This window comes from Rutidosis leptorrhynchoides, chromosome 2 (assembly GCF_046630445.1).
Source record: "Rutidosis leptorrhynchoides isolate AG116_Rl617_1_P2 chromosome 2, CSIRO_AGI_Rlap_v1, whole genome shotgun sequence".
Classification (NCBI taxonomy): Eukaryota; Viridiplantae; Streptophyta; class Magnoliopsida; order Asterales; family Asteraceae; genus Rutidosis; species Rutidosis leptorrhynchoides.
This window is the reverse complement of record NC_092334.1, coordinates 483,754,159-483,826,247: the sequence shown is the minus strand read 5'-3', so window position 1 is coordinate 483,826,247 and position 72,089 is coordinate 483,754,159. Positions and strand designations below refer to the sequence as shown.

Genomic DNA, 72,089 nt, shown 5'->3' with positions numbered 1-72,089 from the left:
TTGAATTGTTATAGACTTATAGTTATATATTTAAAATATTAAAATTAAATAAGTTTTTAATTTCACATGTACGTTGAAGTGATTTTTCAATTTAACTTTTAAACATATATGCATGATTAAAAATTGTGATTTGCGAATCACTTACCATTTTACTAGACTCGCCCCTACATGTCACATCAAAGTGTCACCATAGATTTAAGGTAATTAGAGACGCTGCGAGCATGGACAAGATGAACGACTATTTAGAGCTCACAAATTTAGAAGGCCCACAAATTTAAATATATACGTATGTATATACATACATACACTGATAGTTTGTTATTGTGTATGTATTGTGATATTTACTACTGAAAGATTTTCTCATCACGTTTTAATTTTAGGTTTCTATTTGTTGTTTTTGTTATAATTTAATAAAAGAACTACAAAATACAATTATACTTATTTATGAAATATTAGTAAAAGAGAGGATAAGTGTGTATTTCATATAATTCTATGAAATGGTACATTTTACAATGCTAATACATGAGGTATTTATACTACAAAATTGACATCCATTTTATGACTTCTTGTACATGTATATATTATTATAAAGCCATCCATTTATGACTTCTTGTACATATACATATATATACATATATGTATATATTATTATAACACTCCCCCTTGGATGTCAATTTTTGTTTTGTTGGAGATAAACTACAATTTACTGCCTCGTTAAAAACCTTGGCCAAAGAAAAACCCAGTGGGATAAAAACTTTAGCTAAGGGAAAAAGAGTGCAGCATATAGTTGACTCCCCCTCAAGTAGACATTGCTGAGCTGTTACATCTTTTGAACATGCCTCATGCCAATATTATGAACATGCGTTCTGAAAATAGCAGTTGAAGATGCTTTGGTGAAAAGATGGGCAGAGTTCTTGCTGGATTGAACATATCTCATTTCAATCTGGTTGTCCTTGATGATATTTTGAGTGTATGAGAAGAATCTAGGGGGTATGTGTTTTGTTCAGTCACTTTTGATATATCCTTCTTTCATCTGTGCTATGCGAGCTGGATTATCTTCATAGATAGTTGTTGAACTTTTATCGCGTTCTAGTCCACAAGAATCAATAATGAGTTGTGTCATTGATCTTAACCAAAAACATTCCCGAGTGGCTTCATGTAATGCAATCACTTCGGCATAATTTGATGATGTTGCAACAAGTGTTTGTTTTTTAGAACGCCATGATTTTGTGGTACCTCCATTTAGGAATACATATCGAGTTTGAGATTTATCTTTATGAGGATTTGATGAATGACCTGCATATACATAATCAACCAAATCTTGTTTTGAAGTGTTAGAATAAAATAATTTTAAATCGGCAGTTCCTCAAGGGTATCAAAATATGTGTTTGATCCTGTTCCATTGTCATTTGGTAGAAGTTGAGCTGAATCTTGCCAACAAATTAACTGCAAGAGAAATGTCAGGTCTTGTACAATTTATAAGATACATAAGAACCTCAATTGCACTAAAATATGGAACTTCCGATCTGTTAAGATTTTCATGATCTTCGCAGGGATGAAATAGATCAGTGTCAATATTGAGTGATCTAACAACAATGAGTTTGTCTTTAAAAGATGTTTTAAAATCTTTTCGGTATAAGTTGTTTGATGTACAAGTTAACCATTAGGCATATGCTCAATTTGCAATCTAAGGTAATACTTGGTATTTTCAAGATCTTTCATTTCAAAATAATTCTTTAGAAGTTGAATGATTTCATAGATCTCTTTATTTGTTCATATGATGTTAAGATCATTGTTTTTCATAATAAAATAACATGGCAAATAAGTTTATGTGTATACACTTTTCTTATCAAGTAATCACTTAATCAGTTATACCACATACGTCCTAATTGTATAGACCCATATAAAAATCTTTGTGATTTAATAGAATACATTCTCTTGGGTTTTGCATTAGATGCTTATGATACCTTAAACCCTTCAGGTATATTCATGTATATCACTATCAAGTGATCCATACAGATAAGTAGTTACAACATTCATGAGATGCATTTAAGTAACTACCAGGTTGATTAAGTATCTAATAAGTAATTGTATCCATTACAGGAGGATAAGTTTTCCTCATAATTCATTTCCGGTCTTTGTGGGAAATCTTGAGTTACAAGTCTAGTTTTGCCTTGTAACTTCATTTGCATATTTCTTTTTCGGATAAAAATTCATTTGTATCCCATACGTTTCACATTTTTCAAAGTGATAACGATTAATCCGAAAACTTTTCTTTTATTGAGCGATTCTAATTCAGCTCGTATTTCTCCTTTTCATTGAGCTCAATCATGTCTATTTTGATATTCAATGACAGATTTTGGTTCTAGATCATCATCTTTATTCATGATGTCATTGTAATATTATATGAAAATATCTCATCAAGATTTTTTTTTTTTTTTTTTTTTTTTTTTTTCATTTCATTTCGGTTCCATAATATTGCATAATTTATCGCAATTTATGTATTTACATTTATCAATATCCTCTGCAGAAGGAATATTGATTTATGGTTCTTCTTGAACACTTTCTTTTATCTCATTATCAGCTGATTTTCCTTTTCTAGAATTTTTATCTTTGGAACCAATTTGTCTTCCACGTTTCAGATGTGGCAAAGACTCATGAGTGACATTATTGCCAGCTTTTGGAATTTCAATTCGAGCTGGAGCATTTCCTGCTATTATATATGATTTAGTCACTCTTTTGTATCTTTAAATACATAAAGTAATTAATTTGCAAATTCTTGCATATGCATTATTTTTTAATTTTCTTTTCGCATTCTTTTGTGCGAGAATCAACATACCTTAATTGATGTTCATACTATGAAACATCATTTTCTTTATTTTTCATTTCTCCCCCTAATCTAGGGAACAATGTTTCATTAAAATGACAATCATCAAAACGTGCTGTAAAAACATCACCCGTCATGGGCTCAATATATCTTATGATTGAAGATGTTTCATATCCAACATATATTCTCATCCTTCTTTGAGGAATCATTTTAGTGCGTTGTGGTGGTGCAATTTGAAAATACACTGCACAACCAAATGTTCTATTTTGGCTCTCGACCAAAATTAAGTTGGTAGGGGAGAATATTTATGATTTGCACTTGGTTTAATGTGAATCAATGTCGCATCATGTAAATTTACATGTCCCCATATAAATATTGAGAGTTTTGTACTCATTACCAATTGTCTAGATATTAGCTGCAAGCAATAAATATTCAGCTAAATCAATTTTGTATGTACATGAGCAATAGGATGTTCAACAACAATCCCTATAGAAATATAATAATCATTAAATGCTTGAGATGTTAACTCATCAGCATTATCAATTTGCACCTTTTAATGGTGTAATCAGAATAATGTGTTCTCAATTTAATAATTTGTGCAAGAAACTTTGCAAATGCCATATCACGGCTTAATAACATACAAACATGAGACCATCCGCTAGATGCGTCTATTAGAACCATGAAATATCAAAATGGTCCACTTGATGGATGAATTGGTCCATATATATAACCTATTCTTTTCATTAATCACCATATGTGCTTTTCATTAATCACCATATGTGTTTTTCATTAATCACCATATGTGCTTTTCATTAATCACCATATGTGTTTTTCATTAATCACCATATGTGCTTTTTCATTAATCATCATATGTGTTTTTTCATTAATCACCATATGTGCTTTTTCATTAATCATCATATGTGTTTTTTCATTAATATGCGCTTTTCAGTGCTACATAGATATTTCTCATTTCCGATTATCATTGACTGATAATCATATCCATTATGATATATATCAGAGAAACTTAACAAATTTCTCTTTGATTTGAGAGAAAACAAGACATTGTTTATAAGAAAATTCGTACCATTTGGTAATATGAATTTTATCTTTCCATTTCCTTTTGCAGGACCTAATATAGTATTTATAATTCTTTCAGATGATTTCAAATCAATGAAATATTTCTTAGATTTGATCATAATGTGTATGTTACTACTATCTGCAATACATAGCTCTTTACCATTTAATTGATGTTGTATTCTCAGCCCCAAAAAAATGTAAAGAGTAAAAAGGAATCAAATGAACTCACCATACGATATTTTGTAGTAAAAATATGCATACGACGGAACTGAACAATGCAAGATTGGCCTCGGATTCACGAACCTCCAAAAAGAATAGGCTAAGAAAATAATGCGCCAGCCCGGACTCGAAGGAAATAATGCGCCAGCCCGGGCTCGAAGGTAGTGCAACATGTTCATTTGCACAGGGCCCAATAATTTAAGTGGCTCAATATATTTTATTTTATTAATACACAAAAGTTAACTTAGCCCAAGACACATCAAACCTAAGAGGATAAATGCAGGCTTTAATTCTTACTGATTGTAGATCATGAATTTACAATTTATAGAATACATATTTTATAATCGATGTGGGATTACAAAAAGAAATTAGTTAAAACTAACGATGTATTCTCTTTTAATATAAGTTAAAACTATCTATGTGTGATTATAAATCATCACTTTTATATTTCTTATCGAACCCATCAACGATTTTTGATAATTTTTTATTTATTTTTTTTTTTTTTTATACAATTCAACCATTAGCTTATATATGGATACGTGAAAACAAATTATGATAGAGGCCTTTTTTTTTTTTTTATGCCTCGCTCGGGGCACCGAAAAACTCGGGACTGGCCCTCGTGGTATGCATGTAACTCGAAGAATAAACACAAAGATTTAGGCGATGGTGGACTGTGTGTTAGAAGATCTTGGAGGCCTAAGGCCAGTTTTTTGTAGCAGCCCAATTGACCCAACAATAATATAAGTCACTGCCCTTTAGCATATGGTAGGCAAAAGTGATTAGTTCGATGGAATAAAAAAAAAAATTAGCTTTAGGCGATTCAATCATTAATAGCAACAATATTATACCATACTTAAATCAAGTAAAGGCAAAAAGTGATTAGTTCGATGGAATAAAAAAAAATAGCTTTAGGCGATTCAATCATTAATAGCAACAATATTATACCATACTTAAACCAAGTGGGGTTCTTTTGATTATTTTGTGTCGGCCCGTGATATTTTAGAATCCAAGAAACTTATAAGCAACTTAATTATAATAAATAAAATAATAATATATATGTATGCATATTTACAAAAGTTTATTTAGAGAGAGAAAATATAAATCGGGTATATGTATAACATATATTTCATAGGGTACAAATGGTAATGCATTCACATGTACAACTTTGAGCATGCAATCCGTTATAAGATGGTATGAGCGCAGGCACACACCCACAAAACAGATTTAATTCTCACTCATCAGGCCATTATTGTCTGAAATGAAATTCTGAATATTCTCGAGATCTCAGGCAGGTAAAAAAAAAACTTTTTCCTACTTATAACTTGATTTCATCTTAATTAATTTATAGTTACATTAAAATTCACAAAACTACCTTCATCCTTATTGATAGTTTTGCAGATTATTACAGAGTTTGTTTTGTACAACACTAAAAGTCATTTATTATTAGCTTTATATCATACAAACTGTCCTATGATATAAATAATGAAGGAGTACGTTTGTGCCAGGAAGAAGAACAAATGGGTTGTGAGATGGTTGTTTTATATGTGTAAGTAATATATGTATATGTATCTTCATATTTCTTTTTTTTTTTTAACTGTCCCTCTCAAAACGGGTTCATTTTATGATTGTTGTAAAGTCTTGGTTTTCTTGTTAATTAATTAATTCAAAGTATTTTAAATTAAATAACGTCAACAATTTTGGAATACCTGATGAGTATAACTCAGTGGTGGAAGAATCCAAGCTGATAAAATTTTGATCAGAAGACACTTCGGAGGTTTCTAGATCTTCCGGTGGTTTTAGCGGCGGAGGACGATGGCCGGTGGGAATCTTGAGAGGTGGAAGTGGTGGTTGAGTAACTATAAGAATCACCATGATTATATGGAGCTCTTCGTGCTGATAACGTGTTATAATTTAATAAAAGAACTACAAAATACAATTATACTTATTTATGAAATATTAGTAAAAGAGAGGATAAGTGTGTATTTCATATAATTCTATGAAATGGTACATTTTACAATGCTAATACATGAGGTATTTATACTACAAAATTGGCATCCATTTTATGACTTCTTGTACATGTATATATTATTATAAAGCCATCCATTTATGACTTCTTGTACATATACATATATATACATATATGTATATATTATTATAACAGTTTTTAGGTTTTGATTCTTATTGTTTTCTTGATTTGTTTCTGACTTATGCTTTTTTAATTACACGTGTGCTTGTAAACTTTAACTTTTTGTTCTTTTGTCTTTATAGATTGTTGGTTACGTAATTTTAGGTTTTGTCTCTGCTTTCGTTCGTCGTTGTGGGATATATTACCAAAAGGTTATTTTTATATTCTTTGTTTCATTTTTTTAATTGATTGGGGTATCCTCTTTGTTTTGTTGTTTTAATATGCTTAATATCTGATTCTTTTATTTGTAAATGTATATGTGTAGATGTAAACTTTAGTTCGTTATATTTATTAGTGGATGACTTAGTTTTTGATTAAGATATTGACGTGTGTGGTCGGCAATAGCCAATATATATATATATATATATATATATATATATATATATATATATATATATATATATATATATATATATATATATATATATAGGCATAATCAATGGGGAAGTGACCAATCGGAGGGAGGCGGGGGGAAGCAAAATTTTTTTTTTTTCGTTTTTTTTTTGGAATTTTTTTTTCAGGCATCACGATCACACGAAAATATGAACATTTAAAAAAGAGAATTCATGATGAATGTTATTATTTATGCGGGAAAACGATCGAAAAAATAACATTCAAGATAATATTGATCGTGAAGAATGTTAACGTTTTTTTTTTTTCATATTTTGTGAAGTAAAATTTAGCCCGATTTAGAGTTTATGGTTTAAAGTTTAGGGTTTAGGGTTTGGTGTTTTGGGTTTAGACTAAACCCAAAACTCTAAATCCTAAATCCTAAACCGTCCGTGTTAAAAACTCAATCAAAATCCTAAATCTAAACCATAAATCTAAATCCTAAATCCTAAATTTCTAAACCCTAATATCTAAACTCTAAAATCTAAATCCTAATATCTAAACCTTAATATCTGAAACCTCAACATACGCTCGAAAAACACGATAATTGTTATATATTACTTCTTCGAGCGTTTTCCCGCCAAATAAAAACATTTATCACAAAGTGTATTTATTAAATGTTCATATTTTCATCCAAACTATAATGTTCGTGAACAAAGTTTTTTCAGAAAATGAATTTTTTTTTTTTGCTTCCCCCCGATTGGTTACTTCCCCCTTGATCCTACCAATATATATATATATATATATATATATATATATATATATATATATATATATATATATATATATATATATATGATCAATGAGGAAGTAACCAATTGGGGGCAAGCGGGGGAAGCAAATTTTTTTCCGTTTTAAAAATAAAACTTTGTTCACGAACATTATAGATTGGATGAAAATATGAACATTTAAAACAGACACTTTGTGATAAATGTTTTTATTTTGACGGGAAAACGCTCGAAGAAATAATATATAACAATTATTGTTTTTCGAGCGTACTTTGAGGGTTTAGGAATTAGGGTATAGATATTAGGGTTTAGATATTAGTGTTTAGAAATTTAGGGTTTAGGGTTTAGATTTAGGATTTAGATTGAGTTTTAACACGAACAATTTAGAGTTTAAGGTTTAGAGTTTATGGTTTAGGGTTTAGGGTTTAGGGACTAAACCCAAAACACTAAACCTTAAAACCTAAACTCTAAATCGGGCTAAATTTTGACAAAAAGTACTTCACAAAACATGAAAAAAAATGTTCGAAAGTTAACATTCTTCACGATCAATATTATCTTGAATGTTATTTTTGTCGATCGTTTTTCCGCCTAAATAATAACATTCATCACGAAGTGTCTTTTTAAATGTTTATATTTCGTGTCATCTTGATGCTTGAAAAAAAATTCGAAAAAAACGAAAAAAAAAAATTTGTTTCTCCCAATTGGTTACTTATCCATTAATGCTACTTATATATATATTATAGTCGGTATAGTTTAAAGGAATCAAAAGTTAAATGTGGACGAATGATGTTAATTAACTGAAACCACCAAGAAATGCGGTACGACTTAATTAGTGATTTTTTATTTTCTCGTGTAAAATATCGTGAAAACGATAACTATGATGATAAAGATAACGTACGTATGTCTTTGGTTGGAAAATTCATCTTTAATCATGAAAGCATGTGGGGTCGTTGATTTTGATTTTTCTTTTTTTCCTTCTTCTTACTTAACTAACGGTTCAAGAGTTGAACCTACTCTTATCCGAATCAAAAATCTCGATGTACTTATTTAATTTTCATTTTGTAGATAACAAGATGCGAACTTTTTTTTTTTTTTTTGGCGAAAAAGGAAATATATTAAAAAAAACTTCATCGAAACGATGAAGATTAAACAAACGAATTACATTGCAAGAGGCTTTTGAGGGGAAAAAAAAATACAAATGACATAGATTGAAAGAAAACATCGAAACAAAAAAAGCTCCTGCTTGACAAATGAAGCCCACTGTTGATCATGGCTTAAGACTATTGCACGGCCCGTTAAAAAATTGATTGGGCTCAAGGATCCATCAACACATCCAAATATCCAATAATGAACCGTCTTCCCAATTGAAATTGAAGAGCCCTAAGAAATCACAGAAACGAGAACCTTAAACACGATTAGCCCTTTGAAACACCAACGCACACCAGCCGAAATCCATGGCAATTGAGTAATGGTGAAGACGAGAAGCAAATTGAAAGCAACTATTGAACATCTGAGACGAGTATCAATTGAACTAAATGATTGAAGCAAAAGAAACTGGGCACACATGAAGCACTCCTAAACCAAGCTAAATGAATACCAATTTGAGCCTTGAGGGTTTAAAGATATCGACGAATTGAAAAGACGATGAATTGGGAGTGACTAATTAAAGATGAGACAGAGACTTGCAAGAAGGATCTTAAAACTTTGAACCATTAGAAGCATCCTTCTCCTACTGGACAGCAGAAACAAGGTATTTGGTTTATGATTTTTGACACCTTTTTGCTTTAGAGAATTGATGATAAGCTCATCATCAGCCATGTTACTCATTAAAATATCAAAGTTAATCAATTCTTCTCTGTAAGAAAGTTTTTTTGCTCCAAAAAGGTTACCATTAATCCTACTTTTTTTGTAGTTTGTATCTTGCCCAACAACGTGGTTGATTTCACTCTATGTGTCGAAACAATCCGAACTTACAGGAGCCTGCTCGACCCAATTGAATTGTGAGGAAGTAGAAGCCTTGTTCTTACATTCATTATGTTGATGTTTCACAGGAACATTAAAAGACTCTTTAATATTGCAACGGGCTTTGATTTTTTCATACGAGTCTTTGCAATTAGCACCCATACAATGTTCAGAATCAAAAGTAGCAGTGAGTTTTGAAGCAAAAGTATCTTTGTTGATGGGATTAAAGAAGACAGTGTCTGCATCACCTTTGTTCGAAAAAGGAGGAGAGATAGAAGGCTTATTGTGACGACCCGAAAATTTCTGACCAAATTTAAATTTTATCTTTAAATGATTTAATGTTTTCGACACGATAAGCAAAGTCTGTAATGTTGAGTCTCAAGTTTTGGAACTATATTCATGTAATCAATTATTCTTTGACTGTTCTCGAAGATTCACGAACAATATATATATATATATATATATATATATATATATATATATATATATATATATATATATATATATATATATATATATATAACTTAATGTGTGTTTGTGTGTGTGTGTATATATATATATATATATATATATATATATATATATATATATATATATATATATATATATATATATATATATGATTTCAAGTTATTTAGTAAACGATAGTAACATTCGATTATTGATTCGATTGATATTTAGATAAGTTAACTAAAACGTTTAAGATGAACCAGTAAAACACTAATTTGCTACAGTATTTTCGAATTGCTACAGTACCCGAAAAGCTACAGTGTTTTCGAAAATCACTATTTGCTACAGTAAAAAACGTACAAGACATCGGAACCAAAATTACAAATCAACTATGCACGGGAATATAATATAATATATAATTAATTAATATAAATTATATATATTATATATTATTTTATTATGTCGACGAACTAGTATACAAAAACAGATGTGAGCTGTAAAATCATCCCATGCGATCGCATGGGATATGGCCTAGGAAGCCATGCGATCGCATGGCAACCCTGGACAGGCCAACCACTATAAATTCGATCGAATTCTGTTTATTGATTCACAAATCTCTCCATCTCTATGTTACTCTGTATTATATATTATTATTATTATTATTATTATTATTATTATTATTATTATTAATTTTATTATTATTATTATTATTATTAAAAGTATTAATATTATTAATAGTAGTATTATTACACATAAAATACTACGACGAAGTGCTGTTCGGGTTATTTCAAAATGAGTTTTCAAACGGGTTTAAGCTAAGGAAACTATGGGTTATAGCTATGGAGATTATGGGTAATGTTCATGGGTATTATTCGCAAGTCTAACCTAGTGTTTATCATCTCCGTTGCGTCTACGTACTTTCCTGCAATATTGAATCACAATATTAATACGTGAGCATTCATATCTTATCTTTTATATATTAGTAGTGTATACATGTCTAGTACTCGAGTATATATGTTTATGCATGCTAGTATGCTAAATTTTGTCGTTAAACAGTTTATGATGAATCACGAATTAAATACATATATTACTAATAAAAGGTATATGATATGCATGTTTTTGAAAAGCTGGCGAAAAATCAATAACTTTTCATTTAGATATCGTATGATTTCGATTAACGGATTAAAAGATATGGTCAATTGAATTATGATTGACGTTAATTGGAATTGTTTTTGAATCTGCAATTAATATTTAAACAACTTGTTTGTAAGATTGATAAATTGGATTTTTAAATATTACCAGCCGAGTAAATGAATCCATATATAAGGCACGTCTCGTTTTGTTGAACTATTGTCAAAATTGACTTTTTGAAATGACTTTGGATAACTTTTGTATGTCGATCTCGAGCATTAGGATTGTGATACACTATGACCAGACCTAGCTTGATAGACATTTATTGACCAACATATGTTCTCTAGGTTGAGATCTACGGTTATTTGGTATTCCGAGTTTCGGTCACATTTCGGTGAACGACTTTATGTGCTGCTAAGGTGAGTTTCATATGCTCCCTTTTTAATTGCTTTTGCAATCTATATTTTTGGGCTGAGAATACATGCACTTTATTTTAAACGCAATGGATACAAGTACATACTAAATACTACACCGAATTTGAACCGAAAATCCCTTAGCTTTGGTAACTAATAGCTGCCAGTTATAAGAACTGGTGGGCGCGAATAGTTGTATATGGATCCATAGGGCTTGACATCCCCGTCTGTTCCAGGTATAGAAACCCTAGCCTGAACTATAAAACAGACGTATGCTATTTGAGTTTAGTACACGTTGGTTTGCGTGTATTGTACATGTTGGTTGCATGTATGTTAAAACAGGGGTACTTATTATAACGTTAAAGCTTAGTTACCAGGGTGCTCAATTTCGTAGAATATTTTGATAAACGTTTCTGGATGAAACAACTGAAATCTTGTGATCCACCTTTATATACAGATTATACGATACATTAAAACTGTAAACTCACCAAACTTTATGTTGACACTTGTTAGCATGTTTATTCTCAGGTTCCCTAGAAGTCTTCCGCTGTTTGCTTATATGTTAGACAAGCTTTGTGCATGGAGTCATACATGCTTTATTCAAGAAAACGTTGCATTCACAAAACCATCATCATGTATCTATTTTGACTGCATTGTCAACGGAAGTATTATTGTAAACTATTATTTACGGTGATTGTCTATATGTAGAAATCATCAGATGTCGAAAACCTTGGATTTAAATATTCATTATGGTATACCTTTTCCAAAGAATGCAATGTTTATAAAACGTATCATATAGAGGTCAAATACCTCGTAATAAAATCGATGAATAACGTATTCGTTCATATGAATTTGGAGCGATCGTCACACTTATTTGGAGATGAATGACTAAGGATAGGATAGTCATTTTCATTGAGGTTAAAAGGTGTGACACCGCTATTTTTTTTATACATACGTGGCGGAAGCATTTATTTATTAATTACATAATAAACATTAACTATTGTTAATACAACCAGTGTCACGTGTCATTACAAAATACTTGTTTATATGGAGAAGACGTATTTACAATACATTTACAAAGTATCACTGTTTAAACAAAACAAGACAACATCAGAGTTGACTCCTGTCAAACATAACATCACCATGCCCGTCTTCTCCCAAAAAGCACAATCTACAAAAGCTATCAACCTGCAGGGAGGAGATGGAGGGGAGTTAGCACGAAGCTAAGTGAGTACAACTAACTACAGGCCATAGCATACATAAGTGTTATACTAATCATGTCACATAGTCTAACACACAAACATCACCCAAGTGCCGTCTACAGAGACTCTGGCGGCTCGGCCAAACCATTAACCACCAGCTGATCGGACTGGGGCTTACCAGAAGTTCCTCCACCACCGTATGTATATACATAATCCACACGCGACGGACGCGTCATTCACATATATATACACCACGGTTGTCTAGGCTACCATAGAGGAACCCAACCCGCAGGTTGATCTCTCCTACCAAGGCTACCACACAATAGGGACGCACTGGGCTCCAGCAGACAAGCATCAACTAACATGCAGTCATCACAAGTACTAACTAACCACAACAATAAGTATATCTAACAAGCATGGCAATCATAATATAACATGCTTCTATATACTATATTCTCCAGTTAGTCCCACTCACCAATTACCAGCAACCAGCTCAGATAATCTATGTAACATCCTCAATCGGGCCTAGCTGTAAGATTACAAGATTGCCCTTAAGTTTGTATTGCGTTATTATATGCTTTTATTTTTATTTAATATTTATTATTAAATAATGATGTGGTTAGGACCAGTTTGTGACAAGGGTCACAGAACAGGTTTGTTTATTTAATTTGGACTTCGTTTGGGCCTCCAAATGATGTACGAAAGATATCAGATAACTGATAAATACCCGTGTGTCACACAGTGTGGGAATTATCCACAATTAAGTGACTAGTCTGTGTCTTCTTCTTACCATTTCTAGAAAATTCACCAAACACTCCCGTACCTTTCCTTTCACCTACAATCAAACCCTAATCCTTAATCTTTAGCTAGAGCTCAAATTGTTCATATCTTTGTGTTCCTTGTGATTCACTGATTCTTTTAAGGTAAGAATCACAAGCTTCCATGCTCTAATCTTTGAGAAATTTAAGATTTTGTGTTAGTTTTGTAAAAAGCTTGAATTTGTGTCAAAACAAGTGATTTAAGTGTTGTTATGGTCAAATTGTTGTGGGTTTTGAGTCTATAACATGTAGTGAACAAGTTGTGGTCGATTTTGGTGTTTAAAACGAGCTCTAGATTGAGATTTGAGGATTTCATCTCCGTAGCCTTTGTTCAGTTTCTGATGAAGATGAACACACTCGGCCGACTGTCGGTCGACAGTCGACCGACTGAGGGTTGAACCGGCTGATTGACAAAGACAACCGACCGACTGTTGAGTGAACCGACCAACTGAGATTTATCTTCGGCCGATTGATGTAATACCAAATGAATCGACCGACTGGGAAGGTCAGTCGACTGGTTGTGTCGACAGTCGACCGACTGTAAGAGTCAGTCGACCGACTGAGTGTCCAGGGCAGAATATTTTACCTAAGTGTTGATTTTTAGCCTTATGCTGCCCGTTTGTATTTTGGTGTTTAGGATGTAAATTTTGAAAGTGCACAAGTGTTAAGCAGAAAATTTTTAGCGGACAGTTTTCTGACAAAATTTTCTGTATTGTGTTATTTGGTGTTTATGGACATAAACTAACTCGTGTATATGTATTTCTCAGGAGAAAAGGAGAAAGAGAAGGTTCAGTGATTAGATAGCTGAACACCTTCTCGTTTGCTGGTATTTGGTGAGTGGGACTAGCTGGAGAATATAGCATATAGAAGCATGTTATATTATGATTGCCATGCTTGTTAGATATACTTATTGATGTGGTTAGTTAGTACGTTGTGATGACTGCATGTTGGTTAATGCTTGTCTGCTGGAGCCCAGTGCGTCCCTATTGTGTGGTAGCCTCGGTAGGAGAGATCAACCTGCGGGTTGGGTTCCTCTGTGGTAGCCTAGACAGCAGTGGTGTATATATATGTGAATGACGTGTTCGTCGCGTGTGGATTATGTATGTACATACGGTGGTGGAGGAACTTATGGTAAGCCCCAGTCCGATCAGCTGGTGGTTAATGGTTTGGCCGAGCCGCCAGAGTCTCTGTAGACAGCACTTGGGTGATGTTTGTGTGTTAGACTATTGTGACTTGATTAGTATAACGCTTATGTATGCTATTGCCTGTAGTTAGTCGTACTCACTTAGCTTCGTGCTAATTCCCCTCCATCTCCTCCCTGCAGGTTGTTAGCTTTTGTAGATAATGCTTTTGGGAGAAGACGGGCATGGTGATGTTATGTTTGACTATGAAGAAACTCTGATGTGTCTTTTTCGTCAAAACTGAATTTTGTTATAATGTCACGTGACACCAGATGTATTAGTTTAATGCTAGCTATCAGATAATTTGGATATGTAAATACGGTTATGTTATTATGATGGTTTAATTAATGTTAATGCTTCCGCCACGTATATATATATATATATATATATATATATATATATATATATATATATATATATATATATATATATATATATATATATATAAATTAATTAGCGGTGTCACAATCTGCTACTGAGCGGCTTCCTTATCTTTATCACCTGACATAAGGCAAATCAAGTTAGTTACTGTCCATTAACACCAAATAACACAATATATAAATTTTTGTATCAAAAAACTGTCCGCTAATTTTTTTATGCACTTTCAAAATTTACATCCTGAACATCAAAATACAAACGGGCAGCATAACGGCTAAAAATCAACACTTAGTAAAAATTTCTACTGCATAAACCATCGGTCGATCATCAGAGACTATCGGCCGATCGTCACTACACCATCGGTCGAGGGACTACACTATCGGTCGATCGTTAAAATTTCAACCGTTGGTCGAGGGACTACACTATCGGTCGATCGTTAAAATTTCAACCGTTGGTCGAAGGACTCACACCATCGGTCGAGGGTCTAGTCCATCGGCCGATCGTCAGACACCATCGGTCGAGGGTCAACGACCATCGGCCGAGGGTAGTTCATCTGATGCAGCAGCTGCCAAAGTGACGGGTTTCTCACCAAACTCACCAATTCTTGACCTAGAGCTCGTTTTTAACCTTAAAACTTGCCAAATCAAGTACACTGATCATTTAGAAACACAAACCCACAAGGTTTTGACACTAACAACACCAAATCAACCAATTTTGACCCAATTTACACTTTTATGAAAACTAACACAAAATCTTTAATTTCTCAAAGATTAAATCACGAAATGATACAAACCTTGCCTTAAAAGAATCAGTAAATCGTAGAGAACACAAAGCTATGAACGATTTGAGCTCTAAAACAAGAATTAAGGATTAAGGTTTGGTGTAGGTGAAAAACGAGGTGTTTAGTGTGTGTTTGTGGAAAAATCTGGAAAGTGAGGAGAGAAGCAGCAATATAGTTATTTAATTGGGTTTAATTCCCACACTGTGCATCACACGGGTATTTATCAGTTATCTGATATCTTTCGTACGACATTTGGCAACCCAAACGAAGTCCAATTTAAATAAACAAACCTGTTTTGTGACCCTTGTCACAAACTGGTCCTAACCACATCATTATTTAATAATAAATATTAAAATAAAAATAAAAGTATATAGTAACACAATACTAACTTAAGGACAAATTAGTAATCTTACATCTAGGCCAAGTAGAGGATGTTACAAAAGGTAAGTGTTGGGGTGTGGGTTGGTTAGATGGAGTTGACCTATGCCCATCTTGAACAGCAGAAGGTACTTTACAGATATATTTTTTTGCAGAAAACAGGGATCTTCTTATCTCTTCTGCAGCCTTTTCCTTTTCAACAAAAATTGCTTTTGTAACTTTTTCCATTGAATTATGGATAACATTTGGTTCCATTACCTTTTCTAGTTTGTTAGACTTAGTTGGTGTTTTGAAATTTGAATCTAAACACACATTTGAAACGACTATTTCACCCTCCTCCGGTACTAATTCCGGTGAAACATCCGGCACCTGAACATGATTTTCAACCGAATTAATTTCCACCGACTGCATAACGAGCTGAATAGCAGTGTTGTATTCGTCAATGGTTTCGTCATTCACAATCACGATAGGCTTATCGTAACCCACTTCTTCAACCCACAAATTACAAGTGAATAAATTAGCAACGTTTGCCTTGGAGTATCCCTTAATTGGACCCCGGTCACTGACTTCAATCAAGGCTTGTAAAACATCGGTTCTTTTGAGATTAAAAGAGTTATTGTCAATATGAATTACTCTACCGAAACACTTAGCGACCTTAATTGTGCAATCCGATGAAACGCAATCGAAAGGTATTCCTTCTATCCTTACTTTCGTGATTCTAAACAAACTTTTTTGTTTTTGAATCATTGGAATGACTTCCATGAATTCTACGTTGTTCATGGTTGGTCCCATGGTCATTCTTTGAAAGCTTTGAGAATCACTACACTGAACCATGTACCCATACGGACCTCAAGCAGAAATCGAAGCGATGGAAATGAACCGGCTTTTTAACCATTTGAAAAGTTTAAAGGCGTCGATTGGGTCTTTATCAATGATAAGTGCGGTTAAAGCTAAACGGTCACACGTTTCTTGATTGGGTGAAAGGTTAATCATAACATTTGAATTATTAGGGTGAATATTTGCTTTCAGATTGGCAGCAGGGGGATAAAATTTGAGGCAGTTGAAATGTTCAAATCTTTTTTAGCATAACCAACAAAAAGGTTTCTATTATTGATAACTTTACCATTCATAGAAGAAATAGCTTCATCAGCTTGAGAAACCATGTAAAATTTCACAAAGGCGAAAGAGCGATCTTGTTTCCATGAGATCCCCTTAATTGTGCCGAAACGTTGGAAGAGATTGTAGATGGTTGTTTTATTAGTGAATCTTGATAACCTACCTAGGAAAACGGTAGATTTTTTGGGAAATAACGGGTGTTGACGATCTTGTGAGAAAGAAGAGTGTGGTTTGATAGGGATTGAGTTTGGATATGTTGGTTTGAAGTTTGTTTGATTTTTGAATTGAGAAGAAAGGTTTGGGTTTTGAAAAAAATTGGGAGCGTTGTTCATGTTTTATTGTGAAGTCAAGGGAGTTAATTTTTATTCATTCATGTAGTACATAATTACTAACATCAAATCATCATATTATATCATCATATAATATAATGATGATGATGATGATGAGTGGCGGAACTTGAAAGAATTATTTGAGGGGGCAATAATTATTTAGAGTATAATACCTTGCATCCATTAATTTGCTTGAAATTCAAAGAACCAATGAGAGCGCGGCATGTAGCGCGAAAATCGCATGTGATTGAAAAAAATAAAAAAATAAAAAATTTTTTCGAATTTTTTTTTACAAGCACATATGATTCTGCATGTCAATCACATGTGATTGTAAACCCATTCACATGTGATTATTCATGTAACAAATCCAATCACATGTGATTATAAAAAAAATTGAAAAAAAATCTTTTTGAAAAAAATTCGAAAATAAAAAAATTTTAAAACAAAATTTATTTTCGAAAAAAAAATTCTGATTTTTTCCCAATCACATGTGATTTTCGCGTCACATGTCGCGCTCTCATTGATCCCTTGGATCTCAACTTAATTTATGAATTCAAATAAATATTACTCAAATTATTTGACACAAAAAGCGTATTTTAAATTAAAAGTTTTTTTTTTTTGTTAAAAATACATAAAACCAATCATCAAATGTTTTAATAAATTTTTTTGCTAAAACGATCAATTGGTTAATTGATGAATATTTCACATCTCAAAAACTAAGAGTTGTGTTCTAAATATATACAGAGTACTATATACAAATTATTACTTATAAATAAATTAAACTAATTTATAACTTAATATAATATTATGTTATGTATTGAAAAAATAGAATGAATATAAATAATAGAAAGAAAATCAAAGTAAAGTTGAATATAATATAAATAAATATAATTAAGAAAAAAAAACAGGTCAATGAATCAAAAGCTTTTGAAATATCTCATTTTTTATTTAAAAATACTTCTTTCTCTTTTTTCAATTTTCATCTGTCTTTTCTCTCCCGCGTTCTTCTTATTCTATGTTTCTTCTTCAAAATAACTAATCTAACACTATAATTTCTCCTAAATTATTATAAATACACACTACTTGCTCAAAATTCAGAGAGGGCGGCCGCCCCTCTCCCTCTCAACTAAGATCCGCCCCTGATGATGATGATAATGATAATAATATGAATAATTATGATAATGATAATTGTAACATCCCAGGTAACACGTTCCTCGTAGCATGATATTGTCCGCTTTGCCCGTAGGCGCACGGATTTTTCTTGGCAACCACACACGACGAGCACTTTCTCAGGAGGTCACCCATCCTGGTAGTGCCCTTACGTGAGCACGCTTAACTGCAGAGTTCTCATGGGATCTGCTGCGTTTGTGGTCCCAAAACGCGTCATGCTAGGAAAAGTCTCCACACCCTTATAAGGCATGCTTCGTTCCCCTCTCCAACCGATGTGGGACGGATGTAACACGGATGTTACAATCCCCCCCCTAATGGGACACAACGTCCTCGCTGTGCACGTTTGGTCCGGGGCCTGGCTCTGATACCATCTGTAACATCCCAGGTAACACGTTCCTCGAAGCATGATATTGTCCGCTTTGCCCGTAGGCGTACGGATTTTTCTTGGCAACCACACACGACGAGCACTTTTCCAGGAGGTCACCCATCCTGGTAGTGCCCATGCATGAGCACGCTTAACTGCAGAGTTCTCATGGGATCTGCTGTGCTTGTGGTCCCAAAACGCGTCATGCTAGGAAGGGTCTCCACACCCTTATAAGGCATGCTTCATTCCCCTCTCCAACCGATGTGGGATCGATGTAACACGGATGTTACAATAATGATAATAATAAGAATAATTAATAATTAATAATTGATGATTAATAATTAATAATAATAGTACAGTAATAATAATTATAATTATAATTATTTTAGTAACAATAATAATAATATCATCAAAGGTTCATTAATTCAGGAATATCAAGGTAAATTGTCGATCTTGGGATTGTAAGTTTAAGTCATATAGTGGACTAATTGTAAATATTTTTGGATAAACGTGATATGTGTTGCTTCCGTTTTGTTTAGTTCGGGGTTTAAAAGTGAAGTTTTGAAGGGGAAGAAGACATACAACATCAATTGCTTCGTATCATGTGTCAAATTTACAGGAATAAATGTGAAGTTGTTATGATAATATTATATTATAAGTATATTTATTTAGAGATTTCAAGAACAACAGTCAAAATTGGAAAAATTGACTTTCAAAAATTATCCTTTATATACTAAAAGAGGTGCTGAATTCAGTCGTCTTTTATTTCAGTTTATATACTAAAAGAGGTGCTGAATTCAGTCGTCTTTTATTTCAGGCAATGTCGTTTAACACATTAAGCTGGTATAAGAGATACTATGTGTTATTCTTAATCATAAAATCGTATCGTACACTCCACCGACTTAAATTCACATATACTTTTTGATGCAAACCTTGAAGCATAAATCCCAAATAACAAGATCGTGCGATTTCTTTGCCAAACTCTCATATGTTCAACCCTAATTTCAGTTTCTATATGTAACTCTATAAATCACATAATGGGTTACCAAGACGATCCGTAAGTTCTTATTCTCTCTAACTTCGGTTTTCATGTTCCACGATTGCCCTAGGGTTAGGGTTAATTAAGGTTATTTTGTTATTAGGTGTTCTAACTTAATGCAACGTAATTTTTTTTGTCTTTTTCGCTAATCATGTGTTTTCTATTGCGAATTAACCAAAAGTTATTATCCATGAAGATAAATATATTTATGTGGAGATTTTTGCGCATGTGTATCTCTTTTTCGCTACTATTATGACCCGTTGGTTTTCATTTGTTCCGAGAAAGATAAATATATTTATGTCGAGATTTTTGTGCAATTGTCTCCCTACTCGACTTAACTTGTCATCAAGGGATTTGGAACTTCAGTCCATCATTTGTCCTTTATGCAACCAAGGCGTGGAGGTGATGGATCAATTATTTTTTTCGTGTATTTTGGCCACAGACGTTTGGAATTGGATTAGAGTTTGGCTCGATTGTCATATGCCCGTGTTCAACTCATGGGATGAAGTGATGAGTTGGATCGATGATAGTGCTTGGCCGTAGAAGAAGAAACGTTATACTATGGGGATCATATTTACTTTCTTATGGGTAATTTGGAGGTTTCGGAATATCATTCTTTTTAATGATTCGTCATTGAAAAAATGTATGCTTTTTGATTTGGTTCGTTTATATTCTTTTAATTGGCTTAAAAATATGAGTCATTTAGTTTCAATTGGAACGTATGACTCCAAAAGTCTTTGTAAATATTTTTTTTAGCTTCTTGCTAGAGTTTTTAATAAAAAGTTGCCATTCAAAAAAAAAAAAAAAAAAAAGATAGACACTATTAGAACTTTAGAATGCCCAACTGATATGGAGTGGTTGAAGTACCACCAAAGTTCAACTTATGTTTTTTTGACTTAACACGTTATGAGTTGATATTTTCAATTATTTTTTGATAAATCATCATAATACTATACATATTTTATAATATGTGTGTACAATACAAATACAAATACTTAATAATGGTGGAATTATAAAAACATGAGAGCCATCAAGAATGAGAGGGAAACGTCAGCGTTTTTGCTTGAGAACGTTGAGAACCTCGACGTTCCACCACTCCGCTCTGACGTTCCCGAGGTTCCAAGTCAGAACTTCGGGTTTTTAAGGTTCCAATACATATTATTTATTTATTTTCCATTCTTTTTTCTTATTGCTCCAAATACAATAACGAACAACCCAAGGGCATTTGGTTTAACGGTATCGAAGAGTCCCTCTGACTTTGAGGTCATGATTTCGAGTCCTATTTAGGAACATTATTCGTGTAAACTTATATAGGGTACGTGAGTTTGTTGTTCTAAAAAATACAGTGAAATTCCTAGTATAAGCTTCAATTCAATGTTCAATGCTTTATTCGATCATGTATAGTGAGTTTGAAGGTTGAAGATGAATGTGAATATGAAGATATATGAATATGAACAACTCAGAATCTGAATATGAATAAACTTGTGTTATAAATCCGAGATTCATACAAGGATATAGCACGTGAATACAATCACAGATTGAATCCACGGCTCTCCTGGACTCATTCATAATTGTATGAATGATCACGGTTTAGCTCAAGTCTCTCAACAATGTGTTGAGCGAGTTTGGGATAAAACACCTAATGTGTGTGTATGACAATGAATGACCTATGTGACTAAGATGTGATGCATAAGTATTTATACTCCATACTAATGCTCACTTACATGCTAAACACATCACTCATGCTAAACACATCACACATGCACATTTCAAATTGGGCAACATAATCGATCTAATCAAATCGTTGACCGGAAGTAAACGAACCTTGACCTTTCGAATTCGAACTCGATTCTTTAAGTTATGATCTGTAATTTTGAAGAGAGAATCTTGTCATGATTTAGAACACTTCTACACTTTTAGTTTTTGTTATATCATTTCAGATCAATCCGGAACACAAATCAGTCACGTTTTGGTTAAAAGACGAATTCGAGATCAATCACTCAAAATCTGTTGTTGTCGATTCGTTCTGATGATGAATGAAGCTTAGGTTTTGTGTAAGGATCATATTTCAGTAATCAGTTGGTTGTAATCATCATTATTTGAGAAATTTAGTTTTTGAGCTCATGAATGATGAAGATGAACACTGTGCAGTAGCAGTTAAATATGAATATGAACTAAACATGAATTATTGAAGCTAGACTATGTGAGATTCGACTCTTTAGCTCTGATACCAATTGAAATTCCTAGTATAAGCTTCAATTCAATGTTCAATGCTTGATTCGATCATGTACAGTGAGTTTGAAGGTTGAAGATGAATGTGAATATGAATATGAAGATAAATGAATATGAACAACTCAGAATCTGAGTATGAATAAACTTGTGTTATAAATCTGAAATTCGTTCAACGATATAGCAAGTGCATTCAATCTTAGATTGAATCCACGGCTCTCTTGGACTCATTCATAATTATATGAATGATCACGGTTTAGCTCAAATCTCTCAACAATGTGTTGAGAGAGTTTGGGAATAAAACAAATAATGTTTGTGTATGACAATGAAAGACTTATGTGACTAAGATGTGATGCATAAATATTTATACTCCATACTTATGCTCACTTACATGCTAAACACATCACATATACACATCCCAAATTGGGTAACTTTGTGACTCCAACATACATCATAAACACTAAACCTAAACATTAATTATTTCACCTTTTCACCCTCAAAATTCCAAATGAAGTTCGAACTTGAACACCAAAAATACCGTCTCTACTCATCATGCTCATTGTGAACCTATCTATGTTTGGTAAACAAGGGGTGGCCCACCTTGAACACAATTCAATGGATTTAACAATTCAATGGATTTGTGAACATCTACATATGAGTCAAGTCGACCCATGTTTTTGAATGTTTGGTAACAATTCCAATGGACCAAAGTGGGAGATAGTGGACATACTTATCAGTTTGGTATCAAATGCTAATTGGAATATTTGTCTTCAAGATAGAGAATGAAGACTTTGGAATTATATTTAAAATTGGAATTTATATTCATACCATGTTAAAAAGTCATTTTGAACCAGTGAAACATATTAAAAAAAATAATAAAAAATTACAATCCCTGATGCACATGGCACAATAAAACCAGCTAGTACAAACTTAATACCATTACCATTGCATTAATATAAGGCTCATTCTTCATGCTATATGTCAACAATACCAAATGAAGAGAGTTGGTTAATTATATTTCAGTATCAGTATCAGTGTATCACATACATTAAACTAAAGTTTAAGTTACCCTGCATCTTTCATAATACTCATGAGCAAACATAAACAATGATCTCGATCCAATTTCATTTTCAGTGACCCGTACTTTGAGGCAAACGAAATGAACCACCAGCATAAAGCATTTGATAAACGGGTCGAATCCTGATGGTTAATACTACACTCAACAGTGAACTCACACAACACACACCAGCAAGAACGAAAAACGTGAGTCTGAAACAGTCTGGACCTGTGCAGGTGGACCCACCTTGCTTAGCTTCCTCTGTGTCATAAACGTAACCAGCAAGCATACCAGACAATAATAGCGCCCCAATCGGGTTCCCTAGTCCCATAAAGCTTAAAATTAAACCGAAATTCTTCAACCCGAAAAGCTCAGAGCATGTTGGAATCATAACACCAAACTGGACACCGTAACAGATTCCAAGCAACGCTGTTGCGATGTAGAGCGTCCCGTTTAGAGCTGACGCATACAAAAGATATGTCATCACCATAATTATTTGAGTTATTGTTGTCAAAAATGTGCGCGGAATCGTGTTTAACCTGAAAAAAACATTCAGATCAAATTATATAATGGCTGACCCTTTAAAAGCAAGCAAAGACCATTTCAACTCATTTACATATGCACGAGCCGATTTAGGTTGTGTTTTGACTCAAATAGGATTAAAGTAGGTTGCAAGTCAACCCGACCCACCAATGTAGCAATAACTTAGTGTTACCCGATGCATTTGAAGCTGGGACCTACCATATGGAGGTTGCTCCTGTCACATGTGTTGGAACTCGGTGCAGTTTATTTTCCGGCATCTGACTCTTTCGGGGTGGGTCTGGTCATAGAAAACATAGGGTCGGAGTGTCCCTACCAAACCTACACTTTTTAGACCTAAGGCAACCCTAACCAACCCGTTTTTACCAATACTAAAAAATGACCAGCGAATCTAACCCGAATGACCCATCTTGCGATCCCGACTCCCAAGAAGAAGATATACCTTACGAAATACTCTGAAACGACACCTCCTCCGAGCCGACCGAGAAAATTGCAGAAACTAAATAGACTCAACAAAGTAGTCGTATCATTAAATCCGAGCGAAACACCAATCTGGGCCAGATTGTTGAGAACGGTGACACCTGATCCAACACCAAGAAAATATACAAACCACAAAAGCCAGAAATCGGCCTTCACAACTGCTTCACGAAACGTAAAATCCTCACCTCTTCTTGGTCTTCTTTTCTTCTTAAGTTTGATAGCCCCTTCTCCAAACGCAAGTAACACATCCACCTCTGACATATCTTCACCGTCATTAAGATTCGTGTCGGAAACCGACTGTGGCATCAGCGGATCCGTTATGGTCAAATTGTCTGAAGAACTAGCTTCCCGATTTAGCTTCTTGCTCGAAGGAAATAACGTCATCTTAATGGGAATTGCAAGAGGTGCCAATAAAAGAACCACCATGATCGCAACAAACGTGTACGATAATGCATTGCTTATAGTCATAACGTCTTTCAATATCGTGGTTGTTAAAAGAAAGACTGCAAGAACGAGGCTCGCTAATTGAGTGAACAGAAAATGTGCGTCATCTGACGGGTCGGGTTCAGAAGCAGGAGTACATGGACGAACGTAATACATTAAAGCCAAACATATAATAGGGATACCGAGTGTAAAGAATAGTAATAAAGAAGATGAAGATCCTTTAAGCACCATTGTATAAATTTCGGTGAAGACTGCAGCACTGAGTCCAACGTAACCTTTTAGAATACCGGCGACGGTACCTCGGCTGATAGGGAAATTACGCATGTTGGTTACAACGACTGCTGTACCTAACCATGCACTGCTGTTGGTCGCAACAACAAGCGCAATCCATAACTGAAAGAAAACAAAAGATTTAACATCATTAAAGTTATAATAAATACACCAAAAAAATACAGAGAGAAAGTCAGAAAACTACCCGATTCCTGATAGTTGATTATATTAATCCTATAAATATTATGATCAATAGAAAATTTAAGATGAATAAAGACACTAAAATGAGGGTGACTACATGATTCCCAGTACTTGATAACATACGCCTATAGAATTGGTTATTCTGATATATACGGAGAACAAAGCATTAACGTATATGAATCATACTCAAAGGCAAAGCATTTAAGCTATTCTATATATATGAGTCGCCATACGGTAAAATATATGGAAAGGCAATTACCCAAGTCCTGATAAACTTGAATAAACTAAACCTATAAATAGTTATTAAGACGAATGTTCTACCTTGGAATAAAAAAAAAAGGAGTTATAAAATAAAGAAGCATAGATATAACATCTTTAGAGTTTACTGCTTGTTCATATCTAGCAGACATTTAAAACATATTATAGTATATTAAGAATCAAAAACTTTTATGTGCTATATTTACAACCTTTTATTTTACCCAAACGTCTGATTTACTAAACCTCAACCCAATTTGGATGCCACCCTTGGGACTTACTCTACTGATGGTCTTTTGGCCAATCAAAATTATTGGGTTTGTAAAAGGGTCATTGATTCTTAACATATAATGATATGTTGTAAACAATCATTTAGATATGCTCTTATAGTATTTAATTAGTATGAAATAGATATTACCTGCCTTTCTTTGAACACCGGGATTTAGTGATTTAGCCTGCCATGAGCTTAAAAACTTGTTTCAAGCTCTGATACCAGATTATAGGCTTAACAGACGTAGAGCTTATAATTGGGGAAGAAGGATGCAACGAAGACCCTACAGAAGAACTCTGGAAACACAATTAAATCCAGAACGACAGCTGGAGATATCACAACAAAGACGAGCAGGAATCGTACCTGCAGAAGTGTTGTATGGCAGTACCGGACAACCAACCACACATAGAGTTTATGAACATTACTCAGAAAGAAGAATAAGGTGTGCTGATGGAGATCAAGTTGAACTTGGTCTTTGCAATGAACAAAGTTATCAGGCCTTACGACAAGCAGGAATTCAACATATACACCTTGGTGTTTTCATGATAAGAATCCACACACTCCATAGAAGAAGTGCAGGAACAATGGCACTTATGGTATTACGAGATACCAGATGGAGTAATGAAGTCAGTATAATTGGAACCATGGAGGTAGATTTATCAGCTGGCACTCAGCTAGTATACATGGTACCTGGAATGATGTTAAGTCTGGAAGATTTCCATAATCACATCCAAGTGGTTATCCAGACACATGGTTATGAAGATTGGCAGGCAGGTGAAAGCAATCTTATAATTACCATGAATCTGATCGGAAGAATGACTAACACCAGTTACGCCGGTTTCGAATATAATGTTCAAAATGTTGTCGAACATTTAGCTACAAATGGTATTACAGCAATACCCGGTGAAAGAAGATCTATCACAGATCTTGAAGGAAGAAGATGGACGATAAAACCATCAGCATCAACATCTGTACGAGTACCTACAAGGGTGGAAGTAAATTCTAGGTTGGATAGATCAATCAGCTTAAGATTTGATAACCATAGAAGTCGACCACAGCCCCATCGTTACTCAGTAGATCAAAATGATAAAGAAATCCTTGATGAAGATGAAGAGGAGATCATTAATCTTTGTATTCAAAATGAAAGAAACCACAAACCATTTGATCCTTTTTGTAGCTGTGAAGATTGTATGGAGGAAGCACAAAGAGTTAATGATGAACCATTAAACCCAAAGAAAAGAGGAAATAAACCCAAAAGGAATAAAAGGAAACAGTGGGAAAAATGGTCAACATTGGGTGAAAATTCTGGAAAATGGGACTATTATGTTAATTATAGCCCTCCACCGGAAACAACACCAATTGAAGAAATAGTTGCTATGGGGTGGGATGATGAAGAACCAAGCAACAATAATTTCCAAAAGGAAGGAAGAGTGATAGTAAAAGAGGAAGATAATGAAGAAGTAGAAAAATATGAAAAGGAATTCATGGAAATGGTGGAGAATCTTAATTACTTGGGAATACCTTGCAATGCAGACAAGGAGAAATTTTGGATCAATCCTAATGACCAAGATCAAGGCAATAATACTGAAGAAAATTATTATAGCCCAGAAAATCAAGAAAGGATCCAACAAAGTAATAAAGATTATGAGGAATTCCAAGCTCAAGAAGAACAGAAGCAAGCAGAAATGGAACAAATGAAGTTATATATGCAAAGAGATGTCGGTGAATTCAGAACTGAAGAACTTGGATCCCCAAGTAATCCATATCATCCGAAAGACTTTTGGGATACACCCTTCAAATTCCCAAAAGAATCAGAAGAAGACAATGAAGATACTGAAGAAAATATAACAGAATTCTCAAGGGCATATGAACAGGGGAGAGAAATACCTGAAAATCCACCAGGTAATCATCAAGGAATATATATGGCCAAAGAAGATGAAGATCATGGGCTAGAATACCCAAGATTGAAGAAGGTTCAAGAAGCATTTGAAGCTGCATATCCTTTTGGTTCAACATCAGAAGTATCAGGGACATATGATCCACCACAAGATCATACACAAGGAATGGCTACATACCCACCAGCAGGAGGAAACTATAGATCGGTGTCATACCCAAGTCAAAGTAGTGGTAGAAGAACGTTCATGGGAAATTATGGTGATTATCATAATTCTCAGTGGACTTTACCATCAGCACAAGCAGAAAATGGTGCCATGCTTGTGTTGCCACCAGATCCAGGATTATGGGCAGATGTTATCTCAAGATGGGAATCAATAACCATCAATAACATCAACAATAGAACATGGAGTGATGCAAAAGAGGTTCTTCTATATGTAGAAAACCTACTTGGAGAGAATGAGAAGTTAATGTGGCAACAATGGCGTACTGCATTTCCAGATGCTTATCAAGCATTAGAATCAATGTACATGGATGCACAAAACATTACTTCTCAGGTCCGACAAATTATGATACTTGAAGATCCATACCGTGGATCAACAGAAGCACAAGAACGAGCATACAGAGATTTGGAAAGAATAACCTGTAATGATACAAAGGATCTCTGGAGTTTCTTACAAGAATTCCGAATCCTAGCCGCAAAATCAGGAAGAATGTATTTCCCGGAGACAACAAACAAGTTATTCACCAAACTACCACAATCTTTATCAAGAAAGATTGAAGGTGCTTTTAAAGAAAAGTATCCCGGCGTTTCAGCAGCAGTCTTACCAGCAATATACTTCATATACACATATGTTACAGATATGTGCACGGAAGCTGCTCTGCAAAAGGAATTAAGAGATTTATCGGTATGTTCCACGATTCATATACCAGGATTTTACAAATCCAAAAAGAAATTTGGGCTAAGAAAATCAAGAACATACAAAGGAAAACCTCACAAAACACATGTTAGGGTTTTCAAAAATAAATACAAAGGTGACAGCAGCCGAATTTCCAAATGTAAATGCTACATTTGTGGAAAAGAAGGACATTTTGCTAGAGAATGCAAAAGCTCTACAGGAAACATAGCCAGAAAATCAGTCATGGAAAATTTGGATATAAAGGAAGACTGGGATGTTGTATCTGCAGATCAAAGTGATAATGATACAGTTTACAGTGTATCAGAAAATGAAGCAGGATCAACATTTCAAAATATTGGGGCTATGGTAGAAGATGACCCGTTGGAAGAATATTGTTTTATGATGTATCCAACACCGGATAATCAATCACAAAAGAGTTCATGGAGGCCAAACAAAGACTTACCTCCAGAAAGTCAAGTATGTGAGCACACATGGCAAGAAAATGAAATAACTAACCTAACATTATGTTATTTCTGCTACATACATACAACTGCCACGTCAAGATTGCGTTGCCCAAAATGCGAACAGATAAACGTTCTTTTAGAACAAGAGGTGATTAAATCATCAGTTACAACGGATGAAGTAAAAAGGAAGAGAGTAATCAACCAGCTATACAATGTTGAACTGGAATTTGATATTCCAGGAATTAAATTGTTTACTCTAAAGGCAATTATTGACACAGGAGCAACATCATGTTGTGTCAATAAGTCAAAAATCACAATGGAAGCCCTTGAACCATTAGGAAAATCAGTTTCCTTTAGTGGTTTAAATGGAAGTGAATGGGCAACTCACAGAGTTAGAGCTGGAAATTTCTTGATAGCAGGAAATAAATTTAGAATTCCTCTAATTTATGCTTTGAACATGAAGTCAAATGATGGGATTGATATGCTCATTGGAGCAAATTTCCTACGATCAATGAATGGTGGAATTCGAATTGAAGGCGATGAAATAACTTTCTATAAGAAAGTTACGAAGATTAAAACTTTACCAACAACGAAAATCGAAATACCTGCAATCCGAGAATTAGCTATGAATGAAGAAGAATATATTCAACTTCAAGAATATATCTTCTTTTCTCAGGAGGATGAAAGGAGACTACATTCCGATTTCCAACCGATCCTTGAGAATCTGAAGAATCAAGGTTATATTGGTAATGATCCTTTGAAACACTGGAAGAAAAATGGGGAATTATGCAAACTTGATATCATAAATCCTGATATCACAATTCAAGACAAGCAGATCAAACACGTCACTCCAGCCATGGAAGAAACTTTCAAAAGGCACATTAATGCTTTACTTGAAATTGGGGTCATACAACCTTCAAAATCTAGACATCGTACAATGGCTATGATAGTTAATTCTGGAGTCACAATTGATCCAGTCACCGGAAAGGAGGTACGAGGAAAGGAAAGGATGGTTTTCAATTACAAGACTTTGAATGATAATACCTATAAAGATCAATATTCGTTACCTGGAATTAATACTCTGATCCAAAGAATAGGTAATGCCAAGGTTTATTCAAAGTTTGATTTGAAATCTGGTTTTCATCAAGTAGCCATGGAGGAAGGTTCAATACCATGGACTGCATTTATAACCCCAACAGGGTTATATGAATGGCTGGTCATGCCATTCGGATTAAAGAATGCGCCTGCGGTATTTCAAAGAAAGATGGATAAATGTTTTAGAGGATACGAACATTTCACAGCAGTATATATTGATGATATACTGGTTTTCTCAAAAGACTTGAAAGAACATAAAAGGCATTTGCAGAAAGTTTTGGATATATGTAAGACCAATGGACTGGTATTATCTCCCACAAAGATGAAGATGGCGGTCAAAGAAATTGATTTTCTTGGAGTCACGATTGGAGAAAGTAGTTTGAAACTACAACCTCACATAATCACCAAAATCTGTGACTTTGATGAAGAAAAACTCAAAACAAAAAGTGGTTTAAGATCATTCTTAGGAATACTTAATTATGGCAGAAAATTCATTCCAAAATTAAGTATATTACTAGGACCACTTTATGAGAAGACAACGCCGCATGGTGATAAAAGATTAAAGCCTTCAGACTTCAAAATAATAAATGAAATCAAGAAAAAGGTGAAAAGTCTACCGGATCTGAAGATACCTCCAGAAGATGCTTACATCGTTATTGAGACAGACGGATGTGCAGAAGGTTGGGGAGCTGTTTGCAAATGGAAGAAAGCCAAGAATGATTCAAAATCAACAGAGTTAGTTTGCGCTTACAATAGCGGCAAATTCAAGAATGTTCAATCAACAATTGATGCGGAAATCAATGCCTGTGTTGAAGCCCTGGAAAAATTCAAAATATACTATCTCGACAAGAAGGAGGTCACATTAAGATCAGACTGCCAGGCTATCATCAGCTTTTACAACAAAACAAACTCAAACAAATCATCAAGAGTTCGATGGATGAGATTTGCTGATGCAATAACTGGGACAGGCGTTAAAATTAATATTGAACATATTGATGGCAAAAACAACATTTTGGCAGATTCTCTGTCACGTATAATTAACTTTTGTTTTGCAGAATGTATTCCAGAAGAGATATCCAACAAAGAAGAGAAGAGAGCTCTTATGCACATAATCCTAGGAGAAACTTTACACCAATTGGAACAACAAGAACCAAGTTTACAGAACGGGAAGCAGAACTACGAAGAAGTCATTCAGCTTTCCAAGAAATGCCAAGAATATATGCAGGCATACCACTCCACAGACCAGCAGATAAAGCAGATCAGTATAGAGAATTCATCATCAAAAGCGATCAATCACCGATTACCGTGGAACTCGCAGGAGCACTTGAATGGGCTGCCAAAGATATTGAGGCCCAAGCAATTCACGAATCAATTGAAGCCACCAGACGACTACAAATCATTATGGATACAAGGGCCCAAATATGTTGGTCCAGAACAGCCAGAGACAACTATTGGGGTGACCATTGGCCCAATGTTAGAACACAAACCCAAAGGATCAAAGAAATACTCATTGAACTCGAGAAACTTGGACAAGAGGTGTCCAAAAGTCCAGTTTGAATAATCCAGTCCGGGCCCAAGCCCAACTTCTAGATCATCTAGAAGGAATGACGTAAGGGCTTACGTTTTGCTAGACGTTCGAATCTTTATCTTGTTAAGAACAAGTTTCTAATCTTAAACAAGAAAGCAGAATAGTAAAGCAAACCTTAATATTATCTGAAATATTACAATGAGAGTAGTGAGTGTTGAGTGTGTATTCGATGATGAATACTGACTCAAATGAGGCTTTTTATAGCCAACTTACAAGGAAAACGATAAAACATACATAATAGCGCACTAGGCGCACTTACAAAGAAACAATTATTTATTTGACTAAGTGGATACTTTCGGCACACTGGATCCACCACTTTGTTTCTTTAATTCTTAAACCGCACACTTGTATAAACAAAAGATGATGGGATGGTCCCACTATCCATTATGAAGATTCGAACGTCTAGCAAAACGTAAGCCCTTACGTCATTCCTTCTAGATGATCTAGAAGTTGGGCTTGGGCCCGGACTGGATTATTCAAACTGGACTTTTGGACACCTCTTGTCCAAGTTTCTCGAGTTCAATGAGTATTTCTTTGATCCTTTGGGTTTGTGTTCTAACATTGGGCCAATGGTCACCCCAATAGTTGTCTCTGGCTGTTCTGGACCAACATATTTGGGCCCTTGTATCCATAATGATTTGTAGTCGTCTGGTGGCTTCAATTGATTCGTGAATTGCTTGGGCCTCAATATCTTTGGCAGCCCATTCAAGTGCTCCTGCGAGTTCCACGGTAATCGGTGATTGATCGCTTTTGATGATGAATTCTCTATACTGATCTGCTTTATCTGCTGGTCTGTGGAGTGGTATGCCTGCATATATTCTTGGCATTTCTTGGAAAGCTGAATGACTTCTTCGTAGTTCTGCTTCCCGTTCTGTAAACTTGGTTCTTGTTGTTCCAATTGGTGTAAAGTTTCTCCTAGGATTATGTGCATAAGAGCTCTCTTCTCTTCCTTGTTGGATATCTCTTCTGGAATACATTCTGCAAAACAAAAGTTAATTATACGTGACAGAGAATCTGCCAAAATGTTGTTTTTGCCATCAATATGTTCAATATTAATTTTAACGCCTGTCCCAGTTATTGCATCAGCAAATCTCATCCATCGAACTCTTGATGATTTGTTTGAGTTTGTTTTGTTGTAAAAGCTGATGATAGCCTGGCAGTCTGATCTTAATGTGACCTCCTTCTTGTCAAGATAGTATATTTTGAATTTTTCCAGGGCTTCAACACAGGCATTGATTTCCGCATCAATTGTTGATTGAACATTCTTGAATTTGCCGCTATTGTAAGCGCAAACTAACTCTGTTGATTTTGAATCATTCTTGGCTTTCTTCCATTTGCAAACAGCTCCCCAACCTTCTGCACATCCGTCTGTCTCAATAACGATGTAAGCATCTTCTGGAGGTATCTTCAGATCCGGTAGACTTTTCACCTTTTTCTTGATTTCATTTATTATTTTGAAGTCTGAAGGCTTTAATCTTTTATCACCATGCGGCGTTGTCTTCTCATAAAGTGGTCCTAGTAATATACTTAATTTTGGAATGAATTTTCTGCCATAATTAAGTATTCCTAAGAATGATCTTAAACCACTTTTTGTTTTGAGTTTTTCTTCATCAAAGTCACAGATTTTGGTGATTATGTGAGGTTGTAGTTTCAAACTACTTTCTCCAATCGTGACTCCAAGAAAATCAATTTCTTTGACCGCCATCTTCATCTTTGTGGGAGATAATACCAGTCCATTGGTCTTACATATATCCAAAACTTTCTGCAAATGCCTTTTATGTTCTTTCAAGTCTTTTGAGAAAACCAGTATATCATCAATATATACTGCTGTGAAATGTTCGTATCCTCTAAAACATTTATCCATCTTTCTTTGAAATACCGCAGGCGCATTCTTTAATCCGAATGGCATGACCAGCCATTCATATAACCCTGTTGGGGTTATAAATGCAGTCCATGGTATTGAACCTTCCTCCATGGCTACTTGATGAAAACCAGATTTCAAATCAAACTTTGAATAAACCTTGGCATTACCTATTCTTTGGATCAGAGTATTAATTCCAGGTAACGAATATTGATCTTTATAGGTATTATCATTCAAAGTCTTGTAATTGAAAACCATCCTTTCCTTTCCTCGTACCTCCTTTCCGGTGACTGGATCAATTGTGACTCCAGAATTAACTATCATAGCCATTGTACGATGTCTAGATTTTGAAGGTTGTATGACCCCAATTTCAAGTAAAGCATTAATGTGCCTTTTGAAAGTTTCTTCCATGGCTGGAGTGACGTGTTTGATCTGCTTGTCTTGAATTGTGATATCAGGATTTATGATATCAAGTTTGCATAATTCCCCATTTTTCTTCCAGTGTTTCAAAGGATCATTACCAATATAACCTTGATTCTTCAGATTCTCAAGGATCGGTTGGAAATCGGAATGTAGTCTCCTTTCATCCTCCTGAGAAAAGAAGATATATTCTTGAAGTTGAATATATTCTTCTTCATTCATAGCTAATTCTCGGATTGCAGGTATTTCGATTTCCGTTGTTGGTAAAGTTTTAATCTTCGTAACTTTCTTATAGAAAGTTATTTCATCGCCTTCAATTCGAATTCCACCATTCATTGATAGTAGGAAATTTGCTCCAATGAGCATATCAATCCCATCATTTGACTTCATGTTCAAAGCATAAATTAGAGGAATTCTAAATTTATTTCCTGCTATCAAGAAATTTCCAGCTCTAACTCTGTGAGTTGCCCATTCACTTCCATTTAAACCACTAAAGGAAACTGATTTTCCTAATGGTTCAAGGGCTTCCATTGTGATTTTTGACTTATTGACACAACATGATGTTGCTCCTGTGTCAATAATTGCCTTTAGAGTAAACAATTTAATTCCTGGAATATCAAATTCCAGTTCAACATTGTATAGCTGGTTGATTACTCTCTTCATTTTTACTTCATCCGTTGTAACTGATGATTTAATCACCTCTTGTTCTAAAAGAACGTTTATCTGTTGGTTTGGTAATGGTGGGTACTCTTCTTGTGAATATCCTGGATTTACCAAATTATTCATTTCTTGCCTCAGATGATTAATTTGTTCTTCGTACTTATCTCGTTCCTTTTCCATATTGGACTGAAGCATATTGACTTCGTGTTTATGCTTCCATCTTGCATTGTCCAATTCTTCAGATAACAATTTCATTTCATATTCGAAGCCCAACTTTTCTTCTTTATGAACCCTTTTGATATATTCCATATCCTTATGGAATTGTTCTCTTTCTTGTGCCAGGGTTGTCTTCATCCTTTCCTCCATCAAACTTCGCTCTAACTTTTCTTCTGCCAATTGCTGAACTACTTCTTGCCATTTTTTATCCTTTTCTTCTAAAATCTTTACAAATTCACTTGCTTGTAAGGATGATGATGTAGTTGCAGTTGCTTCAAATGGTCTTTTTATCTGGATTTTCTTTCCCAGATAATTCGATGCACATAGACCACAGGCTGTAATTTCGCATTTTGGGCAATGCAATCTTGACGTGGCAGTTGTATGTATGTAGCAGAAATAACATAATGTTAGGTTAGTTATTTCATTTTCTTGCCATGTGTGCTCACATACTTGACTTTCTGGAGGTAAGTCTTTGTTTGGCCTCCATGAACTCTTTTGTGATTGATTATCCGGTGTTGGATACATCATAAAACAATATTCTTCCAACGGGTCATCTTCTACCATAGCCCCAATATTTTGAAATGTTGATCCTGCTTCATTTTCTGATACACTGTAAACTGTATCATTATCACTTTGATCTGCAGATACAACATCCCAGTCTTCCTTTATATCCAAATTTTCCATGACTGATTTTCTGGCTATGTTTCCTGTAGAGCTTTTGCATTCTCTAGCAAAATGTCCTTCTTTTCCACAAATGTAGCATTTACATTTGGAAATTCGGCTGCTGTCACCTTTGTATTTATTTTTGAAAACCCTAACATGTGTTTTGTGAGGTTTTCCTTTGTATGTTCTTGATTTTCTTAGCCCAAATTTCTTTTTGGATTTGTAAAATCCTGGTATATGAATCGTGGAACATACCGATAAATCTCTTAATTCCTTTTGCAGAGCAGCTTCCGTGCACATATCTGTAACATATGTGTATATGAAGTATATTGCTGGTAAGACTGCTGCTGAAACGCCGGGATACTTTTCTTTAAAAGCACCTTCAATCTTTCTTGATAAAGATTGTGGTAGTTTGGTGAATAACTTGTTTGTTGTCTCCGGGAAATACATTCTTCCTGATTTTGCGGCTAGGATTCGGAATTCTTGTAAGAAACTCCAGAGATCCTTTGTATCATTACAGGTTATTCTTTCCAAATCTCTGTATGCTCGTTCTTGTGCTTCTGTTGATCCACGGTATGGATCTTCAAGTATCATAATTTGTCGGACCTGAGAAGTAATGTTTTGTGCATCCATGTACATTGATTCTAATGCTTGATAAGCATCTGGAAATGCAGTACGCCATTGTTGCCACATTAACTTCTCATTCTCTCCAAGTAGGTTTTCTACATATAGAAGAACCTCTTTTGCATCACTCCATGTTCTATTGTTGATGTTATTGATGGTTATTGATTCCCATCTTGAGATAACATCTGCCCATAATCCTGGATCTGGTGGCAACACAAGCATGGCACCATTTTCTGCTTGTGCTGATGGTAAAGTCCACTGAGAATTATGATAATCACCATAATTTCCCATGAACGTTCTTCTACCACTACTTTGACTTGGGTATGACACCGATCTATAGTTTCCTCCTGCTGGTGGGTATGTAGCCATTCCTTGTGTATGATCTTGTGGTGGATCATATGTCCCTGATACTTCTGATGTTGAACCAAAAGGATATGCAGCTTCAAATGCTTCTTGAACCTTCTTCAATCTTGGGTATTCTAGCCCATGATCTTCATCTTCTTTGGCCATATATATTCCTTGATGATTACCTGGTGGATTTTCAGGTATTTCTCTCCCCTGTTCATATGCCCTTGAGAATTCTGTTATATTTTCTTCAGTATCTTCATTGTCTTCTTCTGATTCTTTTGGGAATTTGAAGGGTGTATCCCAAAAGTCTTTCGGATGATATGGATTACTTGGGGATCCAAGTTCTTCAGTTCTGAATTCACCGACATCTCTTTGCATATATAACTTCATTTGTTCCATTTCTGCTTGCTTCTGTTCTTCTTGAGCTTGGAATTCCTCATAATCTTTATTACTTTGTTGGATCCTTTCTTGATTTTCTGGGCTATAATAATTTTCTTCAGTATTATTGCCTTGATCTTGGTCATTAGGATTGATCCAAAATTTCTCCTTGTCTGCATTGCAAGGTATTCCCAAGTAATTAAGATTCTCCACCATTTCCATGAATTCCTTTTCATATTTTTCTACTTCTTCATTATCTTCCTCTTTTACTATCACTCTTCCTTCCTTTTGGAAATTATTGTTGCTTGGTTCTTCATCATCCCACCCCATAGCAACTATTTCTTCAATTGGTGTTGTTTCCGGTGGAGGGCTATAATTAACATAATAGTCCCATTTTCCAGAATTTTCACCCAATGTTGACCATTTTTCCCACTGTTTCCTTTTATTCCTTTTGGGTTTATTTCCTCTTTTCTTTGGGTTTAATGGTTCATCATTAACTCTTTGTGCTTCCTCCATACAATCTTCACAGCTACAAAAAGGATCAAATGGTTTGTGGTTTCTTTCATTTTGAATACAAAGATTAATGATCTCCTCTTCATCTTCATCAAGGATTTCTTTATCATTTTGATCTACTGAGTAACGATGGGGCTGTGGTCGACTTCTATGGTTATCAAATCTTAAGCTGATTGATCTATCCAACCTAGAATTTACTTCCACCCTTGTAGGTACTCGTACAGATGTTGATGCTGATGGTTTTATCGTCCATCTTCTTCCTTCAAGATCTGTGATAGATCTTCTTTCACCGGGTATTGCTGTAATACCATTTGTAGCTAAATGTTCGACAACATTTTGAACATTATATTCGAAACCGGCGTAACTGGTGTTAGTCATTCTTCCGATCAGATTCATGGTAATTATAAGATTGCTTTCACCTGCCTGCCAATCTTCATAACCATGTGTCTGGATAACCACTTGGATGTGATTATGGAAATCTTCCAGACTTAACATCATTCCAGGTACCATGTATACTAGCTGAGTGCCAGCTGATAAATCTACCTCCATGGTTCCAATTATACTGACTTCATTACTCCATCTGGTATCTCGTAATACCATAAGTGCCATTGTTCCTGCACTTCTTCTATGGAGTGTGTGGATTCTTATCATGAAAACACCAAGGTGTATATGTTGAATTCCTGCTTGTCGTAAGGCCTGATAACTTTGTTCATTGCAAAGACCAAGTTCAACTTGATCTCCATCAGCACACCTTATTCTTCTTTCTGAGTAATGTTCATAAACTCTATGTGTGGTTGGTTGTCCGGTACTGCCATACAACACTTCTGCAGGTACGATTCCTGCTCGTCTTTGTTGTGATATCTCCAGCTGTCGTTCTGGATTTAATTGTGTTTCCAGAGTTCTTCTGTAGGGTCTTCGTTGCATCCTTCTTCCCCAATTATAAGCTCTACGTCTGTTAAGCCTATAATCTCGTATCTGATCTTCCTGTGTAGGTGGTGCGTTGTTTGTGACTGTTTCTGTCACAACTGGTCTTGTTGGTAAGCGATTCATTTCTTCTTAGAAAATTCTTCGTCAAATATTTTCTTCGGATCTTTGTAGAAATAAATTTGACCTTTTTCTTTCTTTGGGGGTAAAGTCTTTTCTCCGATCGTAAACTTATCTAATCGGCTAGATAAGTTTGCAATTGAATCTTCAAGTCCTTCAGGTGACTTGCCTTTGTTGCTTTGAACGATCTCTTCGAGTTTGGATAATTTATCTTGCAGACCCTCAAGACTTCTGGCTTGATTAGCAAGAAAATACAGAATTGTGTTATTCTGTTTAATTATCGTTGTGTTTTGCTCCGAAACTTTTGTAACAGATGAGGTTTTAACGAATCCAACTCCTGGTGGGTCAAGTGATGCAGTATTCTCTAAAGCTTCTTGATATTCTGTACTTGACTTTTGCACAGCCAAGCTCATTAAGCACTTAAATTAACTAAAGATCTTAACCACAAGATTCAAAGTGTAGAACATCTTCTTCACTCGGTTAAGAATTTAATTGCATTCATTAATTTGCTTGAAATCCAAGGGATCAATGAGAGCGCGACATGTGGCGCGAAAATCACATGTGATTGGAAAAAAAAAAAAAAGTTACGAAAAAAAAATTTTCGGAATTTTTTTTTTGAAATTTTTTTTACAATCACATGTGATTCTGCATGTCAATCACATGTGATTATGCATGTCAAATCCAATCACATGTGATTATGCATGTCAAATCCAATCACATGTGATTGTACAATTCAATCACATGTGATTGTGCAGGTAAATCACATGTGATTGTAGAAAAAAATTTGAGAAAAAAAAAATTTTCGAAAATTTTTTTTAAAAAAAATAAATTTTTTCCTAAAAAAAAATTTTTTTTTGGAATTTTTTTTCAATCACATGTGATTTCGCGCCACATGTCACGCTCTCATTGATCCCTTTGATCTCAACTTAATTTATGAATTCAAATGAATATTCCCCAACATCTTTAACCTCAAGAATCATTCCCTTCTGATAAAATCTATATGGGTCGGTAGAATATTTAAAATTTTGAAAAAGAAGTGTTTAGAGTTGGAGAAATAATTACGTTTACATAAGGTTAACAACTTCAAGATCATACCTTAAATGATAAAACCAAATAGGTAAGTAAAAAATAAAAATTGGATTTTTTGATAGAAAAGATAATATAAACTGGAAAGAAAATCATGATATATATAGATAACATTAAGCTCAAGAATACTACCCTACTGCTAAAATTTAAATGGGTTGGTGAAAAATCCATTTTCTGATAAGACCGTCACAACAAATTTCTAATTAAAAACATAACCAAGATACAAAAAGATGACATTATAAAGCTCTAAAAATTACGTATATCCTAATGAAAATATCTAATTGCGTAGCAGGGTAGGTAAATATTTCAACTTTTTGATTAGAACTGTAAAAAAAAAAATAAAGTATATGTCAGAACAATTCCAACAAGATACAAAATCAAGATAAGCAAGATAACATTTTTAAGCTCAAGAGTCATACCCAGATGATAAAATCTAATTGGGTAGGTAAAAGCTTCAATTTTCCGGAAAAAAAAAATATAAAAAAATAAAAGTATAACTATAACTACCATTCAAATTCTAATAGGAAACGGAATCAAGATACATAAATAAAACATTTTTAAGCTAAAAAATAATACACCCTGATAATAAGATCAAAATTGGTAGGTACAAAATTCAATTTACTGATAAAAAAAAAAAAAAATTGAACAAAAAGAGGTTTTAATACTTACAACCCAGTAAGGCATATTGTGAATAGTTTCACTAACAGCAAGCCAAATGACACCATAACCAAAAAAAGAAGCAAGAACACCGATTGAAAGAACAACCCAGGGTGGGTATTTATTTGATGCAATGCCTGGAAGTATACCAACATTTTCCCCAAAATCATTAGCAACACCAAGAATTGTAAGTTGTTGTTGAGATAAATTTAATACTGATTTCAAAGCATGTGAGTAAAGTGGGAATGAGTATGCGTTGCCGGAAGCAATAGTGATCCACACGGCGGATGCTAGACCCACCCACGGTGGCCGGCTTCCTGCTTTTAACTCCGGCATCGCATATGTTATTGAAATTTTTTAAGGTTTGTGCTTTTGCCTTTTGGACAAAAAGTCCCGGTTTTTAAGCTTATTATTTTATTTTATTTTTGTTTATTCTTACCATTAACTCAAAAGTCGAGGACTATTTGGGGATGTAGAGAAACACGTTTTCAAATATGTACTTATGTAAGGTGACTTTAAGTTTACGTTTAGTTTTCTTTATTATTTAAAGTTCCTAAATTAAATTAAAATATATAATATAATAATGACCGAGAGTATGTTTTAGTTACATCTAAGTGATTCTGCACCAATAAAATTTTTCCTTACACTTACAGTACAATATTATAATATATTTTTGATGATGTATGAAAATTTTAGTAGTGTAGAGATTATCACATTTATTCATAACCTTTAAACAACGTCTTAAAATAGAAAATATCAAACTAAGCTTTAAGAAACAAAAAAAAAAAAAAGTCATAATAATATTAATTGAGGTTACTAATATCTTAAGGACTCACATTACATAGAAGTAGAGATCTTTTCTTTTATTTTCGTATTGATCGTCTTGATTGAAATGTCCCGTTCTTATTGATTAAAAACGTTCCATATTAATTGATTTCGTTGCGAGGTTTTGACCTCTATATGAGACGTTTTTCAAAGACTGCATTCATTTTAAAACAAACCATAACCTTTATTTCATCAATAAAGGTTTAAAAAGCTTTACGTAGATTATCAAATAATGATAATCTAAAATATCCTGTTTACACACGACCATTACATAATGGTTTACAATACAAATATGTTACAACAAAATAAGTTTCTTGAATGCAGTTTTTACACAATATCATACAAACATGGACTCCAAATCTCGTCCTTATTTAAGTATGCGACAGCGGAAGCTCTTAATAATCACCTGAGAATAAACATGCTTAAAACGTCAACAAAAATGTTGGTGAGTTATAGGTTTAACCTATATATATCAAATCGTAACAATAGACCACAAGATTTCATATTTCAATACACATCCCATACATAGAGATAAAAATCATTCATATGGTGAACACCTGGTAACCGACATTAACAAGATGCATATATAAGAATATCCCCATCATTCCGGGACACCCTTCGGATATGATATAAATTTCGAAGTACTAAAGCATCCGGTACTTTGGATGGGGTTTGTTAGGCCCAATAGATCTATCTTTAGGATTCGCGTCAATTAGGGTGTCTGTTCCCTAATTCTTAGATTACCAGACTTAATAAAAAGGGGCATATTCGATTTCGATAATTCAACCATAGAATGTAGTTTCACGTACTTGTGTCTAATTTGTAAATCATTTATAAAACCTGCATGTATTCGCATCCCAAAAATATTAGATTTTAAAAGTGGGACTATAACTCACTTTCACAGATTTTTACTTCTTCAGGAAGTAAGACTTGGCCACTAGTTGATTCACGAACCTATAACAATATATACATATATATCAAAGTATGTTCAAAATATATTTACAACACTTTTAATATATTTTGATGTTTTAAGTTTATTAAGTCAGCTGTCCTCGTTAGTAACCTACAACTAGTTGTCCACAGTTAGATGTACAGAAATAAATCGATAAATATTATCTTGAATCAATCCACGACCCAGTGTATACGTATCTCAGTATTGATCACAACTCAAACTATATATATTTTGGAATCAACCTCAACCCTGTATAGCTAACTCCAACATTCACATATAGAGTGTCTATGGTTGTTCCGAAATATATATAGATGTGTCGACATGATAGGTCGAAACATTGTATACGTGTCTATGGTATCTCAAGATTACATAATATGCGATACAAGTTGATTAAGTTATGGTTGGAATAGATTTGTTACCAATTTTCACGTAGCTAAAATGAGAAAAATTATCCAATCTTGTTTTACCCATAACTTCTTCATTTTAAATCCGTTTTGAGTGAATCAAATTGCTATGGTTTCATATTGAACTCTATTTTATGAATCTAAACAGAAAAGTATAGGTTTATAGTCAGAAAAATAAGTTACAAGTCATTTTTGTAAAGGTAGTCATTTCAGTCGAAAGAACGACGTCTAGATGATCATTTTAGAAAACATACTTCCACTTTGAGTTTAACCATAATTTTTTGATATAGTTTCATGTTCATAATAAAAATCATTTTATCAGAATAACAACTTTTAAATCAAAGTTTATCATAGTTTTTAATTAACTAACCCAAAACAGCCTGCGGTGTTACTACGACGGCGTAAATCCGGTTTTACGGTGTTTTTCGTGTTTCCAGGTTTTAAATCATTAAGTTAGTATATCATATAGATATAGAACATGTGTTTAGTTGATTTTAAAAGTCAAGTTAGAAGGATTAACTTTTGTTTGCGAACAAGTTTAGAATTAACTAAACTATGTTCTAGTGATTACGAGTTTAAACCTTCGAATAAGATAGTTTTATATATATGAATCGAATGATGTTATGAACATCATTACTACCTCAAGTTTAGTAGGTAAACATACTGGAAGTGACAAGAAATGATCTAGCTTCAAAGGATCTTGGATGGCTTGAAAGTTCTTGAAGTAGGATCATGACACAAAAACAAGTTCAAGTAAGATTTTTACTCGAATTAAGATAGTTTATAGTTATAGAAATTGAATCAAAGTTTGAATATGAATATTACCTTGAATAAGAAAGATAACCTACTGTATATAACAAAGATTTCTTGATCTTAGATGATTACTTGGAATGGATTAGAAAGCTTGGAAGTAAATTAGTAAACTTGAAGGGATTTTTGAAGTGTTCTTGAAGTGTTCTTCCTATGATGATTATAGCTTGATTCTTGAAGTGATTTTTGATGAAGATGATGATTAACTACTGGAAAAATACGTTCATAATAGTGTATGTGTGTTGAGAGAGAATTAGAAAGAGAATTGGAAGTGAAATGGAGTGAATGATGAGTGATAATTGGTGAGTGGTGAGTGGGGTTAAAAGGAGTTCTAGTTAGTTGACTAGCTCATGGTAGAAGTTAAAATTGATTAGTCATACATGACATAATCAAGAGTGGAATCCCATGCTAGTTCCTATTGGTATATACCCATAGTAAGTACGTTTTGAAGCTGTGTATAATACGGGTAAGAATACGACTAGAATTCTTGATGAAAGAAAAGAATGGGAAAGTAACTGTAACCATTTTCGTTAAGTATGATTGTTTTGATATATGTCTTGAAGTCTTCCAAAAGTATTTTAATACATCTAAATACACTACATGTATATACATTTTAACTGAGTCGTTAAGTCATCGTTAGTCGTTACATGTAAGTGTTGTTTTGAAACCTTTAAGTTAACGATCTCAATTAATGTTGTTAACCCATTGTTTATTATATCTAATGAGATGTTAAATTATTATATTATCATGATATTATGATATATTAATATATCTTAATATGATATATATACATTTAAATGTCGTTACAACGATAATCGTTACATATATGTCTCGTTTCGAAATCCTTAAGTTAGTAGTCTTGTTTATATGTATATAACTCATTGTTAATATACTTATGGAGATACTTACTTATCATAATCTCATGTTAACCATATGTATATCCATATATATATCGTCATGTAGTTTTTACAAGTTTTAACGTTCGTGAATCGCCGGTCAACTTGGGTGGTCAATTGTCTATATGAAACATATTTCAATTAATCAAGTCTTAACAAGTTTGATTGCTTAACATGTTGGAAACATTTAATCATGTAAATATCAATCTCAATTAATATATATAAACATGGAAAAGTTCGGGTCACTACAGTACCTACCCGTTAAATAAATTTCGTCCCGAAATTTTAAGCTGTTGAAGGTGTTGACGAATCTTCTGGAAATAGATGCGGGTATTTCTTCTTCATCTGATCTTCACACTCCCAGGTGAACTCGGGTCCTCTACGAGCATTCCATCGAACCTTAACAATTGGTATCTTGTTTTGCTTAAGTCTTTTAACCTTACGATCCATTATTTCGACGGGTTCTTCGATGAATTGGAGTTTTTCGTTGATTTGGATTTCATCTAACGGAATAGTGAGATCTTCTTTAGCAAAACATTTCTTCAAATTCGAGACGTGGAAAGTGTTATGTACAGCCGCGAGTTGTTGAGGTAACTCAAGTCGGTAAGCTACTGGTCCGACACGATCAATAATCTTGAATGGTCCAATATACCTTGGATTTAATTTCCCTCGTTTACCAAATCGAACAATGCCTTTCCAAGGTGCAACTTTAAGCATGACCATCTCTCCAATTTCAAATTCTATATCTTTTCTTTTAATGTCAGCGTAGCTCTTTTGTCGACTTTGGGCGGTTTTCAACCGTTGTTGAATTTGGATGATCTTCTCGGTAGTTTCTTGTATAATCTCCGGACCCATAATCTGTCTATCCCCCACTTCACTCCAACAAATCGGAGACCTGCACTTTCTACCATAAAGTGCTTCAAACGGCGCCATCTCAATGCTTGAATGGTAGCTGTTGTTGTAGGAAAATTCTGCTAACGGTAGATGTCGATCCCAACTGTTTCCGAAATTAATAACACATGCTCGTAGCATGTCTTCAAGCGTTTGTATCGTCCTTTTGCTCTGCCCATCAGTTTGTAGATGATAGGCAGTACTCATGTCTAGACGAGTTCCTAATGCTTGCTGTAATGTCTGCCAGAATCTTGAAATAAATCTGCCATCCCTATCAGAGATAATAGAGATTGGTATTCCATGTCTGGAGACGACTTCCTTCAAATACAGTCGTGCTAACTTCTTCATCTTGTCATCTTCTCTTATTGGCAGGAAGTGTGCTGATTTGGTGAGACGATCAACTATTACCCAAATAGTATCAAAACCACTTGCAGTCCTTGGCAATTTAGTGATGAAATCCATGGTAATGTTTTTCCATTTCCATTCTGGGATTTCGGGTTGTTGAAGTAGACCTGATGGTTTCTGATGCTCAGCTTTGACCTTAGAACACGTCAAACATTCTCCTACGTATTTAGCAACATCGGATTTCATACTCGGCCACCAAAAATGTTTCTTGAGATCCTTGTACATCTTCCCCGTTCCAGGATGTATTGAGTATCTAGTTTTATGAGCTTCTCTAAGTACCATTTCTCTCATATCTCCAAATTTTGGTACCCAAATCCTTTCAGCCCTATACCGGGTTCCGTCTTCTCGAATATTAAGATGCTGCTCCGATCTTTTGGGTATTTCATCCTTTAAATTTCCTTCTTTTAAAACTCCTTGTTGCGCCTCCTTTATTTGAGTAGTAAGGTTATTATGAATCATTATATTCATAGATTTTACTCGAATGGGTTCTCTGTCCTTCCTGCTCAAGGCATCGGCTACCACATTTGCCTTCCCCGGGTGGTAACGAATCTCAAAGTCGTAATCATTCAACAATTCAATCCACCTACGCTGCCTCATATTCAGTTGTTTCTGATTAAATATGTGTTGAAGACTTTTGTGGTCGGTATATATAATACTTTTGACCCCATATAAGTAGTGCCTCCAAGTCTTTAATGCAAAAACAACCGCGCCTAATTCCAAATCATGCGTCGTATAATTTTGCTCGTGAATCTTCAATTGTCTAGACGCATAAGCAATCACCTTCGTTCGTTGCATTAATACACAACCGAGACCTTGCTTTGATGCGTCACAATAAATCACAAAATCATCATTCCCTTCCGGCAATGACAATATAGGTGCCGTAGTTAGCTTTTTCTTCAATAACTGAAACGCTTTCTCTTGTTCATCATTCCATTCAAATTTCTTCCCTTTATGCGTTAATGCAGTAAAGGGTTTTGCTATTCTGGAAAAGTCTTGGATGAACCTTCTGTAGTAACCAGCTAGTCCTAAAAACTGGCGTATGTGTTTCGGAGTTTTCGGGGTTTCCCACTTTTCAACCGTTTCTATCTTTGCCGAATCCACCTTAATACCTTTTTTGTTCACTATGTGACCGAGGAATTGAACTTCTTCCAACTAAAATGCACACTTTGAAAATTTAGCGTACAATTCTTCCTTCCTCAATACTTCTAACACCTTTCTCAAATGTTCTCCGTGTTCTTGGTCATTCTTTAAGTAAATAAGTATGTCATCAATGAAAACAATGACAAACTTGTCAAGGTATGGTCCACACACTCGGTTCATAAGGTCCATGAACACAGCTGGTGCATTAGTTAAACCAAATGGCATGACCATAACTCGTAATGACCGTAACGTGTTCTGAAAGCAGTCTTTGGAATATCATCTTCTTTCACCCGCATTTGATGATACCCGGAACGTAAGTCAATCTTTGAATAAACAGACGAGCCTTGTAGTTGATCAAATAAGTCGTCAATTCTCGGTAGTGGGTAGCGGTTCTTGATGGTAAGTTTGTTCAACTCTCGGTAGTCGATACACAACCTGAATGTACCATCTTTCTTCTTGACAAACAAAACAGGAGCTCCCCACGGTGATGTGCTTGGTCGAATGAAACCATGCTCTAAAAGTTCTTGTAATTGGCTTTGCAGTTCTTTCATCTCGCTGGGTGCGAGTCTGTAAGGAGCACGAGCTATTGGTGCAGCTCCTGGTACAAGATCTATTTGAAATTCAACGGATCGATGTGGGGGTAATCCCGGTAATTCTTTCGGAAATACATCGGGAAATTCTTTTGCGACGGGAACATCATTGATGCTCTTTTCTTCAGTTTGTACTTTCTCGACGTGTGCTAGAACAGCATAGCAACCTTTTCTTATTAGTTTTTGTGCCTTCAAATTACTAATAAGATGTAGCTTCGTGTTGCCCTTTTCTCCGTAGACCATTAAGGGTTTTCCTTTTTCTCGTATAATGCGAATTGCATTTTTGTAACAAACGATCTCTGCTTTCACTTCTTTCAACCAGTCCATACCGATTATCACATCAAAACTCCCTAACTCTACTGGTATCAAATCAATCTTAAATGTTTCGCTAACCAGTTTAATTTCTCGATTCCGACATATATTATCTGCTGAAATTAATTTACCATTTGCTAATTCGAGTAAAAATTTACTATCCAAAGGCGTCAATGGACAGCTTAATTTAGCACAAAAATCTCTACTCATATAGCTTCTATCCGCACCCGAATCAAATAAAACGTAAGCAGATTTATTGTCAATAAGAAACGTACCCGTAACAAGCTCCGGGTCTTCTTGTGCCTTTGCCGCATTAATATTGAAAACTCTTCCGCGGCCTTGTCCATTCGTGTTCTCCTGGTTCGGGCAATTTCTAATAATGTGGCCCGGTTTTCCACATTTATAACAAACTACATTGGCATAACTTGCTCCGACACTACTTGCTCCGCCATTACTCGTTCCGACACTATTTGTTCCTTTCGTTCTATTAACCCCTGGTCCGTAGACCTCACACTTCGCCGCGCTATGACCATTTCTTTTACACTTGTTGCAAAATTTGGTGCAGAACCCCGAGTGATACTTTTCACACCTTTGGCATAGCTGCTTCTGATTGTTGTTGTTGTTGTTGCGGTTATTATTGTTGTTGGGATGATTGTTGTAGTTGTTGTTGTTGTTGTTGTTGTTGTTGGGCCGTTTGTTGTAGTTGCGATTGATGTTGCGATTGTTGGGATAATTGTTGCGATTATTGTTGTAATTGCTGTTGTTGTTGTATTGGTGATTCTTATCACCGTTTTCCTCACACTTTCTTTTGACTTGCTTCACATTGGCCTCTTCAGCAGTCTGTTCTTTAATTCTTTCTTCAATCTGGTTCACTAGTTTGTGAGCCATTCTACATGCCTGTTGTATGGAGGCGGGCTCGTGTGAACTTATATCTTCTTGGATTCTTTCCGGTAATCCTTTCACAAACGCGTCGATCTTCTCTTCCTCATCTTCGAATGCTCCCGGACACAATAGGCACAATTCTGTGAATCGTCTTTCGTACGTGGTAATATCAAATCCTTGGGTTCGTAACCCTCTAAGTTCTGTCTTGAGCTTATTGACCTCGGTTCTGGGACGGTACTTCTCGTTCATCAAGTGCTTGAATGCTGACCACGGTAGTGCGTACGCATCGTCTTGTCCCACTTGCTCTAGATAGGTATTCCACCATGTTAACGCAGAACCTGCGAAGATATGCGTAGCGTACTTTACTTTGTCCTCTTCAGTACACTTACTTATGGCAAACACCGATTCGACCTTCTCGGTCCACCGTTTCAATCCGATCGGTCCTTCAGTTCCATCAAATTCCAAAGGTTTGCAGGCAGTGAATTCTTTGTAGGTGCATCCTACACGATTTCCTGTACTGCTAGATCCAAGGTTATTGTTGGTATGTAGCGCAGCCTGTACTGCGGCTATGTTTGAAGCTAGAAAAGTACGGAATTCCTCTTCATTCATATTCACGGTGTGTCGAGTAGTCAGTGCCATTTCCTTCAAAATAGTCAAATGGAACAAGTTAATCATACAGAATATTAAGAGTAGTTAATAGTATTTCGTAGCATAATATGAACTCATTTATAAAAGCTTTTTCTTCATATTAGCGTTTTATAAGTTTAAATTCGGGTAGTACCTACCCGTTAAGTTCATACTTAGTAGCTAATATACAATTCAACTACTACAATTCTATATGAAAAACTGATTATAATAATATTTCGCGTTCAAACTTTTATACAATATTTTACAAACTTACAATACCGCTTATTTTACATAAAGCATGAAATATAGCACACAATAACTTTGATACAAGATAGTTGTGAAGATAATTCTAGCTAGTACACAAGTCGTTCATCAAAATAAAAATAAATAAATACACGTAATTCATACGTCCAGAAACAAGTCATGCATTCTGGTTTTGCTAGGACTACTTCCCATCCTTGGTCTTGTGGAACATAACCGTTATGGCCATTGATAAGACATCATGTTGTAACGTCGTCAAAGGGACGAGGGTTACGTAATGTCCAACAGTCCCGTAACAATCTAAAAACCTCATTTCTTACCCCAATTACCGACTCCGTCACTTGTGGGAACGTTTTGTTTAATAGTTGTAGCCCTATGTTCTTGTTCTCACTTTGGTGAGAAGCGAACATTACTAATCCGTAAGCATAACATGCTTCTTTATGTTGCATGTTAGCCGCTTTTTCTAAATCACGAAGTCCAATATTCGGATATATTGAGTCAAAATAATTTCTTAACCCATTGCGTAAAATAGCATTTGGGTTCCCCGCAATATATGCGTCAAAGTAAACACATCGTAACTTATGGATTTCCCAATGTGATATCCCCCATCTTTCGAACGAAAGCCTTTTATAAACCAAGGCATTCTTGGAACGTTCTTCGAATGTCTTACAAACTGATCTCGCCTTAAATAGTTGTGCCGAAGAATTCTGACCGACTCTAGACAAGATTTCATCAATCATGTCTCCGGGTAGGTCTCTTAAAATATTGGGTTGTCTATCCATTTTGTGTTTTTATACTGTAAAATAGACAAGAGTTAGATTCATAAAAAAAAATACTTATTAATACAAGCAATTTTTACATATATCATAAAGCATAAGCACACTATATTACTTATATTACACCACACGAATACAACTATCTTATTCCGACTCGCTTGTTTCTTTTTCTTCGGTTTTGGTTCGTTTTGCCAAATTTCTAGGGATATATGATGTTCCCCTAATACGAGCCGTCGTTATCCACATTGGTTTAGAAAAACCTGGTGGTTTAAAGGTTCCTGGGTCATTGTTACAACTTAAGGACTTCGGGGGTTGACGATACATATAAAGTTCATCGGGGTTGGAATTAGATTTCTCTATTTTTATGCCCTTTCCCTTATTATTTTCTTTTGCCTTTTTAAATTCAGTTGGGGTAATTTCTATAACATCATCGGAATTCTCGTCGGAATCCGATTCATCGGAGAATTGGTAATCCTCCCAATATTTTGCTTCCTTGGCGGAAACACCATTGACCATAATTAACCTTGGTCGGTTGGTTGAGGATTTTCTTTTACTTAACCGTTTTATTATTTCCCCCACCGGTTCTATTTCTTCATCCTGTTCCGATTCTTCTTCCGGTTCCGATTATTCTTCCTGTTCCGACTCTTCTTCCGGTTCCTCTTCGGGAACTTGTGAATCAGTCCACGAATCATTCCAATTTACATTTGACTCTTCATTATTATTAGGTGAGTCAATGAGACTTGTTCTAGAGGTAGACATCTATCACATAATATCAAACGCGTTAAGAGATTAATATATCACATAATATTCACATGTTAAAAATATATAGTTTCCAACAAAATTTGTTAAGCAATCAGTTTTCAAGTAAACACGGTCGAAGTCCAGACTCACTAATGCATCCTAACAAACTAGATAAGACACACTAATGCAAAATTCTGGTTCTCTAAGACCAACGCTCGGATACCAACTGAAATGTCCCGTTCTTATTGATTAAAAACGTTCCATATTAATTGATTTCGTTGCGAGGTTTTGACCTCTATATGAGACGTTTTTCAAAGACTGCATTCATTTTAAAACAAACCATAACCTTTATTTCATCAATAAAGGTTTAAAAAGCTTTACGTAGATTATCAAATAATGATAATCTAAAATATCCTGTTTACACACGACCATTACATAATGGTTTACAATACAAATATGTTACAACAAAATAAGTTTCTTGAATGCAGTTTTTACACAATATCATACAAACATGGACTCCAAATCTCGTCCTTATTTAAGTATGCGACAGCGGAAGCTCTTAATAATCACCTGAGAATAAACATGCTTAAAACGTCAACAAAAATGTTGGTGAGTTATAGGTTTAACCTATATATATCAAATCGTAACAATAGACCACAAGATTTCATATTTCAATACACATCCCATACATAGAGATAAAAATCATTCATATGGTGAACACCTGGTAACCGACATTAACAAGATGCATATATAAGAATATCCCCATCATTCCGGGACACCCTTCGGATATGATATAAATTTCGAAGTACTAAAGCATCCGGTACTTTGGATGGGGTTTGTTAGGCCCAATAGATCTATCTTTAGGATTCGCGTCAATTAGGGTGTCTGTTCCTTAATTCTTAGATTACCAGACTTAATAAAAAGGGGCATATTCGATTTCGATAATTCAACCATAGAATGTAGTTTCACGTATTTGTGTCTAATTTGTAAATCATTTATAAAACCTGCATGTATTCTCATCCCAAAAATATTAGATTTTAAAAGTGGGACTATAACTCACTTTTATAGATTTTTACTTCTTCAGGAAGTAAGACTTGGCCACTAGTTGATTCACGAACCTATAACAATATATACATATATATCAAAGTATGTTCAAAATATATTTACAACACTTTTAATATATTTTGATGTTTTAAGTTTATTAAGTCAGCTGTCCTCGTTAGTAACCTACAACTAGTTGTCCACAGTTAGATGTACAGAAATAAATCGATAAATATTATCTTGAATCAATTCACGACCCAGTATATACGTATCTCAGTATTGATCCCAACTCAAACTATATATATTTTGGAATCAACCTCAACCCTGTATAGCTAACTCCAACATTCACATATAGAGTGTCTATGGTTGTTCCGAAATATATATAGATGTGTCGACATGATAGGTCGAAACATTGTATACGTGTCTATGGTATCTCAAGATTACATAATATACGATACAAGTTGATTAAGTTATGGTTGGAATAGATTTGTTACCAATTTTCACGTAGCTAAAATGAGAAAAATTATCCAATCTTGTTTTACCCATAACTTCTTCATTTTAAATCCGTTTTGAGTGAATCAAATTGCTATGGTTTCATATTGAACTCTATTTTATGAATCTAAACAGAAAAGTATAAGTTTATAGTCGGAAAAATAAGTTACAAGTCATTTTTGTAAAGGTAGTCATTTCAGTCGAAAGAACGACGTTTAGATGACCATTTTAGAAAACATACTTCCACTTTGAGTTTAACCATAATTTTTGGATATAGTTTCATGTTCATAATAAAAATCATTTTCTCAGAATAACAACTTTTAAATCAAAGTTTATCATAGTTTTTAATTAACTAACCCAAAACAGCCCGCGGTGTTACTACGACGGCGTAAATCCGGTTCTACGGTGTTTTTCGTGTTTCCAGGTTTTAAATCATTAAGTTAGAATATCATATAGATATATAACATGTGTTTAGTTGATTTTAAAAGTCAAGTTAGAAGGATTAACTTTTGTTTGCGAACAAGTTTAAAATTAACTAAACTATGTTCTAGTGATTACGAGTTTAAACCTTCGAATAAGATAGTTTTATATATAAGAATCGAATGATGTTATGAACATCATTACTACCTCAAGTTTAGTAGGTAAACCTACTGGAAGTGACAAGAAATGATCTAGCTTCAAAGGATCTTGGATGGCTTGAAAGTTCTTGAAGTAGGATCATGACACAAAAATAAGTTCAAGTAAGATTTTTACTCGAATTAAGATAGTTTATAGTTATAGAAATTGAATCAAAGTTTGAATATGAATATTACCTTGAATAAGAAAGATAACCTACTGTATATAACAAAGATTTCTTAATCTTAGATGATTACTTGAAATGGATTAGAAAGCTTGGAAGTAAATTAGTAAACTTGAAGGGATTTTTGAAGTGTTCTTGAAGTGTTCTTCCTATGATGATTATAGCTTGATTCTTGAAGTGATTTTTGATGAAGATGATGATTAACTACTGGAAAAATACGTTCATAATAGTGTGTGTGTGTGTTGAGAGAGAATTAGAAAGAGAATTGGAAGTGAAATTGAGTGAATGATGAGTGGTAATTGGTGAGTGGTGAGTGGGGTTAAAAGGAGTTCTAGTTAGTTGACTAGCTCATGGTAGAAGTTAAAATTGATTAGTCATACATGACATAATCAAGAGTGGAATCCCATGCTAGTTCCTATTGGTATATACCCATAGTAAGTACGTTTTGAAGCTGTGTATAATACGGGTAAGAATACGACTAGAATTCTTGATGAAAGAAAAGAATGGGAAAGTAACTGTAACCTTTTTCGTTAAGTATGAGTGTTTTGATATATGTCTTGAAGTCTTCCAAAAGTATTTTAATACATCTAAATACACTACATGTATATACATTTTAACTGAGTCGTTAAGTCATCGTTAGTCGTTACATGTAAGTGTTGTTTTGAAACCTTTAAGTTAACGATCTCAATTAATGTTGTTAACCCATTGTTTATTATATCTAATGAGATGTTAAATTATTATATTATCATGATATTATGATATATTAATATATCTTAATATGATATATATACATTTAAATGTCGTTACAACGATAATCGTTACATATATGTCTCGTTTCGAAATCCTTAAGTTAGTAGTCTTGTTTATATGTATATAACTCATTGTTAATATACTTATGGAGATACTTACTTATCATAATCTCATGTTAACCATATGTATATCCATATATATATATATATATATATATATATATATATATATATATATATATATATATATATATATATATATATATATATATATATATATATATATATATATATCGTCATGTCGTTTTTACAAGTTTTAACGTTCGTGAATCGCCGGTCAACTTGGGTGGTCAATTGTCTATATGAAACATATTTCAATTAATCAAGTCTTAACAAGTTTGATTGCTTAACATGTTGGAAACATTTAATCATGTAAATATCAATCTCAATTAATATATATAAACATGGAAAAGTTCGGGTCACTACATTGATCACATGTGGTATGAATCACATGGTGCAACATTTCTCCTTTCACAATGGAGGTATGTCTTCAAATCAATGTTACAGAGATAATAGCTTAAATATACTCAATGTTCAAACTCGAGTTCACTATCTACTTATAATTTTTTTTTCCACAAAAATTCACATCTGGATATTAAAGACAGATAATGTGAAACTTACGTAAATCACATATTGTTGTAAATATTACAACTGTAGCATCAAATACTTTAAGGTTGTGCTAAATTGTCATTCAGACAATATACTTAAAATGCGCTACTTCACCATTATTACTAAAGTAATGGAGTTGATCACCCATGTGAGTGGGTTGATCTCTACGCTGTCCAACATACTTTTCTCACAATATTACTTTGTATATAGGATTTGATAAACATATTGTCATGGATACTAAAGCACTATATATGTTAGGAAAAATAAAACTCAGTACACTCTCAAAATCTACGCAACCTTTAAGATGTGACATGTCACACAAAACATATCTCTCTAGGCATGAATTTCTCAAATGATTTGCAACCATTTTATTCGTAGATATGTACTATATATTTATTATATTTCTTGCAACCATGTCTCTAAGTAATGTTGCATTTTACAACTATGTGTTTGATTTACAATGAACCTTGGAATCATTTTCATAACCTGCTAAGTATTTGAGTAAACTATTACTCAATCGATAACTTTGTGATAAACTCTAAGTTTCTCAAAAGATTGGTTAAGTTACACAGCTTATTGAACTTTAGCTAAAATAAAAAAATCAGCCTCCATTATAAATAAGGCTTCATATGACTAATACTTGTTACTTCATGAGATAACAACCTAGTCAATATTTATATAACCTTTTGTCTACAAATCATTTTTATTAAACCACACCAAGCTAACATTACTACTTAAATACTTTTGTATCCTTTTCATGGCTTTTAATTGCTTTCCACTCTAAATGGAATGAAAGTAATCAAGTTTGTACTTTCGTAACATACAATGGATTTCCAGCCTTATTCAAATAGAAAACAATCTTCATTTGCTCATTTCATGTTGGAGTCTAAGGATAAAAAGATATGCTCAGTCTTCACTATAAGATTGTTAGTGAGATTATTTAACTTGTTCAAGGATATTGTTAATATAAGCTTTTATGAAAGAGATATTAACTCCCTTGAACAATTTCTTGAAATTCTAATTTCAAAAAACATGAAAATTTTCCCACTAACATTCTTCTTATTAATTCAAACCCACAAAAATATCATCAACGTATAACGATAAAAAAAACATTTAGACCTTTTAATATATACTCATGATCCTAATTGATCATAATGAAGTCATTCTATATGATTACATTATGAAAGTACATATGATGTAACTTACATTCATATGATGTAACTTAAGATCTATCTTTGTCATTATGGCTAGTATCAAACTAATATGGTGAATTAATAACAAGATACGAGGTTTCCATATAGTAAACTATTCTTGTTGGTTGTAGCCTTTTGTCACATTTTGACCTTTGTATCTATAGGATACTGACTCCATTTCTTATACAAATATTTTGATCCATTTGTCTTTTAGATGTCATGTTAGAGCTTCTCTTATTCAATCACATATCGAATAGGGTTTATAACGACAACTTCTTTGTCATAGTTAAGATTTCTTTGAAACTAATTCTGGATATCTCATAAGCTCCCAATCAAATCAGAATTATTCTCAATCGCTATAGTTTGAGGACTCGTTGCACAAATCCTCCAATATTATTCCTCAAATTTCTTCCACTCGAATGAGATAATTAGGTGGCAACAAATAAAGACGAATCTTCATTTGTATCTTGAGATTTTGGAAACACATTTCCATGAACGTTACATTTCAGGATTCAAATTGAGTTAGACTCTCACTGACGTTTACAGGTATGAACATATAAGCTTTTGATTGACAACATATTTGGTGAAAACAAATTTCCTCCTCTTGGACCTATTTTCCAAAATTTATATGACTAAATTAATATATACGTTTCACAACTTTAATGTCGTATGACATTGTAATCGTGCTCACAATCATTTCATAACTTATACGTGTGGAAAGCTACTAATTTTTAGGAACATTGAATTAGGTATGAATGTGTAATTGCACATTACCCCTTATCGCACTAACCAATTCGAGGAGCGTTTATTCCAACTTTCCAAAACACCATTTTGTTGTTGAGTTATTGGAGTAAAGAAATAACTTTTGAATACCTTTAGTATCACATAGTGTTATGAACTAATCATAAGATATTTTCATCCTCGAGTGGACCTTTATATATTTTTTCAATAATTTTTTGCTTAAGTTAAATTTCAATAAAATTTACAGAATTTTGAAATTAATCCAACGCTTTGGATTTTCTAGGAATCAACTAACGCGAGGAAAAATTATTAATAATATGTCACGTGTATTGCTTTAACATTCATAAGACCACATAATTCAAATGATTCAAGTGCAATGGACCATAAAATCTAGTTTACTTTCTAAATATTTTTTTTATAGACTTTTCCTTGGCAATGCTTATAAGTGCACATCTCACTTTATCACTATCTAGCTAGCATAAAAATTGTTAGGCCGAGCTAGAAGTATTATTAGTCAATATGACTTAAGCTAGCATGTCATGCTTACTTCATTCAAACATATTGAAGTTGTAAGTGATGAAATTTTCTTTAGTTATCATTTACATAGAGATAAAATCATTTAGAATAAAACCACTATTAAATGAGCTTTATCTTAAAGAGAATTCAACCGCATTTCGTGAAATTAATAATGAAAACTAATATCACATAGATATTAAGTTTAGATGAATAATCATGTTAGGATCCAAATTCGATCATCATCCAAGACTAACTTGTATGAATCGATATTTTCAACTCCATCTAAAGAGTAGTTTCCTACATATCTTTACTTCACTTGAGAAATGGAACTCATCAAATTTTACAAGGCTTTAGTTGTCCATAATAAATGTTTTACCATGTCCAAATCTACAATCCACAAAGAACAAGATTCAATTTATAGAATATAGACATAAACACAACATTTGTGTATCATGGTAACCATATACAATCTTGAATAAAGCCTGGTGTTTCCATTATAATTAAGATGCAACGTTATATGCCCAACACTTTGTGAAATTTTTTTACCATCGTATATCAACTTATGATAATAATGTATATTTAACGATAGTAACTCTCTAAAGTCAAATATTACTCAACCACAATACGAGTGACTATATTCTTTGTTTTAAGTGAAGTACGCTTCATACTCCCACTTAATTAGGGATTTATTTTCTTTTCTCATATTTACTTCTCAAATGCGGTAAGAACATCTTGAGCATCTTGCTCTTCCAAACTCATTGGATATTTATGCTTCTATATTTTTATATTTAACTTAAATTCTCGTTAAGTTAAATAACTTTGTTGGATGTGAAAGCCATGATAGAACACAAAGTTCAATTGAGACTTGAACCAACGTTCTATACATAGACAATTATGCAAGACCAATTAATATCCATCCATATATGATATTTTTCTAATTATACACGTTTTATCTCGCAACATCTCCCTCATTTTATTCGGTTTTGAGGATTATTGAGCCTGAAAAGTTATATAGTTGCGCAAAAGTGTCGGTTCAAGGCTAAAAGCTCAAATTGGTGTAAAATTGACCAAAACCTAGCCTATTTAGTGAGCCAAAGTGCAGGACATGATCCAAAGTGAAAAGGGATTGCAAAATGGGCAATTCCAAGTGAAAAATGAAGATTATGGAAGTGCAGTATAGTGGTGCGGTGCACCAGATCCAAAAAGCGGCGCACCTTAACAAGTATAAAGCCAAAATTCAAATTCAAAAGTTGAAGATCAGATTCTCAGTTATAAGGTGTGGCGCACCTGTCTTATGGTGCGGGTGCGGTGCACCTCACTCCCACGTTATAAGGTGCGGTTGTTTTAAGGAAAATTTTTTGGGCAACTATTAAAGGAAGAGGATAGGGTTTCAAGGGAGAGAGCTGCAGTTTTTAGCACGATTTTTCATCTCAAAACCCTAATTTCATCATCAAGAGGGAGATTAAGGCTAATTTGGAAGATCAAGCAAAATCTCAAGCAATTTTATCATTAGATCTATCTAGTTTTATCAATTGGGTTGTAATCTCCACCTTTATTTCTCTAGCTTTGAATTGAATACTTGTAATAGCTTAATATGATGTTTATTTGTGTTTCAATGCTTATAATTAGTGTAATCTTAGCCATGATTGGCTAATTTGATTGTGTTTGCTTATCTATGAATCTCTAGTGTAAGAATTTTCTCTAAATTTATTGAATGAAGTTGTTTGAATGAAATACATGAGCAAGTGTTATTGTGTTAGCTATGAGGTCCATTATTATGCATTGTTTTAGGCTTTACTTTGATTACATAGATTGTGTAGCTCTCTTAATAATTTGAGAAGTGAATCAGTTTGTGCTTCAACACTTTAAGTAATCTAGACAACTTTCAAGTGATTGTGTTCTTAGTTTAGGTTGGTTTTCAATTGGCCTTTAGTCAACATAGTGGTATTTGATTATCTTAAGTGATTTTGATAGTTGAAGGGTTTTAAGTGATTTCAATCCAAGCATAATCTCAATAACCGTTCATACTTGACTTGATCTTAGAATACAATGCTTATGTGAGTTTGCAAAGTGTAATTTGATTAAGGTTTGGTAGTGACGCTAAACATTTGATAGTTCAACAACTAATGCGATAGCAAATTGGGTAAAACGGGGCAATCCAAGCATAGAGAGGATTAGGTAAGTGAACACTACTTAGTTAATTGATTTAGTTCTAAATATTTAGTTACTTGCTACTTGTCACCAGTTATAATTGTTAAGTTTAAGTTTGTTTACTTGTGCACGTTTTAGTTGTTAACTAGATATTATTCAGACCGCGCGTTGCTGCAGTGTCTTTAGGATATACGTTGTTCATCATCTGTGTGTAGTATCAGATGATGTGTGTAGCATATATTATGTACAAAATTGCCATGCATATTGACATAGCCTACGTTATCTAGTTTATTACATATGTACATAATGTTTTCATTCAATATGGATATCAATTTTACAAAGCGTATGAAGAGAGAGGGTAAGGACGCCCATGGAGACGTTTTGAGGGGAAGCCTCAAACCCTAATCAGGTAACGATGGTCATAACAATGAAATTCTAATATGGTCCAAAGTTAATGCATTGAGACCATATGCTTAAAATAACTTAGTAAACGTATGTTTCAAAATGAATAGAGTTTTGTACATTCGCAGCTACCACCACCAACTTTGATCACTTGAATTGTATTTCTTCTTCAAAGTCGTTCTATATCATCACCATCGAGCTACAGAAAACACAACCTATGTAACATATGATTATATATACAAAACAATATCAATTAGGTATAAAAAAAAAAACTAAGATTAGAAAAGAGTTCAATAACATGCTTATACAGATACGCAATAATATATTAATATGGTGTAATAATATAGTTTAATTAACACCTAAAAACAAAATTAATGACCATGTGGTGCTTTTTTAGGCACCATAAGCAATAAATACTATTTTTTTATTATATAGGAAAAATTCAATGTATAATCAACTCACATAATCATATAAAGGGCCTAAGTTAATTCACCTATAACATGTAACAAAACTAATTGTTTCCATTAATGATTGAACTTTTTGAGATAGGTCAAAACTAAAGATGAATGAAAATGACTATCCTGGAGGTCACCAAGATAGAAAAATTTTGATCCCTTGAAGCCTGCCCGAACAGCGAGTTCCATATACTCTGCCATGGTCCTGTCTTTCCATCATCCTGCTTCATTAATAGTGTCACTTCCAATTCCTGTTGGTGCTTACGAAAAAGTTTAGTTGATTAAAGAACATGTGAAATTCTTATTTGTACCGTTAAATATGAACAATGCATATGTAGCTTATCCTACTTCTAGCTCTACTGTGAAATGGTAATCGAATGACATTTCTTGCATTCTCGTCAATAAACATACGTCAAAGTTCACTGCTAAATGTTAAATAGCCAATTAATTTCATCAACAATTGTTACAAATCTTGTTATATGGAGACTGCTAAACTAATTATGGAAGTACTATCATAGGAGATCTATTTAAAAGTTCTATACTTAGTAACTAGAAAGAAACACTTTTGATGTTGCCATTTTACCAAAGTACAGTGATCCAACAAATAGTATTTTATCAATAGAGCAGATCGATTTTAATCACTAATTGAAGAAAGAACAACATATATATTTTGTGCCATGAGTGTGATAGGAAATGGATGTTGTCAATTAAACGTGTGTAAAACATCATCCGCTGATCAGGTATGCAAAGCCACATATATTAATAAAGATAACAATGAAATCCAAAATTGCAAAAAGAAGATGAATCAATTAATACGTACCTCGAGGCTCCACCTTTCCATCTAAATCAGATTAATAAGGGATCATGATAATATAAATTACCAACAGAAAAAAGTCAGATAAGACTATAATTTCTATGAACAAAAATTTGAGCTAAATTCCATTAACCCTGAGATCTCAAAATATGAATAATTAAGGATATGATTTAGGAATACGTCACCTTTTTCGGTCGAATGGGTAGCTAACAAAACAACGTCACTTAACCACATCTCGATAACAGAAACCAAGTTAGCATGAAAGTAAACTAATTCCTTTACCTATGTGATAACAGAAACCAAGTTCAAAACTTACAACAAAAACACTATCAATTAGAAACACAACAAACAAAAAACCTAACCTGTAAAATCTAAATGTACTAAATCAAATAAACCAGTGAGCAAATGACAGTGAACAACAAACAACTGAGAATGCAGCCAAAAAAATGATTGAAAGAGTAACCTTTGAAAGAGTAACATGTGCAGCCAAAATTAAAACAAATTAAACATCCAAACAATACCTAAAAGAGAAAGACACGAATCAACAACAGCAGATTAAGGTAACGATAACTTATTTTCTGTACATTAACCAAGTATGCTGCTTAAAAAAAAAAAACAAATATGCTAAATGCTAAAAACAATGTATATAAAAAAAAGAGGAACATGTCGATAGCTAAATTTACGTCACTGCAATTACTTATTATTATTATTATTATTATTATTATTATTATTATTATTATTATTATTATTATTATTATTATTATTATTATTATTATTATTATTATTATTATTATTATTATTATCATATAGATAACAAAAAATATCTCATCAATATTATTACCTTCTCTTAATGCAAGAAAAACTCTCACCAGAGGTGTTAGCAATTTTAATCAAATAAATGGAAGAGGCTAATAAACAAACGACTTTTGACAAATTCTCATAACCCAATAGGTGCAAATGACTTAACATGTACCTATGAGGCACTGCTATATGTATAACTTCGTGGATAAAAAGATTAATTGTTATCATTGCAACTCAAAGGTTGACATGCCAAGGTAAACAACGACAATTATCACATATTCATCATTTGGCGACACGAAAGTTAAAAATTTCAAATATTATCGAAATCCTAAAAGGTTTTTCATTTTTGTTAAGAACGGGACAATAGTAAAAAGTGTGTGCACACAGTAACAGTAAAATTTAATTTGAAACAAATAGTATCAAATAAGGAAAAAGATAACTGAGGCTCAGTAATTTGCATACATCTAAGCAAGAGAAAAAAAAGGCATGGTTGCAACCCGTAATGTAATGACCCGAACTTTTCCATGTTTATATATATTAATTGAGATTGATATTTACATGATTAAATGTTTCCAACATGTTAAGCAATCAAACTTGTTAAGACTTGATTAATTGAAATATGTTTCATATAGACAATTGACCACCCAAGTTGACCGGTGATTCACGAACGTTAAAACTTGTAAAAACTATATGATGACATATATATGGATATATATATAGTTAACATGATACTATGATAAGTAAACATATCATTAAGTATATTAACAATGAACTACATATGTAAAAACAAGACTACTAACTTAATGATTTTTTAAACGAGACATATATGTAACGATTATCGTTGTAAAGACATTTAATGTATATATATATATCATATTAAGAGATATTCATAAATGATAATATCATGATAATATAATAATTTAAAATCTCATTTGATATTATAAACATTGGGTTAACAACATTTAACAAGATCGTTAACCTAAAGGTTTCAAAACAACACTTACATGTAACGACTAACGATGACTTAACGACTCAGTTAAAATGTATATACATGTAGTGTTTTAATATGTATTTATACACTTTTGAAAGACTTCAATACACTTATCAAAATACTTCTACTTAACAAAAATGCTTACAATTACATCCTCGTTCAGTTTCATCAACAATTCTACTCGTATGCACCCGTATTCGTACTCGTACAATACACAGCTTTTAGATGTATGTACTATTGGTATATACACTCCAATGATCAGCTCTTAGCAGCCCATGTGAGTCACCTAACACATGTGGGAACCATCATTTGGCAACTAGCATGAAATATCTCATAAAATTACAAAAATATGAGTAATCATTCATGACTTATTTACATGAAAACAAAATTACATATCCTTTATATCTAATCCATACACCAACGACCAAAAACACCTACAAACACTTTCATTCTTCAATTTTATTCATCTAATTGATCTCTCTCAAGTTCTATCTTCAAGTTCTAAGTGTTCTTCATATATTCTACAAGTTCTAGTTACATAAAATCAAGAATACTTTCAAGTTTGCTAGCTCACTTCTAATCTTGTAAGGTGATCATCCAACCTCAAGAAATCTTTGTTTCTTACAGTAGGTTATCATTCTAATACAAGGTAATAATCATATTCAAACTTTGGTTCAATTTCTATAACTATAACAATCTTATTTCAAGTGATGATCTTACTTGAACTTGTTTTCGTGTCATGATTCTGCTTCAAGAACTTCGAGCCATCCAAGGATCCGTTGAAGCTAGATCCATTTTTCTCTTTTCCAGTAGGTTTATCCAAGGAACTTAAGGTAGTAATGATGTTCATAACATCATTCGATTCATACATATAAAGCTATCTTATTCGAAGGTTTAAACTTGTAATCACTAGAACATAGTTTAGTTAATTCTAAACTTGTTCGCAAATAAAAGTTAATCCTTCTAACTTGACTTTTAAAATCAACTAAACACATGTTATATATCTATATGATATGCTAATTTAATGATTTAAAACCTGAAAACACGAAAAACACCGTAAAACCGGATTTACGCCGTCGTAGTAACACCGCGGGATGTTTTGGGTTAGTTAATTAAAAACTATGATAAACTTTGATTTAAAAGTTATTATTCTGAGAAAATTATTTTTATTATGAACATGAAACTATATCCAAAAATTATGGTTAAATTCAAAGTGGAAGTATGTTTTCTAAAATGGTCATCTAGACGTCGTTCTTTCGACTGAAATGACTACCTTTACAAAAATGACTTGTAACTTATTTTTCCGACTATAAACCTATACTTTTTCTGTTTAGATTCATAAAATAGAGTTCAATATGAAACCATAGCAATTTGATTCACTCAAAACGGATTTAAAATGAAGAAGTTATGGGTAAAACAAGATTGGATAATTTTTCTCATTTTAGCTACGTGAAAATTGGTAACAAATCTATTCCAACCATAACTTAATCAACTTGTATTGTATATTATGTAATCTTGAGATACCATAGACACGTATACAATGTTTCGACCTATCATGTCGACACATCTATATATATTTCGGAACAACCATAGACACTCTATATGTGAATGTTGGAGTTAGCTATACAGGGTTGAGGTTGATTCCAAAATATATATAGTTTGAGTTGTGATCAATACTGAGATACGTATACACTGGGTCGTGGATTGATTCAAGATAATATTTATCGATTTATTTCTGTACATCTAACTGTGGACAACTAGTTTTAGGTTACTAACGAGGACAGCTGACTTAATAAACTTAAAACATCAAAATATATTAAAAGTGTTGTAAATATATTTTGAACATACTTTGATATATATGTATATATTGTTATAGGTTCGTGAATCAACCAGTGGCCAAGTCTTACTTCCCGACGAAGTAAAAATCTGTGAAAGTGAGTTATAGTCCCACTTTTAAAATCTAATATTTTTGGGATGAGAATACATGCAGGTTTTATAAATGATTTACAAAATAGACACAAGTACGTGAAACTACATTCTATGGTTGAATTATTGAAATCGAATATGCCCCTTTTTATTAAGTCTGGTAATCTAAGAATTAGGGAACAGACACCCTAATTGACGCGAATCCTAAAGATAGATCTATTGGGCCTAACAAACCCCATCCAAAGTACCGGATGCTTTAGTGCTTCGAAATTTATATCATATCCGAAGGGTGTCCCGGAATGATGGGGATATTCTTATATATGCATCTTGTTAATGTCGGTTACCAGGTGTTCACCATATGAATGATTTTTATCTCTATGTATGGGATGTGTATTGAAATATGAAATCTTGTGGTCTATTATTATGATTTGATATATATAGGTTAAACCTATAACTCACCAACATTTTTGTTGACGTTTTAAGAATGTTTATTCTCAGGTGATTATTAAGAGCTTCCGCTGTCGCATACTTAAATAAGGACGAGATTTGGAGTCCATGCTTGTATGATATTGTGTAAAAACTGCATTCAAGAAACTTATTTTGTTGTAACATATTTGTATTGTAAACCATTATGTAATGGTCGTGTGTAATCAGGATATTTTAGATTATCATTATTTGATAATCTACGTAAAGCTTTTTAAACCTTTATTGATGAAATAAAGGTTATGGTTTGTTTTAAAATAAATGCAGTCTTTGAAAAACGTCTCATATAGAGGTCAAAACCTCGCAACGAAATCAATTAATATGGAACGTTTTTAATCAATAAGAAGGGGACATTTCAGTTGGTATCAGAGCGTTGGTCTTAGAGAACCAGAATTTTGCATTAGTGTGTCTTATCGAGTTTGTTAGGATGCATTAGTGAGTCTGGACTTCGACCGTGTTTACTTGAAAAATGATTGCTTAACAAATTTTGTTGGAAACTATATATTTTTTACATGTGAATATTATGTGATATATTAATCTCTTAACGCGTTTGATATTATGTGATAGATGTCTACCTCTAGAACAAGTCCCATTGACTCACCTAATAATAATGAAGAGTCAAATGTAAATTGGAATGATTCGTGGACTGATTCACAAGTTCCCGAAGAGGAACCGGAAGAAGAGTCGGAACCGGAAGAAGAATTGGAACCGGAAGAAGAATCGGAACCGGATGAAGAAATAGAACCGGTGGGGGAAATAATAAAACGGTTAAGTAAAAGAAAATCCTCAACCAACCGACCAAGGTTAATTATGGTCAATGGTGTTTCCGCCAAGGAAGCAAAATATTGGGAGGATTACCAATTCCCCAATGAATCGGATTCCGACGAGAATTCCGATGATGTTATAGAAATTACCCCAACTGAATTTAAAAAGGCAAAAGAAAATAATAAGGGAAAGGGCATAAAATTAGAGAAATCTAATTCCAACCTCGATGAACTTTATATGTATCGTCAACCCCCGAAGTCCTTAAGTTGTAACAATGACCAGGGAATCTCTAAACCACCAGGTTTTACTAAACCAATGTGGAAAATGACGGCTCGTATTAGGGGAACATCATATATCCCTAGAAACTTGGCAAAACGAACCAAAACCGAAGAAGAAGAAACAAGCGAGTCGGAATAAGATAGTTGTATTCGTGTGGTGTAATATATGTAATATAGTGTGCTTATGCTTTATGATATATGTAAAAATTGCTTGTATTAATAAGTATATTTTTTTTTATGAATCTAACTCTTGTCTATTTTACAGTATAAAAACACAAAATGGATAGACAACCCAATATTTTAAGAGACCTACCCGGAGACATGATTGATGAAATCTTGTCTAGAGTCGGTCAGAATTCTTCGGCATAACTATTTAAGGCGAGATCAGTTTGTAAGACATTCGAAGAACGTTCCAAGAATACCTTGGTTTATAAAAGGCTTTCGTTCGAAAGATGGGGGATATCACATTGGGAAATCCATAAGTTACGATGTGTTTACTTTGACGCATATATTACGGGGAACCCAAATGCTATTTTACGCAATGGGTTAAGAAATTATTTTGACTCAATATATCCGAATATTGGACTTCGTGATTTAGAAAAAGAGGCTAACATGCAACATAAAGAAGCATGTTATGCTTATGGATTAGTAATGTTCGCTTCTCACCAAAGTGAGAACAAGAACATCGGGCTACAACTATTAAACAAAACGTTCCCACAAGTGACGGAGTCGGTAATTGGGGTAAGAAATGAGGTTTTTAGATTGTTACGGGACTGTTGGACATTACGTAACCCTCGTCCCTTTGACGACGTTACAACACGCTGTCTTATCAACGGCCATAACGGTTATGTTCCACAAGACCAAGGATGGGAAGTAATCCTATTAAAACCAGAATGCATAACTTGTTTCTGGACGTATGAATTACGTGTCTTTATTGCCTTTGCTGAACGACTTGTGTACTAGCTAGAATTATCTTCACAACCATCTTTTATCAAATTTATTGTGTGCTATATTTCATGCTATATGTAAAATAAGCGGTATTGTAAGTTTGTAAAATATTGTGTAAAAGTTTGAACGCGAAATATTATTATAATCAGTTTTTCATATAGAATTGTAGTAGTTGAATTGTATATTAGCTACTAAGTATGAACTTAACGGGTAGGTACTACCCGAATTTAAACTTATAAAACGCTAATATGAAGAAAAAGCTTTTATAAATGAGTTCATATTATGCTACGAAATACTATTAACTACTCTTAATATTCTGTATGATTAACTTGTTCCATTTGACTATTTTGAAGGAAATGGCACCGACTACTAGACACACCGTGAATATAAATGAAGAGGAATTCCGTACTTTTCTAGCTTCAAACAAAGCCGTAGTACAGGCTGCGCTACATACCAACAATAACCTTGGATCTAGCAGTACAGGAAATCGTGTAGGATGCACCTACAAAGAATTCACTGCCTGCAAACCTTTGGAATTTGATGGAACCGAAGGACCGATCGGATTGAAACGGTGGACCGAGAAGGTCGAATCGGTGTTTGCCATAAGTAAGTGTACTGAAGAGGACAAAGTGAAGTACGCTATGCATACCTTCACAGGTTCTGCGTCAACATGGTGGAATACCTATCTAGAGCAAGTGGGACAAGACGATGCGTACGCAATACCGTGGTCAGCATTCAAGCACTTGATGAACGAGAAGTACCGTCCCAGAACTGAGGTCAATAAGCTTAAGACAGAACTTAGAGGGTTACGAACCCAAGGATTTGATATTACCACGTACGAAAGACGATTCAAAGAATTGTGCCTATTGTGTCCGGGAGCATTCGAAGATGAGGAAGAGAAGATCGACGCGTTTGTGAAAGGATTACCGGAAAGAATCCAAGAAGATATAAGTTCACACGAGCCCACCTCCATACAACAGGCATGTAGAATGGCTCACAAACTAGTGAACCAGATTGAAGAAAGAATTAAAGAACAGACTGCTGAAGAGGCCAATGTGAAGCAAGTCAAAAGAAAGTGGGAGGAAAACGGTGATAAGAATCACCAATACAACAACAACAGCAATTACAACAATAATCGCAACAATTATCCCAACAATCGCAACATCAATCGCAACTACAACAAACGGCCCAACAACAACAACAACAACAACAGCAACTACAACAATCATCCCAACAACAATAATAACCACAACAACAACAACAATTAGAAGCAGCTATGCCAAAGGTGTGAAAAGTATCACTCGGGGTTCTGCACCAAATTTTGCAACAAGTGTAAAAGAAATGGTCATAGCGCGGCGAAGTGTGAGGTCTACGGACCAGGGGTTAATAGAACGAAAGGAACAAATTGTGTCAGAACGAGTAATGGCGGAGCAAGTAGTGTCGGAGCAAGTTATGCCAATGTAGTTTGTTATAAATGTGGAAAACCGGGCCACATTATTAGAAATTGCCCGAACCAGGAGAACACGAATGGACAAGGCCGCGGAAGAGTTTTCAATATTAATGCGGCAGAGGCACAGGAAGACCCGGAGCTTGTTACGGGTACGTTTCTTATTGACAATAAATCTGCTTACGTTTTATTTGATTCGGGTGCGGATAGAAGCTATATGAGTAGAGATTTTTGTGCTAAATTAAGTTGTCCATTGACGCCTTTGGATAGTAAATTTTTACTCGAATTAGCAAATGGTAAATTAATTTCAGCAGATAATATATGTCGGAATCGAGAAATTAAACTGGTTAGCGAAACATTTAAGATTGACTTGATACCAGTAGAGTTAGGGAGTTTTGATGTGATAATCGGTATGGACTGGTTGAAAGAAGTGAAAGCAGAGATCGTTTGTTACAAAAATGCAATTCGCATTATACGAGAAAAAGGAAAACCCTTAATGGTGTACGGAGAAAAGGGCAACACGAAGCTACATCTTATTAGTAATTTGAAGGCACAAAAACTAATAAGAAAAGGTTGCTATGCTGTTCTAGCACACGTCGAGAAAGTACAAACTGAAGAAAAGAGCATCAATGATGTTTCCATTGCAAAAGAATTTCCCGATGTATTTCCGAAAGAATTACCGGGATTACCCCCACATCGATCCGTTGAATTTCAAATAGATCTTGTACCAGGAGCTGCACCAATAGCTCGTGCTCCTTACAGACTCGCACCCAGCGAGATGAAAGAACTGCAAAGCCAATTACAAGAACTTTTAGAGCGTGGTTTCATTCGACCAAGCACATCACCGTGGGGAGCTCCTGTTTTGTTTGTCAAGAAGAAAGATGGTACATTCAGGTTGTGTATCGACTACCGAGAGTTGAACAAACTTACCATCAAGAACCGCTACCCACTACCGAGAATCGACGACTTATTTGATCAACTACAAGGCTCGTCTGTTTATTCAAAGATTGACTTACGTTCCGGGTATCATCAAATGCGGGTGAAAGAAGCTGATATTCCAAAGACTGCTTTCAGAACACGTTACGGTCATTACGAGTTTATGGTCATGCCGTTTGGTTTAACTAATGCACCAGCTGTATTCATGGACCTTATGAACCGAGTGTGTGGACCATACCTTGACAAGTTTGTCATTGTTTTCATTGATGACATACTTATTTACTCAAAGAATGACCAAGAACACGGTGAACATTTGAGAAAGGTGTTAGAAGTATTAAGAAAGGAAGAATTGTACGCTAAGTTTTCAAAGTGTGCATTTTGGTTGGAAGAAGTTCAATTCCTCGGTCACATAGTGAACAAAGAAGGTATTAAGGTGGATCCGGCAAAGATAGAAACTGTTGAAAAGTGGGAAATCCCGAAAACTCCGAAACGCATACGTCAGTTTTTAGGACTAGCTGGTTACTACAGAAGGTTCATCCAAGACTTTTCTAGAATAGCAAAACCCTTGACTGCATTAACGCATAAAGGGAAGAAATTTGAATGGAATGATGAACAAGAGAAAGCGTTTCAGTTATTGAAGAAAAAGCTAACTACGGCACCTATATTGTCATTGCCTGAAGGGAATGATGATTTTGTGATTTATTGTGACGCATCAAAGCAAGGTCTCGGTTGTGTATTAATGCAACGAACGAAGGTGATTGCTTATGCGTCTAGACAATTGAAGATTCACGAACAAAATTATACGACGCATGATTTGGAATTAGGCGCGGTTGTTTTTGCATTAAAGACTAGGAGGCACTACTTATATGGGGTCAAAAGTATTATATATACCGACCACAAAAGTCTTCAACACATATTTAATCAGAAACAACTGAATATGAGGCAGCGTAGGTGGATTGAATTGTTGAATGATTACGACTTTGAGATTCGTTACCACCCGGGGAAGGCAAATGTGGTAGCCGATGCCTTGAGCAGGAAGGACAGAGAACCCATTCGAGTAAAATCTATGAATATAATGATTCATAATAACCTTACTACTCAAATAAAGGAGGCGCAACAAGGCGTTTTAAAAGAGAGAAATTTAAAGGATGAAATACCCAAGGGATCGGAGAAGCATCTTAATATTCGGGAAGACGGAACCCGATATAGGGCTGAAAGGATTTGGGTACCAAAATTTGGAGATATGAGAGAAATAGTACTTAGAGAAGCTTACATCCTGGAACGGGGAAGATGTACAAGGATCTCAAGAAACATTTTTGGTGGCCGGGTATGAAAGCCGATGTTGCTAAATATGTAGGAGAATGTTTGACGTGTTCTAAGGTCAAAGCTGAGCATCAAAAACCATCAGGTCTACTTCAACAACCCGAAATCCCGGAATGGAAATGGGAAAATATTACCATGGATTTCATCACTAAATTGCCAAGGACTGCAAGGGGTTTTGATATTATTTGGGTAATAGTTGATCGTCTCACCAAATCAGCACACTTCCTGCCAATAAGAGAAGATGACAAGATGGAGAAGTTAGCACGACTGTATTTGAAGGAAGTCGTCTCCAGACATGGAATACCAATCTCTATTATCTCTGATAGGGATGGCAGATTTATTTCAAGATTCTGGCAGACATTACAACAAGCATTAGGAACTCGTCTAGACATGAGTACTGCCTATCACCCACAAACTGATGGGCAGAGCGAAAGGACGATACAAACGCTTGAAGACATGCTACGAGCATGTGTTATTGATTTCAGAAACAGTTGGGATCGACATCTACCGTTAACAGAATTTTCCTACAACAACAGCTACCATTCAAGCATTGAGATGGAAGCACTTTATGGTAGAAAGTGCAGGTCTCCAATTTGTTGGAGTGAAGTGGGGGATAGACAGATTACGGGTCCGGAGATTATACAAGAAACTACCGAGAAGATCATCCAAATTCAACAACGGTTGAAAACCGCCCAAAGTCGACAAAAGAGCTACGCTGACATTAAAAGAAAAGATATAGAATTTGAAATTAGAGAGATGGTCATGCTTAAAGTTGCACCTTGGAAAGGCGTTGTTCGATTTGGTAAACGAGGGAAATTAAATCCAAGGTATATTGGACCATTCAAGATTATTGATCGTGTCGGACCAGTAGCTTACCGACTTGAGTTACCTCAACAACTCGCGGCTGTACATAACACTTTCCACGTCTCGAATTTGAAGAAATGTTTTGCTAAAGAAGATCTCACTATTCCGTTAGATGAAATCCAAATCAACAAAAAACTTCAATTCATCGAAGAACCCGTCGAAATAATGGATCGTGAGGTTAAAAGACTTAAGCAAAACAAGATACCAATTGTTAAGGTTCGATGGAATGCTCGTAGAGGACCCGAGTTCACCTGGGAGCGTGAAGATCAGATGAAGAAGAAATACCCACATCTATTTCCAGAAGATTCATCAACACCTTCAACAGCTTAAAATTTCGGGACGAAATTTATTTAACGGGTAGGTACTGTAGTGACCCGAACTTTTCCATGTTTATATATATTAATTGAGATTGATATTTACATGATTAAATGTTTCCAACATGTTAAGCAATCAAACTTGTTAAGACTTGATTAATTGAAATATGTTTCATATAGACAAT

General features: G+C 34.2%; 1 protein-coding gene across 1 annotated transcript; it reads right to left on the bottom strand.

Moving 5' to 3' along the window:
• Positions 1-23,260: 23,260 nt before the first annotated feature.
• On the bottom strand, positions 23,261-40,654 carry LOC139892646 (protein NUCLEAR FUSION DEFECTIVE 4-like). The gene is made up of 3 exons (XM_071875753.1): positions 40,307-40,654; positions 24,407-25,281; positions 23,261-23,963 (listed from the first exon to the last, which is right to left on the bottom strand). The coding sequence occupies exons 1-3, from the start codon at positions 40,628-40,630 to the stop codon at positions 23,498-23,500; spliced, it is 1,665 nt and encodes a 554-aa protein (XP_071731854.1). The 5' UTR covers positions 40,631-40,654; the 3' UTR covers positions 23,261-23,497.
• Positions 40,655-72,089: the final 31,435 nt, after the last annotated feature.

What these genes read in the sequence shown, in the direction of transcription:
- LOC139892646 (XM_071875753.1), bottom strand. Translation starts at nt 40,630, where the DNA reads ATGCCGGAGTTAAAAGCAGGAAGCCGGCCACCGTGGGTGGGTCTAGCA. An exon ending in ACAATATGCCTTACTGGGTT is followed by an intron (nt 25,282 to 40,306) that starts GTAAGTATTAAA and finishes GTTTTCTTTCAG; the next exon opens with TTATGGATTGCGCTTGTTGT. An exon ending in GTTTCAGAGTATTTCGTAAG is followed by an intron (nt 23,964 to 24,406) that starts GTATATCTTCTT and finishes TGTTTTTTTCAG; the next exon opens with GTTAAACACGATTCCGCGCA.